Here is a 60,948-nt window from a genome sequence, read left to right on the forward strand (position 1 = left end):
GTCATGGTGGAGGTAGATGATAGGAGGCGACAGTGGCACGGCCACATGGCTTACCATCAAAAGGGGAGGTAGGTGGACGCTGCTGGCCTTGCGTGGAGGAGCCGGAGAAGTGAGGCAAGTGGAGGAAGATGATGAGCGGGCGATGGGAGCGGAGGCGTCTGCGATGGGGGCAGATCTTGAGGGTGAGGGGCAGAGTGGAGCGGAACATGAGTAGGGTAACTAGGGGCAGAGCGGAACCTATGGGCGGGCAGAGGCGCGATCAGACGGACGATGCATGCGGACGGGCGGATGGGGAGTGATGGACAATGCGTGCGGAGCGGATGAAAGGTGGGCGAGCGGACATGATGGCAGAACAAAAATTGACGATACATACATTAGAGATTTTTTAAGTAGATGAGATAGTACAACCTGTATAGCATAGCCACGTAAATCAAGAGGAGCTGTAAATTTTGGGGAATTCATAGGAAATTCATCTGAAAAACTCCCACGTTCCAAACCGAACAAATGGTCCGTGGCAATTGACACCGACGCACATGCAAAGTGGTGAACATGACCGGAATGCATTTGCACATACACTATGGTACTTTCCAGTAAACTAGGTGTTCTTGAAGTCGATACCCTGTGTGAGCTAAATTTGGTGATGTCTTTCTATGACGTCATTTCGATTCGCTTTCTATCTTTGCCCTTTTTCTTGGATAATTTCGTTGATATTTGTACATGATCGCTCGAAAGGAACGTGTACTATATATTTGCGCAGAGCTTGAATAATGCATTAAGTTATAAGCAAAGTTAACACCACGTTTTAACATGAGAATTGCAGGCAAGGTGGATAAATTTCCCCGAGATATTCGCTTACAAAAAACTTTCCCCAAAATTCAATTTAGTTCGTAGTGGACAGAGTATGACTACCTAAAGCTCAATATTCAGTTCAGGATGTTTATGTTGCTATGCTACAAAGTTTGAGAAATTCCTTTGTGAGCCTAGCATGAATAATTGTTTCATTTTTTGTTGTTAGCTTTTGTGCATGATCTTTTCTCGTGGTATGCTAGCCCTTCAAATTAACATTAAATCCATAATTGTGAGAAATATTAGGAGGATAAAGCACAAATGAGGGTGAGTCCGAAGTCGTCCGATCATGAATCATGATCCGTGGAGCGCTAGCATAATTGAGAACATCCTTGCAAACTTTGGCGATCAATATTGTTAATAAATGTAGATGTAATTTTAGGTGCTTAAGAGATATGAAATTTTCAGGCAATTGAAAACTAGCAAAGCTGTATTGTACATTGATGTCAATCCTTGATTCCTTTATTTATTCACGCAATTCTTGTTAAGGGTTCTTCTCCTGAACTTATTCTGTACTTCATGTTAGTCCCTAATTCTAAAGCTATACACATACGTACAAGTGTACAATCCTATCCTATGGCTGCGAATTGGCAATAAGGCTACCACTCTAAGCGGCACGCCAGATCAGTCTCCGGCCACCAGCCGCCGGAGCGCGTCTTTCAAGGCCGCGAGGTCCCTTCCAGTGACGAACGGGTGCGCTAGAAGCTGCGCCACGGACGCTCGCTCCGTGTAGTCCTTCTGCAGGCACGCGGCCACGAGCGTCCGGAGCTCCGGCAACGCCACGCCGTCGGGCAGGGCGGGCACCTCGCCAAAGCAGATGGCGCACATGAGCGTCGACCAGGTCGGTTTCTGCCCGGCGGGGAGCAGTGGGTACCGCCCCATGACGAGCTTCCAGGATGGTCAGCCCCAGGCTCCACACGTCGGCGGCGCACGGGTCGGCGTGGCCGTGGCGCTCCGTGCCGAAGGCGGCGATCTTGACCTCCCCGGCCGCGCTGACGAGGAGGTTCGCCGGCTTGACGTCCCGGTGCACGACGCGGCCGGAGTGGAGGCGCGCCAGGCCGGACAGCGCCTGCGCCGCCACCTCCGCGAGCGCGGCCTCCGGGAACGCCCCGCGCCGGCCCATGACAGAGTGGAGCGAGCCGCCGTCCACCAGTTCGAGCAGGAGCGCGACGCCGCCGGAGGCCGCGGGGACGACGGAGTGGCACCGGACGACGTGCGGCGAGTCAGCGCACCGCAGGGCGTCCACCTCCGACGCGGCCCCGGGGTCGCCGTTGTGCAGCACCTTGAGCGCGCGTACAGGGCCGACGTCCGGCGGTGGGCGACCTTGTACACCATCCCGCCGTTCCCGCGGCCGAGCACGGCGAGCCTCTCGAAGTCTGACAGCCGGAACTCCCGCCCCGCGCCGCCGACGTCGAGGCGCACGAGGGGACGTCGAGCGAGATGTGCAGCTGCGGGAGCCTCCTCCTCCTAATCGTTAGTGCCATCGTGCCAACGTTAATCACTGTGGTTAGTACACTGACTTAGAATATCTTGTGATGGAAAGGCAGGATTGGTGCAATATATATGGGCTGCTTGAGTGGCGTGATGCAGCCCGCCGGGACATCGGCGCGCCGGCGGGATCCGAGCGTCGGTAGCCGGTTCTGCATGTTGCTAGCGTCGGTAGCCTTCACATGAGTACGGCGCGGTGCAGCATGGGTTTCGATGTCGTCCGTCTCACGGAACCGTCGCTGCCGCTGCTAGCCTGCCAGTGACCACATTGCTGCCGGGTGGTTCGTATAGAGTCTCCGGCGATAGAGGCTTCCTCCGTGTTCGAGCCATCCCGGTGATGGAGCGATTCCTATGCGAGCGGTGGTTGGATAGCTTGTAGATGCTGCAGATTGCTTGTTTTATATCTATGTCTGCAAGCGTTTTTCTTATGTTTAAGATTTTTTTCTATGTAGCTTCACTTGATTTCTTTAATAGAAATCAAAGTGGCAACCTTGCATTGTCTTAAAATATATATATATATGGGCTGCTTATGTATGACCAGCTCTAATGAATTTGCCAGAGAGTGATGTGTAACAACCTGTAATTTTCCAATTTAATTTCTTTTCCATTTTTTTACTCCCAGGTTTTTACTTGGAAAATGGTGGGGAATTGAATTTTCTGACCAGCGCAAGTAACATCTGCAGCAACACTTGTTCTTTGTGGATCAGAATGGCTGAGCCATATGGCAACAAGGTTTGGTTCACGAGGAATCTATGAGACGAACTGTGCTGGTAAATGGTAAGAATGTTCGAATTGGGATATCTCCAAGTACTTGGGCTGTTTCTTTAGCCAGTGAGATCGAGACGGCGTATTGTGACCTACGGCTAACAAGCTCGATGTGTCCGCCGTCATCATAGAATAATCATGTTGCTTTAAAATAGGTATCAGTTGAGAAGATCATTGGATAATGAATAGTGATTACGTAGTAATTAATTAGCAATTCAGCATGCTTAGCATTTTACTACTATGAAAGATTAGTATTTTGTATTAACACAAAATAGTATCATTTTGGGTCACGTGTAGTTAACACGTTTAAACTTTTATGATCAATATCTCTGTGAATATTTCATTTGAACTTTTGGAAATAATATTGCTAGATTTGTTTAAATAGTAGTTTCATAATATTACAAATTTACTATATTTTGCCTATAATTTTATACTAAAAATTAGTGATCAGAGTAGTGTGTTGATGACACTATCGATGTCGAAAACAATACTCTTTTGTGATCAAAGGAAATAATACATAGAGGTAGGGCCCACAAATCTAGTCATAATATATAGGGAGTCAACAAAGCCACTCAATTCAGGAGTGAGTACAAATTGATTTGTTAATGACGTTGTGTGTGCCGTGGGCCATCAGCTGCGACCGAAACTCTCATCTAATTATAATGCAGAGAAGGCACGAAGAGCTGAGATTCTTTGAGTTACATGCGCAATTAATCTTCGTGAGACTATTGAATTTTTTTTTGGAAGAAACAAGCGCCTTGGAACGGCAACCGGATTATTTGCAAGTTTGAATCCAGTCCCTATGATCACACGACGAGTGGCTCATGAATCCAGTCCGATCTCCCTATGGCACGTAATTGACTATACGTAATTACACCTTCCAGAATACTAATCACGTCTGTAAAGTGATACTGGCACAGTAAAGTATGATTATTGTGTTGCATGTCACTATGTCAGGCATTCGATCGGCTGGCTCGAAAGCGAGGTGTAGTAGTCAGGGAGGGGCAGGTTTGGGTTCCAATATACGTAATCCTTTAGGATCTGCAGAGAAATTAACCCATTTCCTCACACCGTAGTGTCCGCAAATGCTGCCCGTGAGATTTGCTGCTCGCGCCTCCCCCGACAGGCACACCTTCCATTTTTGAAAAAAAAATTCCAAAAATTTTTCCTTAAAATTTTTCTGAGTAATTTTTTCTTATTAACTTTTCCTCAATTTTTTTCTTGTGTAAATTTTTTCGGAAAACTTTTCTCCATAACTTTTTCTGATAACTTATCTCGATAACTTTTATGAAAAACTTTCCAAAAAAGAAAAATTACGAAGGGAAAAACTTTCAAAAAAGAGCTCGAGCTCTATGAATTCTTGAATGTGGTTATTTTTAGTTTCATGAATTCACGAACCTAAAGCTAAGTACACTAGCAGTATTTAGGTGTGCTATTTTATTTCTATTTTAAATTAAAAATATATACTTAATCTACTTTATTTTAGCCTACAACCTCTAGATTTGAGATGGAGTTGGAATCTAGAGCCTTGCCAAATAGTGCCTAATTAATAATCCACCTAATCTCCACAGCAAGTAAGGAGATGGGATTGATTGTATTATAGGTCTTGGTGAAATAATGTCAGCTGAATTAGTCGAATTTGCATTATAAATCTGAATTAATTAATTAATTCAAACAATCAACGGATAATTAAGTGGCAAACACATAATGCTAGTAGAAAAGGCCATGCATGTGTGAACTCCATGTGTTACAGCACAAAATTAAAGTTCATTGACAGGAGTTATGTCCATCATTTACATTTCTAGGCGACCCTAATTAAGCTAAGTAGCTAGCACATGTGCAACATGAGAACTAAGCTCTACTTTGCGTATGGTACAAATGTACAATCCCTGCGCTGCCATGTACGGGTGTAACAAAATTGATCGCATAGATATGTGCATGTGTCGCTGCTGCCTAGCGAGACCATGGCGACGATCGGGCCTAGCGCACGGCAACGGGGACGAGCTAGGCCTCGCCGGCGACCAGTCTCCGGAGTGCGCATCTCGACGTCGTGACGTCCCTCCCGGCTACGAACGGGTGAGCAAGAAGCTCCGCCACGGACGCCCTCTTGCGGTAGTCCTTCTGCAGGCACACCGCCAAGAAATCCTGGAGCTTTGCCGATGCCGCGTCGTCGGGCAGCGCGGGCAGCTCGCCGAAGCAGATGGCGCACATCAGCGCCGCCCAGTTCGGCTGTTGCCCGGCAGGGAGCAGCGGGTAGCGGCCCATGAGGAGCTCCAGGACGGTGACCCCGAGGCTCCACACGTCGGCGGCACAGGGGTCGTAGTGCCCGCCGTGCTCCTCCGGGTCGAAGCGCTCCGGGCTCATGTACGCGGCGGTGCCCATGTACGACGTGCAGTGGTCGCCGGCGCGGGAGAGGACCTTGGCGATCCCGAAGTCCGCGACCTTGACCCCCCCGGTCGTTGTAGCGAGAAGGTTCGCCGGCTTGATATCGAGGTGCACGATGCGGCGGGCGTGGAGGTACGCCAGCCCGGACAGCGCCTGCGCCGCCACCTCCGCGAGCGCGGCCTCCGGGAATGCCCCGCAGCGGCTCCTGACCGAGTCGAGCGATCCGCCGTCCGCCAGCTCAAGGAGCAGCGCGACATCGCCGGAGGTGGCCGGCAGGACAGAGTGGCACCGGACGACGAACGGCGAGGCGGTGCGGCTAAGGATGTCCGCCTCCGCGGCGGCGTCGCCTTGGTGCAGGACCTTGAGCGCGTAGAGCGCGCACGTCTCGCGGTGGCGAACCTTGTACACGGTGCCGCCGTTCCCGCGGCCCAGGACGGCGAGCTTGTCGAAGTCGGCGAGGCGGAACTGGCTCGACCGGGCTAGCGGAGTCGAGGCGGACTGCGGCACGGCGGCCGGAGGAGGGTTGGGGTGCCGGAAGGCTTCTGGCTCCTGGACGGCGGCGCGGGAGGGGACCTTCAGCGAGAGGTGGAGTGGCGGAAGCCTCTTCTCTCTTGCTAGAGCCATGTGTGATACGCTTAACAAAGTGTTATTGGTTAGCTTCTAAGCTAATAAGTGACAAGTGTTCTGTAGTTCTGTGCTACTGCTTATTTTGTAGCTGGTTGCTCATTTATACTTGTGCAGTTGTGAGTCATTTGTTTCTTTATTTGTTGCTCTCACCCAGTCATACTCAGATTGTGATGTGTGATTTCCCTTTCCTTTTTTTCCCTGCCCTTTTCCCTTGAATCAAATCTAGAAGGTGATTATTCCATCAAACTTTGCATGCACTTGTTCTCGAAGAGTATAGTTTTTTTTAAAGATGGTATGTGCTTTACCGATTTTATTAGATTAAAGTTAAAACAGGAGTTTTATGAAAGAAAAAAGGCGAAGGAGATACAAAATTAGCCACACCGCAATGATAAAAAACAACGAATACTAAAAAAGGAGCTACAACAAAGGCCGAGGAAAGCAGCTATTCCCTATGTACCACCAACTGAAATTAGTTGTAATCTTCTTTAATTTTGATGGCTACATCTATTGCTGATGAGATTCTATTTTGAAAAATTCCAAATCTTCCATCAGAAGGTAAGCACGAGCCCATTAAACTGATTCCTGAGAGTACAGATGAGGAGAGCCTGATTCCTGAATCTTTATGGTCGATTAACTAGTTCATACGGGCCGGCCACGGTGGATAGGGTCGCTGGTCTTATCAGGAATATTTCCTGTGGTATACAATAAAACCGTCACTTGCTTAAATAATCAATAGAGGTATACGCAGTCGCCGCCCATCAGAGATTAACAAGCATTTCTGACAGAATGACGTGTGAGAACGTGACCCCAAAAATACTTGCAATTAGGGCAAAAAATAATGAGTAGTACCGGCGGCAATTGGCATGTTAGGCATTACTTAGAACAAAAGCGAGAGAGATGAGGGCTCAGTCCGTGTGAATGGCCGTGCAAGCAAGCAGTATCGACTTTAGTTGAAAGAATGTTGAGCAACGTGTGTGATCAGCTGGCGTGCCCCGTGTTAGACTACCGCAGGGGTGTGACCCTTAGTTTGACAGCCGCCCGCAGTGCACTGTGTGATCCTTTAATCCTGCTTATAGCTGAGGGTTATAGGAAACAAGTAAAAATATAACTTGATTTATATGTAATAAACGATTGATAATTATATTAATTTAATTTGATATTTTTTGGAATTATAAATTAACGTATATGTATTGTAATTATGATAATGACTAACTAAAGTTACAAATAAAATCAAGTTGACGCGTTTATCTCTAAGTTTAAGAAAATTATACACGTCAGATAGTCTAGCGCTCTGGAATTTGTATATGTTAGATGGTCCGACGTTCAGACGGAGTACACGCCGGAGTATTTTAAGTCAAAAGCCAAACTTGAAGTACATGCCGAATGGTTCGACATTAGGCGAGGTGCATGACCTAGGGCAAGGTGCATGAATTCGTAGCACACCAACACACACAAAGCCGAAAGGAGGCAGCACATTGCATAACACTGTAGACCTAATATTGCATAACATTGGAGGCATAGCATCACAGGTAGGTTTGCAACAGACCGAACACCGAACGTCCAAGCTACTGAAGGCCCCACGCTGTGGGCAGTAAAGACTCCAAATACAGAAGAGACCGACATGAAGATAGCTAGAACTAGTAGCCATGGAGGGAAACAACAGGAAGCGTAGATTTGAAGCACTTGGTGAACTAAACCCAGAGCCACATTGACAGCATCTGGGAAAATCTCAGCAGCTGTGCACGCTGCCTCTTGGCCGCTGAGGGCAATCAGGGCTCGGTCCACCTCCTTGGCGCCCTCTTTGTCAAGGTGGAAGAGGGCCGTCAAAGCAGCAAAAGCATCCTGTGGAAGAGGGCCTTTGAACATGTCGAGGTAGTCCCGGATCGCTTGCTCGATCGGTGTGAGATTGTCCTTGAGGTAGCCTAGCTTCCTACAAAGATTGTGGCATGCTCGCTCTTGAATCGGCAAGCATTTGAGCCTATTTCAAACCTGTCGCTTACTGCGACGAATCTTAGTGGGGTCGATCGGAGTGCGTTGCATAGTCTTCTTGGACCTGATGATGGGAGGGGCAGGGGCATGAAGGAAGCTGGGCGTAGGTGTCACAAACAGCCACGCCAGGCTATGTGTGGCTGTTTCCGGCAGGGAGGGAGGGGTAGTATGTGGCAACTGTGGTCTCGGACTGCCATCCAAGGCGATTGGCTCCCTTGGCAATGCGATCAGGGCTTGCACGCCCGCAACAACAGGTTGCACTGGCGTAGCAGACAATGTGATAGAAGCGTCCAGAGGCTGTGTGCCCTTCATAGCAGACGGCATGGCCAGATCAGGTGACCATAGGTAGGCCTAGCATCCGGAGAGTACACCACAGGATCAGGTTCTGCTTCGCATAGGGGCTGGCTTGGCGAGGCACTTAGCTGCAAAGCTCCCGTGACAGCAGGCAAGGCTAACGAAGAACCAGGGGCGATGGTTGGCATTGTGGTGTCGCCCAGCGTTCCCTGCAGCGACGAGATCTTGGGAGGAGCTCGTAGGGGGATCGGGTAGGTGCAGTCCAAGCTCGCTGCTAGCTTCATGCATCGGAGTGCCTCCTCGACCTGCTGCACAGAAGTAGGAGCCGCAGGGTTCTTCATTCGCCATGTGTTAGGAGGTGGTGTTGTACCCCGGTTGGCAGACCAAGCCTCATTCCGCTTGCTGGAACACAGCGAAGCCTCGGCAATGGAGAGCCTGTCCGCCAGGATGCAGGTTTTGGCGATGTATTCGTCTGCGTCCTTCATCCAACGATGTTGGGCTTCCTAGAGAGCATGAAGATGGACATGCACCGGAAAAAACAAATTAGACACAGAAGAGAGAGGTTGCTCAGTCAATAGCTACTGGAGGTCAGTTGTTGCAGTTTCAGCATGTTTGAGTTCCGAAGAAGGTCCATTGAAGGCAACTTAAAGCTAAAATTGGCCGAAAGCGCAAATGCGGGTTTGATCATAGCCCCTGCTGGTGATGAACGTCATGGTGACCACCGTTGTGCTCCCACCTCCACGAAAAGTGAGTGCGCTCCCTGATCGGCCTGCCGTGGGCACCAACGCCCTTGTTTCCGTGTGGGCGCCCAGACCAGTCTCCGCCGTCGTGACGTTCGTCGTCTAAATCATCGCGGTGGCGTTGGTGACGGTGATGGCGCTCATGGTCGTCCTCAAGGCCACGGCCTACACGTGCGCGGTCATCGCGTTCTACGTGGTTACGCCTACCCTCCCGAGTCTCCCGGGCAGTACGGGCCACATGGGCATCGTTGAAAGGACAATAATGTCGCCTAGAGGGGGGTGAATAGGCATTTTACAAAAATTCTTCCCTTTTTACCGTTAGCCTAAACTTGCAGCGGAATATAAACTAACGGGTTTTTCACAAGTGAAAAAACTAAATATGCTAGGCTCAACTAGTGCACAATCATCCTAAATAAGTGTGGAAATTACAATCCTAAGGTGACAAAAATTACTCTAATCTAGCAAGAGATGTGCAATAAAACTTAAATTGAAAAAGGCTGAAAACACTGTTCATATACCTGAAATTATTGTTCACAAGTCCGGAAACGCTGGTGCACTCTGGATTCTCCGGTTTCTGTACAGAACAGAGCCCGAAACTGAATAAAAGGGATGGGTAGAGAGTTCTTGCTCAAACCAAGTGATGTCGTGTGTTACTAGAGATGATTCCAAGTAAATCTACGAAGAACCTACACTCAAATACACACAAACAAGTAGATCGAGCAATATGCACAAAGATTTAAACAAGAACTCAAAAGTAAAGAAACAAGAAAGGAGACAAAAGATTTGTTTCCTGAAGTTCGGATTCACCACCGTGAATCCTACGTCTCCATTGAGGAAGCTCCAACGAGCCGGGTCTCTTTCAACCGCTTTCCTCGATCCACTCTTGATTTCTTCCCTTGCGGAAGCGAAATCGAGCCCTTCACAAACTTCCGTGGCAACCCACAACCTTGGGTGCTCGTCGGCGACGCCTAGCCGCCTAGGAGGCTTCACCTCCAAGAGTAACAAACACGACGACAAACTTCTTGCCGAGAACTCAAGTGCTCAAGATTGGATTTTAGCTCACTTGCACTCAATCTTCCAATCTCTCAACCCAACTCACTTTTCTTCTCAAATCACACACTAGAATGGAGTGGGAGAGGTTCTTTTGGCTCTAGAAATGTGTTCTTTCGTGCCCTTTGCAGCAGTCCCAAAGGATGGGGTGAGTGGGGTATAAATAACCCACTTCAAACAACTAGCCGTTACTGTTCTGACACACCTACCCCGGAGTATCCGGTGAACACCGGAGTATCCGGTCTCAATTCCAAAAACGGCGTCAGAACGGTCACAGAACGTGTCAGAACTAGCCGTTATGCTCTTTTCTGGACTTTACCGGAGTATCCGGCCTACACCGGAGTCTCCGGTCGGCACTTAACACAGAAAACAGCCCCAGAGACTTCCCGGAGTCTCCGGCCACTCCAGGTACCGGAGTATCCGGACTTCACCGGAGTCTCCGGCCATTCCAGGTACCAGAGAATCTGGTCTTCACCGGAGTCTCCGAGTACAGCACAGCTGACCTCCGAAAAACGGCGATAACTTTTGATCCCGGAGTCCGATTTCGATGATTTTGGACTCTATGGAAAGCTTATTCAGAGGGCTACACATCCCAACTGAATTCATGACCTAAAACATATAGGATCAAACTGGGAACACTCTAAAACCCATTTTGGACACTTCCACACTTTCCGCTCCGGACTCTTAACAACAAACTCTCACTTGGGTTTGGTTGGTAACTCTTGAGCACTGAGACGCGACAATTAGCTCATGTTGCATCCCTCTTAATAGTGCGGCATACCTAGACTCAATTTCAAAGATAAAAACACATTTGAACCAATTTGAGCCTTTTGAATACTTTCAAGTACCGCTTCTTACTTTCAAACCTTTGAGAGTTGCCAACTTTCATAAAATCTTCACTCCATCTATTCTTGATTTCTCATGTGATTTATGCGAATCACTCATAGCTTCTCATGGCCCTGCACAGTACATTGGTGCAAAGCTTCACTCGCTCTTCACCATCGCCTTGGTCCTTCGGCGCCAAGCCATTTGCTTGCCCTTCACCACCGGATGGTCTATCGCAGCCGAGTCTTGCTTGCCCTTCACCGTTTTGCCATAAAAAACTATTTTGTATTCGACATCTTCAAGGAATTCATTTTATCAAATATGGAGTCCACTCTTGTTCTTCACTCTTGGCATATATGATGTCAATTCAACTTATGCCTTCTTATGGATCATAACCCCAACTCACTCTCAGGCACAAAGCACATGGGTTAGTCCATAAAACCTAAATGATAACATTTATACCTTAAGTTACTTGATCTCCACAAGTAACTTATTAGCCTTCATGCATATTGTCAATCTTCATATAGAACCTAACCCCACTCATTCTTAAACACATAGCACACTGGTTAGTCCATAAAACTCTATTGACAAGCATACCTTTAGTTACTTGATCTCTACAAGTAACTTAGCCTTCAAGCTTATTGCTAATCTTATTGAGCTTCTTCTTCTTCTTATGAGCATCACTAAAATCTCAATGACTTTTGATGCAATTCTTTGAACTCATGACATTTATCAAAGAATCCATGCTTCATCATTTATGCATCTCCTATGGAATAACCTAATAGCAATTCTCAATATGATTGTTAGTCCATAAGCATTGTCATCACTTACCCGAGCATCACCTAGAGCTCATTCATCTTAATGCATTTTCATTCTCCCCATTCACTTAGAGCTCATGCATATCTCTCATTCATGCATCACCTATGGAACAACCTACTAACAAACTTAACACCATTGTTAGTCCATAGGTATTGTCATTAATTACCAAAACCACATATAGGGGCTAGATGCACTTTCAGTCGTCGAGTCCGTCACTAGGAGGTGCAGGGTGTCCGTACACCCTATTCGACCCAAGCTCTCCATCACGCTTGCCTCTAAACCAGGTGAAGGTGTGCGAAGTGGGCGGGTGTTGTAGGATCTCGTTGCCCCGGGAGTCGAAGCCGATGGAGGAATTGGTGAAGTCTTCAAGCTTGTCCAGGTGAACAAGCACCTGGAATTTGGTGCCGTATTGCCACCTCTCCAACGGGACATCAGCAGCCTGGGCGGAGGAGGAAGGGTTGCCCATCGCCCTGTGCGTAAAAGCCAGCCACAAAACCTTGGGGATAGCACTGGGATTGGCTGTCCACGCCCACAGGTTGATGATGCTTGTGTCAATGGGTTGCATCATGTCGGTCTCGATGAACTGCAGCGAACAGGTGCAGCCGATGAGCTTCTCAATGTTGTCCGGGGACCAAGCATGCATCGGGACCCCCTCCAAGCATAGGCAGACCCTAAAGAACATCGCCGCACCAAAAGCCTTTGCTAGGCTGCGCCAAGGACGCAGCCGCAGCTTGACTCCATTTCGCTTGATTCGTCGTTGCTGAAGGGCCACCTTGCAATGCTTCTTCTTCTGGAACTTGATGAGGAAGGCATCTGGGTTGTGGGTGGACACAGAGACCTCCCTACAATGGAGGCAGAACTCGTCGAGTATCGCCTCCTCGACATGACGCGTGCCACCACCAGGCGAGAGGCTAAAAGCCCAAGGAACGACAACGGTTCCTTCCCACTCCTTGATCTCTTGCTCGATGTCGAAGGAGGTGGGGATGATGAAGGTGTCCTTCTCAGGGCGCGTGTTGGAGTCGCCGAGCATCATGGCGGCGTTGCCATACGTAGCGGAGGAGGTGCGCCGGGCCGGGGTTCCTATCGAACAGTGCCAGAGACGTCTCCTGGAGCTGTGAAGAGCCGTGGACACCTGTTCCCGATGAGGGGGAACGCAGCGGACGCAGCTTTGCTCCCGATGACCTGAGTGACGACACTAGAAGCACCGAATTAGGTCGCGGCAGGAGGCAGAGCGGTGGTCGGAGGACAAACACTTGAAGAAATGGCCTCTTGTGCACTCACGGAAGAGGGAGAGCACATTGGAGAGGAGCCTTTGTAGGGGGTTTGAAGGCGGGCGAGCGGCGTTCCCAGACCGTCCGTCGCGTCGAAGTGAAGAGGGGTGCCGGTCCCAGCTTGAGTGCGCCCTCTTCCTCCACCAAAACCGTCCTCTGACCTGGATCCATCCCGAAATTCGCAATGACCTCTCCGTGTGACGGGCCTGGGGGCAAGGCGCCCGGAGCGGAGCTTGGTCATGGCAAATTGACCGCGCACCGCTGGCTAGCAGCGCCGGCCTACAGGAGCGATGAATGCAGTTGTGTGTCTGCTAGTGAGACGGAACAGTAATGACCGAGCAAAGCTTTTGACGTAGAGGTTGGTGAGGGGGATTGAAGGCAGGAGGGGGAGGTCGCTTGACCACGTCAGTGTAGGAGGGGGCAGAGGAGACGTTGATTTGGGTGTGGGAGGGACTACGGAGACATCCCCGAGCTCCGGCGGGCAGGATCTGGGTGGCGGCGGCAGTGTGTTGATGGGGAAGCAGAGGGGATCTGGAGAAGTTTGGGAGGATTGAAGTGCTAGAGGGCTTGAGAAGCGGCAGATCTAGGGGCTGGTGGAGGAAGTGGTTGTGGGTGGGCTGCGTAGGAGGTTGAAGCGGGACTCCCGGCGGCGGTGGGTGCGGGGGCGGGGGCAGTGGGGTCACTCTCGCTCTCACTCTCTTCGGAGACATCCGATAAAATTTCTTAACAGTAATGTGATGATTAAGCAAGTTCATATACATTTTAAGGTCTTTTTACTCTCTCTCTCTCTCTCTCTCTCTCTCTCTCTCTCTCTCTCTCTCTCTCTCTCTCTCTCTCTCTCTCTCTTCTTCCTACACCACTGCACAAACAACTTAGAAGCAACCATCTTCACTGGCCAGTGATTAATTTCAGACATTCATATGTTGTTGATTTAAAAGCCTATATTGATACAACTATAAGATAAATGCCTAAATGTTGATAAAGCTCAAAGTTATAGATCGCGAGCTTCCATATCCTCATTAGCAATCCCAGACGGTGAAGGTGTCAATATGATTAAGTTAAGAAGGTGGGGCAATTGTTGATAGACTTGAACCGTTTGTTGTTGAGCAATACAGTTGCTACAGCTATAGTTATTTTTTGTAAGTGTACATTGCAATATAAAATAGTAAAATACGATGAATAAACATTGTGAGTGTAATATCAGCATATATATAATTATTTTTAGTTTGTTGCAGCATGAATGTTTCACAGTACCATCAGCTGATTACAATGGCTGCATAGCCCAGTAATGCTTATGCAGCCAACTATACTAATTGAGTTACGACTAAAAAGAGCAGCTTGATTCAGTAGTGCTGCCATTACGTTAAGGTCAAATGATGAGAAGGAAAGACTAAAAAAACTGTAAATATTAAGAAGATTCTGGTTAAATCAGTGGAGAATAAGGACAACCACCTAAAGCTTTGCTATGAATAGTATTGTTGTGCAGCGTCGTACGCTACAAAAAAAAAGTTAATCCCAAATGGTTCGGAACTCGTCGTTCCACATTGTTCTCGAGTTGTTTGGGATTGGGTGTAAGTGATAATTATGAGTTATCCCAAACACAGCGGTGGATTCAACGGAGAATAGGAGGATAGGGAGCCTCTATCCTCGGAAATACTTAAGAGCCTCCTAAACTTTTTCTATAATTTTTTGTCATGAAATAGGAGAAAAAAAGGAGAAAGAAGTAGAGAAAAAAAGAGAAAAAGAAGAAGAGGAAAGAAGAAGTTGAGCCTCTAAAATTTAACTCTAGATCCATCACTATCCAAACAGTTGTGGAACCATGTGAAATAACTGTTACCACGTATAATTCTAATTGTAAACCGTCTGTGATACGTGTTGGTGGTGCGGCTCCAAGTGCTGGTGGTGGATGTTCCATGGCCATTCCATCATGTGGGGTAACGGAGGAGCTTGCAATGGCCTGAGGAGGCAGAGCCACTTCCAGTTTGGACCAGCCAGATCCGATTTCTGCTAGCTCGATGGGTCAATGTCCTGCTCATCGCAGACCACACAACTGGGCCAATCTGGGTACACACTGGTCGCTGTGGATGTGGAGGATCTTCGTGGTCGGTTGCTGCAGGTGAAGGTGAAAGGGGAGCAAATCAATGGGAAAATTGATTATTTGTCTCAAAATTGATTAATATTTGATAATATATCTAAAATTGATCAATCTTTGATCATATGTTCCACATAGACTAGTTTAAAATAAAATTTATCATTCACTTCTCTTACCAATATGAAACTTTATTACAAACTAGTCTATATGGAACATATAATTAAAAGATAATTAATTTTATACATATTATCTAATGTTGTTCAACTTTTAAAATATGTAACCAAATTTCCCCAAACGAATTGGTCGTCAGGTGAAACGAACAAATGGAGAGAGAGCTTCAAATGGAGCCGTTGATCAGATCGGGGTACAAGGCACTTAGCACGAGCACAAAATCGAACGGATGGAGGCATCAAATGCAAATAAAACATACACAAAAACAGAAGGCATGCCACACTGTACCTCATCTTCATCTTCGCGATGTTGTTGCTGTACGTCGGGCCGGTGGATGTCGCATGCCGCGTGGTGGGGAACACGAGCTCGCCGCCAAGCACCTCCACCGCCATGGGACCTGGGTACGTGGTGGGGTGGATGCTCGAGAAATTTGCGCCCATGGTCGTCGCCGCCGGAGAGGAGCTGTAAGATTGTGCTCAGTTTTCGGACCATACATCTCGACGCGGCCACATCCCTTTCTAACGGAGATGATCAAATGCAATAGCAGAGGATTGCTTATGATGCTCCAAAATTAGATAGTATTTAGAGACATGAAATTGTTAAGCGCTCTAATTAGCACGAAGGCGAGGGAGTCGAGGCTCATTCCAGCTAATAATATGAAATGTCAACACACATTAGTTAAGCAAGCAATCGCCTCACGACTAATGGATTTCTATTAAGCAATAGATATTAAATAATTTAGAGAAAGACAGTGGAGATTATTCGTGACCTCTTACTCAATTTTTGGCTGTTGCATGTACTTTATACACATGATGAAGAAACATTTGAAATGAATATTATACATACTAAGCATACCTAGTCACGCTATGTAAATAAAGATGTGATTGTTAGTCAATTTTGATGCAACTCCTACCCTTGTCTAGTATCTTTTAGGTATTCTAAGACATAGTATCAAACATCTCAGACTGAGAAGCGTAAGTAAGTACCAAAAAAATCCCATGAAATACCCCAGAAGTTGTTTCCACGACGTTTATTAAGTATAAAGGACAGTGGGGGTAAGGTAAGCATTGTCCAATGCTTAGGCCTACCGTGGGAGAGGGCACCCTAGTGTTACGTAACCGTTGGATTGCTAGCATTTGCAACAGTAGAATTCTTTCCTCCTATATTTATTGTTTACTTATAGCTTATTTTTAGATAATAGAGGGATAGAAAGAACGCTTATAAGTACATTCTAGCTTCCATAATTTTTGCCAAAAAACTTCATCATCTGCATGGCCACCACTATTGCCTGATTGGATGTTGCTGGTACTATTCCGACCAGTAACAGATCCAATCCAAAAATATAGGTAGAGCGGAGTCGTCCGTTTCATCATGAATCAGTGCCGTCGGGGTGTGAAAAACACGGTGCAGAGGGATCCGTGTGAAGGTCTCGTCGCCAAAAAGGTAGGACGGCCGCCCCACCTCACTCTATTGATCAGTTCGCTTATGATTCCAACGTTCATGATCACACAACACTTTACATGCTGATATGACGGAATTACGCCTCTCGAATCAAAGTGCCACGTTACCACATCTTCCATCTCTTCATGTACAGGAATGGCCAAAATAACCTTCCCATCTTCTTCTCAGAACGCAAACAGTTGGAAGTTGATAAAACAGGAAGTGCAAACTGTGAAACAAAACTGTGTGAATTGATGTTCTTAGTGTTGGATCAGTCCAGACAATAACCGCAAGGCCCAAAATCCAGTGAAGCTACGGAAGTCATAAGATAGTACAACATTAAGGCCTATTCATTTCATTTGGAATCCTGAAGCCGATCTTTCCAAATCCGGTCTAATTCCAGCATTAGTAACATTTCATACGGAGATAATAAGATTAATCATAGTCTTGGAATAAAATGAGACATACTACATTCATTATTTTTACATATTTACTTATTTACACAAAATATTTTCCCTTTCATATTATCATAGGCCCGCGAAACAAAATCATACACCCATAGACCATGCGCACAGATCTTTTTCGGTTCTTCCAATTTAGTCTCTACCTACGGGGCTACGGCCGGCCTTCCCCACCACTCCTATCCAACGTCCATACACCGAGTCCATCCGAGGTCTCCATCTAACACCCCAGCAAAATACAGCGCCCACGCGCCCCTTCCATCACCACAAAACTATACTCTCACTGCACATGGGTCCCGAAAAGCAGACCCCACTGCCATTGGACCAGAACCATCGAAACCTCGTGTACACGTAGCAGCGGCCACCTCTCTCCGGAGAGACAACCCCATCTCTCTCACGGTGACAGATTTGGGATTTTACCCCCGGCTAGGGGTGGCTTCAGTTAGAATGCCTCTCCACCTTACTGTATTAAAATAAAATGCTACTATCTTATTTTCATTTATTTATCATCAGCTTTTTACTGTAGTAATTTTAATCTTTTGTTTTTCCAAAAAATTTATGGATACGTAAATTTTTCATATCATTAGATTTATCGTGAAATATACTTTATTAGTATTGTACAGTTTTAAGTTTTGTAATTTTTTCATAGAAAAGACCGCAAGATCAAACTTACTACAGTAAAAAAAATATTGACAAGTAAATAAAAATAGCGATAGTATTGAAAATATTGTCACTTGCTACAATGCCATTCATTCCTTTTTAGAACCCGTTTTTTCTTTTCACATTAATTTTCTAGTGACCGAACAGTTTTGCCCCTGGGGGCAAAAATACGATTTTGTACAACATACGTGACCGTATTTGCTGAAATGGATAACTATTTTCCATATTTACGATTTTAGCACATGTATTCGGCGTACGGTGTGCCGAAAACAAATTTTCGGAACATGGTGTGCCGAAAATGACCTGTATTCGGCACACCGTGTGCCGAATACAACAAAAAGCGTATTTCGGCACACTGTGTGCCGAAATACGCTTTTGCGTCACATCGAGTCACGTCGCGCTTTACTTTTTCTTTTTCTTTTTGCTTTTCCTTTTTTACTTTGTCCTTTTCGCTTTTTGCTTTCTCCCACACGCTGCATGTTTTCCTGTCTGCTCTCCCGCATGGCACACGCTGCACGTTTTCCTGTCTGCTCGTTGAGCCTTTAAATTGCAGCGCAGAGGCGAGCAGCGGAGAGCACAACGGCTTGCGCTAATTTGCGTTTGGAGCTGCGAGCAGAGGAGAGCAGGGAGGAGAGCAGAGAAGAGCAGCAGATTAGCGCGAGCAGTCGAGCACAAGGAGCTGCGGTGCAGCAGGACAACCTTCCTTAGTAGTAAGTACTTATATTTATGAAGTTGATAAAATATAGTAGGCATAATATTTGCATATTTTATGATGTCGTAACAGAATCAGCTAGTTATTTGAATCATAGATTATGTATGTGCTTATATTTAGATTAGAAAATATAGTTATAGCATGTAGATATTAAGTTGCTAAAATAGAGTAGGTGTAAGATTTGCATATTGTATGATCTCGTACTAGATGGTACTATAGTGTAATAGTAATCGTAATATTTAGATTAGAAAATGTAATTAGAGCAAGTGGATCGTTCGAATAAATTGGATAAACGATATTAAGTTGGTAAAATAGAGTAGGTATACTATTTGTATATTCTATTATCTCGCAACAGAAGTAACTATAGTATAACATTAACTGTAATACTTAGAATAAAAAATTTAATTAGAGCAAGTATAGTATTTATTCTGTTCGAATACATTGGATAAATGATATTAAGTTGGAAAAACAAAGTAGGTACAATATTTGCATATTTTATGATCGTGCAACAAAAGCAACTATAGTGTAATATTAATCGTAATATTTAGATTAGAAAATGTAATTAGAGCAAGTAGACCGTTCGAATAAATTGGATAAATGATATTAAGTTGGTAAAATAGAGTAAGTATACTATTTGTATATTCTATTATCTCGCAACAGAAGCAACTATAGTGTAACATTAACTGTAATACTTAGAATAAAAATGTAATTAGAGCAAGTATAGTATTTATTCCGTGCTAATACATTGGCTAAAATAGAGTACGTATGTAACATACATCTAATTAGTTATTTGGTCATTTACGTTTGTTTAGCAGAGACGCTATGACTATCCATATTTATTATGGAGAACGTCTCGCTGTTTTGCATAAGAGACTCGTGTCCATTCAGAACTGCCAGCATGTAGAGAGTACGGTTGAGCTACCAATTGATCTAGAAGGCTTACAAACACATGTTATGGGCCTTTTGCGTCTAAACTAGCAGTCCTACAATGTTATCCTAGAGGGTGTTAGGCCACAGCTTGTACCAAACAGCTCGCTCATTGTCCATACGTTGTTCGATTTGAGAAGGAACAACGTTTGGACCTTGTACTCACGTAAGGCATTAGAGGAGAACTTTGAAATGGGAGTGTACGTAAACATAGTATCACGACCGGTGCATGGTGAAGAGGTGGCTACCGTGGAAGGATCAAACCATAATGTGATGCATGATGAGGCGGGAGGGAATGTCGGGGAGGGAATGTCGGGGAGGGCACTTCGGGTACGGATGGACCCGAAGTGGACCATGGTGAGGTAGATGCACAATGCATGGATGATGAAGCCGGTGGCAGTGGCGACGAAGAAGGTGCGGACAATGATGACCCGGTGCTGGCGATCCAGTACTTTCATAGTGCTGGGCTGCTAAATTGTACCATTAGTGAGTATAACACCCTATCTAATTGCCGGACTCCTACCGTTCGCACTTATGATGGCAGGAGCTCCCATGGAGGGTGGTGGCAGGACTCCACTGCTGCCGATCGAGGTCTCACTGCTCACAGGCCTGGTCGACCGCTGGCGTCCTGAGATGCACACGTTCCACTTTCCTTGCAGAGAGATGACCGTTACTTTACTGGACATTGCCATGCTGACCGGGCTCCCGATAAGGGGCACCCCATTAGTACTTTCACGACCAGCAAAGGAGCAGTGGAAGAGTTATATTCACGGCAGGTAATTATTTGTTACATAAAGCATTTCATACGTTGCAGTGTTGTTCGTGGTTCATTTCATACGTTGCATCTTGTAGGTTTAACGTGTATTATGACATGAAGGATGTAGGGCTCTCCATGTCATGGATTCATGGCCTACCACAGTTCAGCCCTTGCCCACCGGATGCGAACGAGGCAACAATTATGCAGCATTACGAGGTGTACTTGTACATCTTGCTTGGAGGCATAATGTTTTGCAACACGGCAGGCGATTATGTACTTCCGCATATTGTATGGTTAGCGCGTGAGCTCACATCACGTCCGTACGAGCCGACACATTACAGTTGAGGATCTGCTGTGTTGGCTGCTACATACAAAGGATTGTGTGTCGCAACCCAACGGTCAACGAAGATGTGATCTATTTCTGGCTGCCTACACCTTCTACAGCTCTGGAGCTGGGATTATCTCCCGGTGTATCAACCGTAGGTGAGCAAGACCTACTATCCAGTTTCCATCTCTGACGGCGTCGCCGACGACATGAGGCCAATGATGGGTTCTAGGTGGCTTCATGCCAGGCTGCGATGGAGTCACCACCAAGACCATGGAAACTACTCCCGGGTGATCAGTGACCTTGATGTCCTCAGCGCCGATCTTGTGGAGTGGGATCCATGGCGTAGTGAACGAGTGGCCGAAATTGCGACTAGCGGCCTCATCGCACCATCTTGTTTCTGTGACTCCGACCTATGGATGACTAGATGTTTTTTGCTTTATATCAACAATGTAGAAGTGTATTCTCCTGACCGTGTGCAGAGGCAGTATGGTCATCATCAGTTGGTGCCAGTACCTCCCCCACGAGACGCTGGTCAGGCGCACGAGTAAGTGTGTTACTGTATGTACTATTTTTATGTTACGAAATTTTAACTATTTATGTCACATACAGGAGGAGTGCCTAAGGAAACACAAGCACCCACGACTGGTCGAAGATTAATGCAGAACACATAACCCGGTGGATGGAGTTTGGCCCAGTGGATGTCGTCGTTCCTGCGGGACAATACGATGATAGCTCGTACTGGGAGTACCTTGCGTGGTATCAATCATGAACGTGTCCCACCTTACTCAGCGGTAGCGTACCGCCAGCCCCCAGACCCTTCCCCGAAGATCGTGCCCGGCTTCTACATGTGGTGGTAAGTGATGTTGTACTTATAACGATTTTCATTAGTTTCTCATTCGTATTACTGACATAACCCTCAACAACAACAGACCGAAGCGGGGATCGAAATGCATAGGCATACGGAGCATGAACGTGGGGAAGCGAGTGGGTCAGCCACGGGAAGGGATAGGCACCCTCTCCGGGACTACATGAGGACGAGAGGGTCTCGCCTTTGGTCCGCGATACGTGGACTAGGTGGTTGCGCCCCCCGTTATAAGGGATACGATGTACCCGCCATGGACCTGTCCCGTGCCTCCCACAGCAGGCGCTCATCCAGTGCTCATGAGGCACATTCACGGGAGGCCCCTTCGTCTACGGCACATCATGGGACACGTTCTTCTGCTGGAGCCGAGGAGGTGATATCTGAAGCTCCCGCTCCTGAGGAGTGCATACTGGGTTCCCAGCCCCCACCGTTCACACAACCTACTCAGGCTACGCAGACAACTCCACCAGGATTATCAACTCACCATGAGGATGTCATTGACTGCACACAGCAAACGCCCACCTGGAGTGACACTCAAGATTTTGACTGGGCTGGTGCATTGCAAGCGAGCAGCTTCACCGAGCTACTGAGCGGCCAATACCCCCAATATCCCAATGCACCAGGGGGTTCACACTGGTACCAGGAAGCTGGGACTTCATCATTTTGGACTCCCACCGAGCACGTACTACCGGTAGGCACACTCCCGCATGACGATCCTACAGCGTGGTATATGCAGGGCCAAGTTAGCGGTTCTGGATACACATTCGGCGGAGTTGGAACACAGCATGAAGACGAAGATGAGGACCAAGGGCACACGTGGCAGGGGCCAACTCAGGCGGCTGGGATGAGGGCCACACACCCGCCAGACGCTTACACTCCTGAGGATTTCTTGCGGCGTCGGCGTCGTTAAAGAGCTCGTGCAATATATTGTGTACTCATCTATTTTGTGTACTCATCTGTACTAAGTGATATTCACTATATTATGTACTCATTTGTACTATGCCATACACTTCAGTGTTCAAGTAATTACATTTAGTTTACATAATCTTTTTCAACTAATTAGGACACATAACTTATTTATCAGTAACTTATTAAGTATTTGTATATATCATTTTCGACATTTCATACATGTTTATTGTTTATTAAATAACCAGCGATTCGTGCTTTGGTGCAGACCAAAAAAGTTGCAGGGAAATCTCAATATGGCGAGAAATTCTACTACTGCCTTCCCATGGACATATATAACGATCGATATAGCATTAACTGCCTGCTTGCAGGTTGTGCGTGGAGGGAAGGATGATCCCTTCAAAGAGAGCAACCTAATCCAAGATGTGTCTAAATTGAATACAAGACCGCCATATTCTGCGTTCACCGTTCCACTTCTACATGTAACAACCGACGAGGGCCCTATTACATGAGCGTCGCCGAATGTACCTCAGGGTTTGCGAACTAGCCGACCATCCTTCTTTACTGGGTTTCTATATGAGGCAACGAAGGATGGTGATGTTGCCTGACCAGTATGCATCCCACATACAGGTTCGTCATTTTCTATTTGATCACCATAGTTGTCTTATTTTTTATTGATTCGAATACCCCTATTCTGCTTTAGGCATTTCCAGAAGACGCGGAGTTAATCAACAAAGAAATACCACACCTCTTGGCAATGCAAATGCTCTTCGGCGGGGGTGTGCTGCCTGGTTCGTGTCGAAGATGACGAAGATCAGCGAACCCAAGGGGTACAAGAGCTGATGACAATTTGATGCTACTAATGCCTCGGCGTTCCACTAGCCACACAGGAGAAGGTTCAACTCTTACTACAAGAGCACGTCCTACTACCGTGATACCTGAAGATGACGACGACGACGATTTCATGCCACCAATGCCTCGGTGTTCCACCAGCCACACAGGAGAAGGTTCAACGAACAATACAAGAGCACGTGCTCGAACCGTGATACCTCCGGACGACGACGATGACGACGATTTCATGCCACCTATGCCTCGACGTTCCACCAGCCACAGCCACACGGTACAAGGTTCAACGAGCAATACAAGAGCATGTGCTCTAATCGTGATACCTTCGGACGATGACGACGACGATTTCATGCCACCAATACCTCGACGATTTCGTTAATCTACATCATCACTTTCTATCGCCATTTTAAGATGATCACTGATACCTTGTTAATCTTGCGCATGTTCGAATATATCCTGTTAAGACTATTGGTCGTCTTAAAGACTGTTTTTTTACTCATGTATTTTAAAATGTTTTAGATTAACAAATTTTTAATTTTGTTACATAAATTACATAGTCAAATCACATAAATGTGAGGAGTACGAAGAAAACATGTTGGTATTCGGCACACCGTGTGCCGAAATACGCTTTTTGTTGTATTCGGCATACGGTGTGCCGAATACAGTCATTTTCAGCACACGGTGTGCCGAATACAGTGTATTCGGCACACGGTGTGCCGAAAATGACTTTTTCGGTACATCGTGTTCCGAAAATTCGTTTTCGACACACCGTACACCGAATACATGTGCTAAAATCGTAAATACGGAAAATAGTTGTCTATTTCAGCAAATATGATCACGTATGTTGTACAAAATCGTATTTTTGCCGCCCCTGGGTTTGTTTATGCACTCTGGCGCTGCTGGTTGGAGGCAGCGCTTCTGCCCAGGCCATGCCCACGCCTAGGTTGGACACGGTGCTGCCTAGAACGCCCAGGTTGGGCATGCTGCTTCCCAGGCCAACAAAAACGTGCTTGTGTATGGACTGAAAATGAAATAAAACATGGACTAAAATTTGCAATGTATGGACTAAAATTTGCAATTGAACATGGACTGAAATTGCCAATGCAGGGACAAAAATTTGCAATAGAACATGGATTGAAATTATCCAAACAAATTTGATAGCACACTAAAATATAACTTAGTCCATACATCACATGGCACATAATATGATGTCCATACAAATTGTAATACGACAGCAATTTGAAATCTATTCATACAACTTCAACAAAGTTTAACATGGGTAATATTAGAAATGACAGTGCCCACACCACACATATATTCAGCCAATAAATTACAAAGTCATCCTCTTCTTTGGAGTCATTCTCTTAGGCGGAGTCTTCCTCGAAGGAGATAAAGCGGTCATGGACGATTGACTAAAAGTGTCTTCTCCCATCAACATAGCAGGATGCCTTGGTATGACTATTCCTGGACTTTTTTGCATAATTACTTCCCTAGAGTTGGAAGTTAGTTGGCCTAGGTGGTGTTGTAAGCTCACTTGTTGTTGCTTTGGTTTTATTCTTCCTAGGTTTTCTCTTCCTACAAGTTGGAAAAAAAATGTAAATTGAGTATTAAGGGAATGAAAGAAGCATGTAAGGAAAAATTGTTAAAAGAGCTTGCCTATTCTTTGTTCCATTCAATGAGCATTTGTAGCTAGCTAGCTTGCCTATGACCCAAGTTACAGGGTATCCCAATCTACCATCGGAACCCATGGTTCATCTGAGTTAGTGCCATAATCAAGCAAAAGTGGTACATCTGTAGCTAGGAGATCTCCTGCAGCTGCACCATCCGGTTTTACATGTAGCCTATTCATCGTTTTCGCGGGAAAAAGAAGAAGAAAAACTCAGTTAGGGAAGGCTCATCTACTTGGCCGTCAGTGCTAAATTAAGAGAAAATCTGCATAAAAGACCTAAGAAAATACCTCCTATAGACATCATTCGGGTCGCCCTCCATGTCCCGCCTACTCACAGTTCGTTCCGACCAAGCATCAGGATCATAAGGTTTAAAGCAAATAGATGTGTTGCGATCCAAATACAAAGAAGAGTAGAGGAGGTTCAATACTAACCTAGTGGTGAGCGGGTTCCAACCTGACGGCTGGCGAGGGCTGAGCTGGCGGCGTCGCTTCGAGGGCACAGGCGCAAGACGACATCACTCGAATGGGAGAGTGGTGTCACTGAAAGAACCGAAACATACTCGGTCTCGTCTTTTCGACTCAATACAGTTCAATGTATTCCAACCAAGTCTTAGCGGTCGGGAGATCACAACTCACAACCAGAAAATGAGAAAAGAAAAAAAAAATAGAAAGAAATAGGAAGGAATGACATTATAGTAAGTGATAATGTTGTTAATGGCATTTTAGTAAAGTCAAGTGTAGCCGGTGGCAAAATCCCAAGTCTCTCCCGCACCGCACGCCCCAAGGGCTCTGTGTCTCTCCTACCACCTCCGCGCGATCCCATCGCCTCGCCGCCGCCGCCGCCATGGCGTTCCTCGCGCGGGCGCTCCGCCACTCCAAGCCGGGGCTTTCGACGCGCTGCCCGTCCGTGGCCGCCTCCTGCCGCTGGATCTCCCCGACCGCCGCCGCGGGATCGCCGGAGGCCGGCGCGGCGGTGGCGCCCGCGGACCCGGAGCTGCCGCCGCCACGGGAGCCCGTGGGCGGCGCGCGCGTGGAGCTTCCCAGCAACCCGGAGGACGCGCTCGAGGTGTTCGTGGACGGCCACGCGGTGCGGATCCCCAAGGGCTTCACCGTGCTCCAGGCCTGCGAGGTCGCCGGCGTCGATATCCCGCGCTTCTGCTACCACAGCCGGCTCTCCATCGCCGGGAACTGCCGCATGTGCCTCGTCGAGGTCGAGAAGTCGCCCAAGCCCGTCGCCTCCTGCGCCATGCCCGCGCTCCCAGGTCAGTTACAGGCACTCATGCCCGCCGACGCGTTTCCTCGCGGTTTACTCATTCCTTCGTGGTGTTCTGAGGTTCGAATCGGATCATGTTGGTCTGCTGCTCTGGTTCATTAGCTAGTGGCGTGTGCCTCAGACTCTCAGATCCATTCAGTTCCTTGGCATCTCACCATATTAGGGTTCTGAGTAGATTTGCTTGTTTGATTTCCATATAACTCGTAATGGTTGGAGAAACTAGATACCTCAACTTCGTGTGCTTTTGAATTAGTTGATTTTGGAGTACTGAATGATCACTCTTGCTGAATTAGGGATGAAGATTAAGACAAACACCCCAGTGGCGAAGAAAGCTAGGGAGGGTGTCATGGAGTTCCTGCTGATGAACCATCCGCTGGACTGTCCAATCTGCGATCAGGGTGGGGAATGCGACCTCCAGGATCAGTCTATGGCGTTTGGTGCTGACCGTGGTCGGTTCACCGAGATGAAGCGGTCAGTTGTGGACAAGAATTTGGGCCCCTTGGTGAAAACAGTTATGACCCGTTGCATCCAATGTACAAGGTGATGTTTTTGTGCTTCTTGCTTATCCTGTTTGCCTATTTTCTGAATTCTGCAAGTGCTTCATTCTTTTAAGTATTATACACAGGGTTAGGAGCTGATTGTACTAACTTCAAAATTTTAATAACTTTTGGAGCCCAACATTCTATCTAATTTTTTTATGCTTAAATAGTTAAATCTGAACATCATACTGGTTCTTAGTTGAGTTGTCATCGTGTGCTCACCTTTTTGTCATCCATTGTTTTCTTTTTGTTGTAATTCATCATCCTTTATAGAAAAATAGTTTTCGATACTTATGCAACCTCTTTTAACTTGGCCTGGTATTTAATGTTCAAATTTCTCTAATGTTGCAGGTGTGTCAGGTTTGCCACTGAGGTTGCTGGTGTTCAAGACCTCGGTATTTTAGGGCGTGGCAGTGGTGAAGAAATTGGAACATATGTTGAGAAACTTATGACAAGTGAACTATCTGGAAATGTTATTGATATCTGCCCTGTTGGGGCTCTTACATCCAAGCCATTTGCATTTAAAGCTCGGAACTGGGAGCTGAAGAGCACCGAGACTATTGATGTTACTGATGCAGTAGGGTCAAACATAAGAGTTGACAGCAGAGGTCCTGAAGTTATGCGTATTGTTCCACGTCTCAATGAGGTTTGCGTAATCTCCACTTCTCGTACAATTTTGACTCCTTGTGTAGTTTTTGTTGTTTATAGTCACATGATCTGATTCTTTGTGTTGTCTTGTAGACTTAATTTAGTCTGCTATTTGATATCTTCATGAAAACAGAGATTATGTTTAGTGAGCATTGCTCCTGTTCCTTGCAGGACATCAATGAGGAATGGATATCTGACAAAACACGGTTTTGTTATGATGGTCTGAAGAGGCAAAGACTAAACGACCCTATGATTCGTGGTCCTGATGGCAGGTTTAAGGCCGTGACATGGCGTGATGCTCTTGCAGTTGTCGGTGAAGTTTTGCATCAAGTTAAGCCAGAAGAAATTACTGGAGTTGCTGGCAAACTTTCTGATGCAGAATCCATGATGGCACTGAAAGATTTTGTTAACAGAATGGGTTCAGATAAGGTTTTCTGCGAGGGAAATGGTCCAAATCCTCCAGCAGATCTGCGATCTAACTACCTAATGAATACGAGCATTGCTGGGCTTGAGAAGGCTGATGTCTTCCTTTTGGTTGGCACTCAGGTAGAATACTCCTCATTATGCTTGTGGCTAATACTCAGTGCCATTTTCTTGATCACTTCCCTTCTCTAGAAACACTGTATTATACTGTGTAATCACTTAATTATGTGCTGTTGGCATGCTTTTCCAATAGCTATGTGGTGCATACAAAGTAAAATGACGCTGATGTTTCTTGAAAGTCAAGTTAATTTTGTTAATTTCAATTTTCAAGCATATGGAAACACCATTAGTTTACTCATTTGTCAAGACAGGTTGTGAATTAATCTGGTTAGACCAAAAGAATATGCTTTACATGTAATACTTAATATTTTAAGTGTCATGTTTGATACACTTTTTGTCTCCTGCTGCCTTTTAGTCACATTCTGCTGATCTGCAGTTCTATTGTGAATATAATATTGTAATGACACTTGTTTCTTCTGTGCCATGGAACAGCCAAGAGTGGAAGCTGCTATGGTTAATGCTAGGATTCGGAAGACTGTTAGAGCGACACAAGCAAAGCTGGGCTACATTGGACCCCCTGCTGACTTCAACTATGATCATGAGCATCTTGGCACAGGACCACAGACCCTTGTTGAGATTGCGGAGGGTCGGCACCCTTTTTGTTCGGTACTGCAATCTGCAAAGAACCCTGTCATCATTGCTGGAGCTGGGTTGTTTGAACGGGACGACCAAGATGCCTTATTCTCAACGATTGAGACTTTAGCCAAGAAGTTCAATGTGACTAGACCAGACTGGAATGGCCTTAATGTCCTATTGCTCCATGCTGCACAGGCTGCAGCTCTTGATCTTGGCCTTGTTGCTAATCCTACCGAGAGCATCAAGTCAGCAAAGTTCTTGTACCTGATGGGAGCTGATGATATAAACTTGGACAAGCTTCCAGAAGATGCATTTGTTGTTTATCAGGGACACCATGGTGACAAGGCTGTATATAGGGCCAACGTTATCCTGCCATCTTCAGCATTTAGCGAGAAAGAAGGCACCTACGAGAACACTGAAGGATGCACCCAGTGGACCATCCCAGCTGTTCCTACAGTTGGTGATGCTAGGGATGACTGGAAGATCATCCGTGCTCTTTCTGAGGTTGCTGGGGTTCAACTGCCATACGATAGCCTCTCATCTGTGAGGGACCGGATTAGTACGGTTGCGCCAAATCTCATACATGTAGATGAGAGGGAGCCATGCACAATTTCTGCTGAGGTGAAGCCGCCAGTAAAGCAACAAGTGAGCTTGACCCCATTCAAAACTGTTGTGGAGAACTTCTATATGACTGATGCAATCACACGAGCTTCAAAGATTATGGCCCAATGCAGTGCAACCTTGCTGAAGAAGTGAGACCTGTGCCCCCTTCAAGCTAATTGTCGGCAAACATCTTAGTCCCATTTTTCGTTGCTACGAGTCACCACCTGTTGCTTGCTTGGTTGGGAGGTTGGAATATAATTTGGACTGCCTCTAGATTTGCAGAGCAGCAAAACTTAATCAGTGCATTTCTGTATTGTGTTGAGAAGCAGAGCATACTCAATAAGCTTGTTGTCCTTTTGAATCACACAATAGCCACAAGCAATAATTTCGTTGCCTTTTCAGTTTCCCTTCCTCTGCTTGGTTGTGAACGCAACTTATCTGAAACGGGCAAAAAGAATCCTTGCTTAGATAGACGAGGATTGTTACTAAATTTTTACTGGTGCGCTGAAGCCTGAAAGATTGCTATGCTGGCTTGCACCTGTCCTTTACCATGTTTAGCTGACCTTATTTCGTGATAGTCAGCAGATTTGTGTTTTCTCACCGTAATGCTGACGCGCAGTGGTTAAAGCTGATCTCTTCATCAAGAACTTGCCAATGAACCTCTTTACACTGTCACTGCATCTTGTGCTTGCTAGAAATTCTGGAGACATCACCAGGGCAGTGTACCACTGTATTTAGCCACTACTCGGTCATCGCAGCAAGCCTTCACAAACGACCAATAGTGACAGAGCTCAAACCGCGCCTTATCCAACCGACACCTCGCTCATCCAGCAACACTCACCAGCATGTCACTACGCACCGCCACTGCCACCGTCTCGCCGCCTGCCCGTCCATGCCTCCCGCCGTGCCATCACCACGGTGCGCTCCCGCACGCGGCTGCAGCACCAACGAGCGCTCTTCGGCGCCTGCCACGCCTCGTCAGCGTTGGCGCCGGGCGCGCGGATAGAGCCGTCTGCCGCGTGAGGCGGCGGGTGCGGTACGACGACGAGGAAGAGGACGAGGAGTGGGGGCACAACGCGGACGTCGCGAGGCTGGAGCGGTACAGCGAGGGCGCGCGCGACCAGGCACTCCTGGTGAAGGCCCGGGTGGACGACCAAGTCGAAGTCGTGCTCGTCTTCAAGGTACCCAACACTAGCCAGCAAAGCAGCAACCCAACCTCCGCGTGCAATGCACACCTCACACCTCTATGAGAAAAAACTCGCAGTTGCACGCGCACCATGCATTGTCGCGCCAGTGCACCGCGGATTTAAGGCGTGGGCGGACGTTGGGAGCAATGCCGGCGGTGCCTTCTGTTGCTCATGCGTGATCTCTCTGTCGCAGGGCTTCTCGTCGAGCTTGAGCGGGGGCACGGCCGCGGATCCGGCGAGGAGCGTTCTGCCGGAGAGGGCGATCATACAGTCGGTAGACGTTGTGAAGGGCCCGTTTGACCCCAACAACATCGAGTACCTAGAGAAAGGGCTGGCATGGGACGACTTCAGGAGCCGCCTCCAATAACAAGATAATTTCCATGCAAATATTGTACGCTGCCGTGATCTTCGTTGACTCAAGAAATTGTGATCGCTGCCTGCATGTTATGTCGTTGTTAAGGTTTTTCTTCTTCGCTTCAAGGATTTATAAGACGTGCAATGGCCGTCTAAATTCTCAAATGATCAGAGATATGGATCAATGCACTAAATCAACAAAAGAATACATCTGTACTCGTATCAATGTGACCCTGGAGACCAGATCATCCATAACCATACGAAAGGCCAAGATGGCCAAAGAAGAACGCCTGGCAAAGCGAAGGGAACTCGCGTCTGAAACGTGTACAACAACCTCCAATACGAACTCAGATGTAAAAAAGAAAGGAGCATTCTACTGCAATCACACGCGTTGTACATTATATGTGTTCCAGCTGTGGTTGTCGCTGGCCGATCATTTCCATGCGACCGAGTCGATCTCATTCCTTGCAGATTTGTACAGCTCTAGCTTCTTGACCAAGGCATCCCTCTTCTCCATCAGAGCAGGATCCTCATCCAACATCGTGCTGAGCTGTTTCTTCTGCATTATGAAGGCAAAAACAATTGAGGGAAAGATGAGTAACCCCGGAAGTAAAAAACAGCTAAGAATCGGTACAAATTGGTGCCAGATCAGCATGAACAATAGCTGAGAATACATAAAACTATCCAGACGGGTTTAACCAAAATTCAGAGGGAACGGTTCCCCTCAGGTTTTCTGAAACCCTAGCAACTGGTAGCAAGAACAGCTACCTAACAGTATCACCAAACCGAAGTTCACAAACTACACAAGAAACCATGGGTGTCTAGCTATCAATATCAACAAAACCGAAGTTTAACAAAAAAAAAAAAACTCAATATGCATGCTTCACCAGTGAGCCCTTTGGAAGCTTACATACAACATAGTGGGCCAGTGTGCACAATTAAAAGCGGAATTTTTTTAATCAAAATGGAAGGTAAAATATTAACGATAAAATGATAATTAATACACAGTACACCAGCCATAATTGCGTGCAAAACAGTAAACTTAGTGAATTAGTAACCATACCTCCTTGCTTCCCACATGAGCATAAAAACGGTTAAGCAAATTTCTTTTTGCCTCTTTCACTTGACAATGTACAACGGCTTTCGGAATTGTGTTCCTTAACGTCTCACAAACCATGTTAATATAAGATGATACATTCGATCCTGACAAAGAAAACAATGATATCATAAATATTGGCACATCATAATGGATGCTGTTCACCGGTGGTGAATATCATAACATGATATATGCATCTAATGCAGGCGTTAGCAGAAACTATTTGGTAAGTTTCAGTGCCCTCAGGTACTACAGCACAAGCTACATGATCACGTGTTTAACAGTTTATACAGAGGGAAAAGAGTACAAAACACAGACTGCTCACTAGTTAATAATCCATGATTTCATATTCCGCAATGCACTAGAGATATAAAGGTGAAATTACCACCAGCTGTTGGGGAACCCAACTGGTATGGCACTGAGGTTGTTTGGGTAAAGGCCACAGTATTCCATTCCCCTAAACTATAATTCTGTCAATGTTTTTAAGGACTTTCCTATAATTTAATCTTGTGAATCTTGTGTTGGGTAAGTCTCAAAGTAGTTGTGACAACCAACTGTAGCTATCCCATAAGAGAGAAGGAAGATGAATTTACCGATTCTTCTGAGATGGTTGTCCTGGTATCTATCGCTCACTGGAGTGTTCTTATCAGCACCTTTATCTGGTTCAGTAGGAAGTTTACGGAAGAACTCTACTGTTAGGTAGCTGGCTTCCATCTCAACTAGACGAAGAACAGTCTTTCGGCCATCCTCACGGAACCTTTCCAGGCTCTCATTTGCAGCAGCAGCTATATCTGTTTGAAGTGTTGGGAACCGCTTCAACTCCTGGGGTATCCAAGGTAATCATGACAAATCAGCAAGAAGAAACAGTGCAGGTCAGAAGTATCAGAACATCTCAGTAAGTAAGGCCTCCAACCCACACAACAACAACAGCCTTTGTCCCAAGCAAGTTGGGGTAGGCTAGAGATGAAACCCACAAGATCCAACTAAAAAGATGATGTGAAAACAAATGAGACTAACCTCTGTTGCTGCAATCGATCTGCGAACAAGCTCCTTCAAGACCAAATGGACCTGCAAATGTGAGAACATCATTAGCCCCATACAATGAACAAAAACATATCCTGCACAATATGATTTTCAATGCAATTCAAATGCTCAAGAAAACAAGGGTATTGGATATCTTTCTTCACCAAACAACAACAGTGTGAAGAATTCAATTTTAGCTTCAAGTATAAACATCCTTCCCTCCCCCTTTCCCCCCCATACTTCAATGTCACTGTCACACTACAGCACTCCTATATTTAGCACTTCACAAGATAAAAGCTTCCCGGCTACAAATAACAAATACGGACGTGACTTTAATCATTCAACTGAGATATCTGCGTAGACTAGTGCCAACACAACAGTGTTCACATCATATGGTCTTGGGAGCAAGGGCAGTCGGCTTTCAGTTTGAGCTGTATCTTACAACCAGACTTACATAAGTTATGGACTTGGTAATGGGTTGATATAGTATAATATAGATCGGATACGAAAATAATAGTTACATTGACATTGATTATTGAACAGGAGCTGCTTGCTTAAACAGCAAGCTAAAAGAGAGTAAAAGGAACCACAGGACAAGAGAAAAGCCATACCGCATCAACAGAAGCTTCAGCTGGACCCTTGAAGTAGCTTAGAGAACTATCTATAAGCCTCCTGTATCCTTGCTCAGGGGCAATCAAGTGGGGCTGGTAACCATCAGCCTCTGAAATAACTTTCCGAACATTTTGCAGTGAAAGATGTCTGTCAAATGGAAGCTTTTTCAGTGCTGCTGGTAATTGGTGGTCAAAGACACCATAAATCCGGTCTCCACCTGGCCGACTGAAAAAAAGGGGAATAATGATTAGGTGAAAATTATCAAAAGAAATCCTTAAAAAATGCTTGTCTTATCTTACCAACACATCTGAGTACAGCAATTTATCAACACATGGCATAATTATCGAAGGTGCAAGTGCATTAGGGAAAAGGCCAGTTGAATATCTTACCCGCCATCTAAGTGCTCTTTAAAAACACGGTCAAATGCACGACACATATCCAATATTGTGTACAGTTGTGCCTACAGATTATATAACTTGTGAGAGACAAATAAAATATAAACAAGGTTCAGAAATATGTAATGCACTACGGTATCATCCCAGAAAATGAACAATGCAGGTTATCGTACAAACCACTTTTTGGACAATATACATAGAGACACTTAGGCTTACCTTTCACAGCAACATAACACATATCATAAAAATGAAGTACAGTTATTCTTACCCCAGCATCACCTCCAATTGGTCTACCAAGTCTATCCAACTCAGCTTCTATCTCATCTATTGTTTTGTTAATCATGGCTATAATACTTGGAATTTTTGCTCTGATCACAGCCTCTAAATGCTGGATGAATAAATGAAAATACATCAGAAGTCAGTTTATGCAATTAAAAATATTTTGGGCAAAGTATACCACAGCACAAAATTGCCCTCACCTGCGACAGAAGTTTAGCAAGATACTCTGCACCCATTTTATGTGCCAAGTGACCATAATCAGGACTACTCTCAAAGTATTCCTTTTCTTTGCGTCTTGCTGCGAGCATGTCAACATTCTTGTTGATATCAGCTTGTGAGCGGTTGACAATTCCCACCCAGGGGTGCTGTAAGCGATACTGCCTCCCTTCAAGTACCTAGGATTACGTGGAGAGAGGAAACTAAGTGATGTGTTGATAGGGGATTAGTTCAGAACAATTGAACAACTGAAAAGTAACATACATCAACAGCATTGGTACCCTTGTCCATCAAATCAAGCTTTGTTAAGACTCCAAAAGTCCTGTCACCTGCAAATATTAAAAAAAATGTAATGTCAATAAGGAGGACTGGAACTGGACAGATTAATGCCATTTCAAGTGCTTCAGTGAATAAAAATAAAATGCAAACTGCACCTGAAGGATCAACATCCCTAGCAAGCTTGATAGCATCCGACGTTGCTATATCTTGGTTAGCTGGGGAGATGGCCAGAATGATGCTATTTGGCTGAAATTTCGAGATAAAAAGAACAGAAATAAAAAAAATGGTATGTTTCAAACAAGATGATCAAGCATCTTTAGCCACAAATAAAACAGACCTCACCATTTTTTATCTAATTATAAGACAAGAGTGAGAAATACAACAAGTCTACTATAAATTCATAATACCTAGACCAGAAAAAAAAAACCACCCACAAGTCAGTAAGTCACTATAAAGCTAAAACGGTAATAATACTGAGAATGTACAACATATACCACAGAAGATTCAATGAAGTACATGTTAACTAAAACAAACATGGCACTACAATATGTAGTAAGCAACAGAGATAATCTTTTTTCTTTTACCTTGTCAACATAAGACCGAACCATGTTTTCAATATCTTGGACAATAGATTCCTGTTGCCCCTCTATAGTAAAAAGTAGCAATTACGAAAAGTCACATACAGGAAAGGTATGGTAACCAAAAACAGAAGCAGCTGAGGCAACAAATGTGGCATTACCTACAGCGACCTTTGTCAGTCCAGGAAGATCAATAAGTGTCAAGTTAACAACTGCAATCAGAAGTTTGCCAAATTAATCTAGTTCAGATAGTTCAAGTGATAAGGAACATAAATGTACTCATAATTTAACATAAAGATTGTGTACTGATAATGAACCAAGTAGCAAATTTTCGTTATGTGTGCTTCAGGAATCAGAAAGACCTCAAGTCACAACAATTGTGCGCAGCTTTTTCTTTGATTTTATAGTTACACCTTCAATAGAAAACAGGACACACTATTTTTCGTAATATTGATCCATATCGAACCAGCATCACTTAATCTAAAAATCTGAATAACCCCAAGATTGAAGTGCTTCTATCATTTGGTTCTCAAAAAGAAAATCTTGCACAGATGCCTCATACTGTCTCACGCCATTGTCCACGGGTGTACCCAAAAGCAGAATCAACAGGCACTAACCAAACTTTTTCAAAGAAGACTATTGCCTATATTATATTCACATAACAATCTGCCACATTTATAAGTTTTAAATGGGGGACAAAATAAATAAAATCTTAAATAAGGGACAGTTGTTGGTTTGAAAACAAATGTAGGAAATTCTAGGTTCACCACCCCTACGGCCTACCACGATCCAAAGCACAATAGTTGTTTCAAGTCATCATGCATTTGTTGATTTCATCTATGGTCACATTACATAAGGTGCCATGTAATCTACTTATCTACATTTGTGAAAGCTTGAAACAAGTCGACGATGTGCTTTAAACTTGAACAGTTAACAACACAACAAGGTACACCTCAGAAAATCAGAACAAGCATCAGCACTTACCATTTGGTGAATATATACTCAAATGGATGGGAACATTTGATATAGCTTTAGTTTTCCCAGTTATGCGATCAGTTTCATCAGCAATCTCTTTCCTAACAGCAGCTGCAATTAAGGGAGATTTTAACAATAGTTTAACTAAACATGTCCAGCAAATATACAAAATAGAAAGAGGAGTTCAATAACAAATGTTCTTTGAATTATCATTAACAAAATATAGATGGACAGAAATTGCCATCAAAATACCATGCTAGATAATAGAAAACAGCCCAGAAGTTGATAGATTAAATCAATTCAACAGCAAGCAGACATATCAAGGCACCATTAATGAACTAGTTCACAATTAATTCCTTTCACAAATGATATATCTCACTTTTTTAATACACGGAATAATCACTTTGTGACACCCAGATAAAGAACTATAGCGCACAATAAAAATGGATAAAACCAATGCATTTCGTTTATTTATGCAAAACAAATCAACTAAGTTTAAAGCAAGGTGAAACTAAAAATAATTTATAATCTATATGCACTGGCACCACACCTATTTCCTTAATGTGTTGTACGTAATATACATTTCATTGGTTGTCATTTTCCAGTGACCAGTGTAGTTTCAAATGCAACTCTTAAGACGCAAACTCAGTTACTCACAAATATAATACCATATTACCATATCAGTGACTAGTGAAAGCATGTTCCTAAATGGCATCATTCCTTAACTAACACTGCACGTGGTTGTTTAACTTAGCCTTATATATTATTTGTTCAATTCTGTAGATGCAACAAGGGATGCACAATGTTTCATTTATACCTCTCTTAGTTGAGTCTAGTCATAATGAACCTTCATAACAAGCAGACAGGCATCTTAGTACAGCGCTAACCCTAATAATTGGAAGTGAAGAAAACAAGCAAATTGCTGAGATAAATAAACGCATAACGATCGTCTTACCAAAGTCGGTGAACCGCTTCCGCGGTGCGTGGAGGAACTCAGCGTACTCTTGCCCGCCATCCGTCTTGTGCAGCTGCAGCACTAGAGGCCTCCTCGTCACAATACCTAATCAAACCCAAAATTGAATCCTCAAACACCCGAGCCGGTCCAAATCAAATAGCACGCGCGCGATCTAGCAACTGCATTACCAGATCCACGAGGCAGGAAGTCCCTCCCCACTATGCTCTCGAGCACCGACGACTTCCCGGAACTCTGGAGGCATCAAAACGCAAACCAAACGTGAGTGCGCTGGCCAGATCTGGTCGCGGGGGCGGGTGGATCTGGGAGCGAGGGAGGAGGTGGCGGTGCGTACCTGGCCGCCGACGACTGCAACGGAGGGGAGCGCCTCCCAGAGGGAACCCCCGGCACCGCCGCCGTGGTCGCCGAGGACGGTACACGCGCGCTGGATCCGGTTCACCAACCCGATCAGGCTCCCCATGGTCGCCATCTCGGGAGATGCCGCACGCGCCTGTTCGCTGGAGGCTCTAAAAAGGCTGCGGTGGTCGCCGGCGGCGAGCAGCGGAGGCGGTGGGATCTAACGAGTGAGAAGAGATGAGAAAATTGCAGCAACAGATTTTGAAAGCGAGGGTGGTGGTGGGGAGGATGGGCTGCGTGGACCAGGCGTTCGAACGCCGGTGCGGGTGAGCTCAGTCTCTGCGAGTGGGGTCATGATAACTGTGGGGTCACGAATGCAGTGTAGTTGCGCAGACGTGGGCCCTACCGTCCAGTGGGTAGGTGGATCAGAATCCTCTAATTTCACCTATTTGAAACCACTGTGATTTCACTCTAAATCGAAAAATAATATAATTAATTAAAACATATTGTACAACTAACTAGAAAACGTTGAATTAATTAAGAAACGAAAAATATTGCATAACTTACTGAAAAACGTTAAATTTCAGTAAAATTAAGATTTAATCTAAAATGTCGATAGTAGATTGGATGGGTGAAGTCGGACCATCCTGATCCGTGGTTCGTAGACGTTTGAACCAATCATGTGTGGGAGGGATGGGCTTGAGTGGACCAGGACCATGGAACGGAAGCCGTTGGATCTCAGCAGAAAAGGGCTTGGTGTGGGGTCAGTATTGTCCGATAAGTGAACTGGGCGTGGGTCCCGCCTGGCGCGGGACGCGTGAGCAGCAGCTACGTTCAAGCCAGGAGCGCCCGCGGCACGTTGGATTCGCAGTCAACGGTGGGGATGGGAACAAGGCAAGTAGAAGCCTATCTTTTTTTTCCTTTTTTTTAGGGCAACAAGAGAAGCAGAAGCATTCTGAGATCAGAAGAACTGGTATACACCTATAGATATAGATATAGTATCGGTTGGCCACTGGTGTACATCACTGAGATTAAGGAAAGAGCCAGAAAAAATAAGTACAATCAAAGAAGCCACATCGAAGAAGGCCAAATAGCATTTTCACTTGTACGTTGTATCAAGCATATTCATATTTACACGAGAGTATAGATAAACATGAGGGAGAACAGGGGAACCATTGACACCCTGTCTTAATTCTTGGTGTATCGAAACAATGTTACTCGTATTTTCTTTTCACGTAAGTAAGCTTCCGCCTTTTTTAAACGACTATTGCAGGGCAAAAGCCCTATAGTGAGGAGTTCTATTCAGAGGGCGCGGCCCAAAAGAAACTGTATAGAGACACAAATGAGAAGAAGGAAAAAACAACCCTATACAAGTGAGTTAATCCATAACAAAACAAAATAGAGAAGAGAGCCTTTCATTCTGTGCATCTGCAAATGCTCAGAGTCACTGAAGTTGATCTTCCATTTCTGAAACCTAGGCTCTTCGCTGCGGAAGACTTTAGCATTTTGCATTTTTCATATCTCCCATGCTGCGATTGCAAAGATTTCCATAAAAAAAGTTGTTGGAAACCATGAGTCGCCTACTCCACCATAGAGAAAAATATCACAAGACTGGTTCTAGGTAAACCCAATCTCCAACCAACAATCAATACTAAAGGGGCACTCAAAGAACAGATGAAAAGCTGTCTCTTCCACCCAGATGCCGCGAAGCACGCAATTGTAGACATTGCCTTCAATCCGCATATGTTTGCGCCAAGGTTTACGTTACCGACCGGAGCTCGGTTACCGAGCTCCGGCGGTAACCGAAAATGCGCGATAACCGTGGTTACCCGTAAAAAATTCAAAAAAATTCGAAGAAAATTCATTTGGCAAAATTTGAATTTTGGAAAAAAAATCGCAATTTTAGCTGTTCGGTAACCGCTCGGTTTTGGTCGGTTACCGAGCGGTTTGGGTCGGTTACCGAGCGATTTTCTCGCATTTTTGAATTGGTCGGTTACCGAGCGGTTTGGATCTGTAACCGCTCGGTTTTCTCGATTTATCGAGCGGTTTTATCGAATTTCAGCGCAGTTCAACAAAAAATCTAAAAAATGGCTGAACCTTGTAAAATCAATAACTATTTCATCTGAGCTTCAAATCAAGTGAAACAAATTTTGTTGACTTCCTTGTAACATGATCTACATGATAAAAGTATTTATACACATAAAAAAGTTCAAAATTTTCTGTGAGAAACTTTATTTGTTAAACCAAGTTAAATGCATAGTTTACTCTTTGCTAATCCAAAAATCATGAAACTAATTTTGTTAGTCTTCTTACATGATCCTATGTCTTTTAAAAATACATGAACTCATGAATTAGTTATTGTAACATGCATGATTGTGTAAATGTGTTGCGACTAGATTAATTCATAACTGACCCATCACACCTCAAAAATTACTGAAACCACTTTCATTAGCTTATTTATACTATTATTTACGTAGAAAAAATAATAGTAGACATGAAAAAGTTAATTACAGTGCTGTTTCTTAACATATTCACTTTATGCTTCTGAACTTTGTAAAAATCATAGAGAATTTAATAAAACTCTAAATAAAGTGAAATCAATTTTAAAGATTATCTTAAAATACGTTTTATACAAGAAAAATATGTATTTGCATGTTACACTTTTCCTTAACGTGAGTTAATAACTGAGCCGCACGCTTCAATTTTTTTCATTTTTTTCAAACTTTCTCCCTATAGAATATGATGCAAACGACATTATTTTTGAAAACAAATTTCACAGAAGGTCTTAGAATTGTGTCTAGTTTTTTTTAAGATTTGTTTTGATTTTTTTTTTCAAATTTTTTGAATTCAAATTTCGGTTACCGTTCGGTTTCTGAAACCGGACCGGACCGAGAAGGTCGGTAACCGCGATTTTTGAGCAGTTACCGACGGTTTTTTGAACCCTGGTTTGTGCTTGAGGATATTCCTTGTGTTTAGCCTGCCTTGAAGAGGATCCATGTGAGCACTTTAATTTTCTTTGAACACCTTAAAGTCCAAATATTTTGAATTGGCACCAGAGACGATATTGCTTTATATGGAAGCTTATAAAAACTGGTGGACCTATAACAGTCGTTACATCAATAGTACGTCCATAAATCATTTATATTGGATTGACTTGGAATCCCCGACAACCATTGTTGGAGGCACTAGAGTTCACCAAAGGCTTGCGGGGAAAGAGGGATGTAGAAGTTCCTGTCTAGAGAGTCAAGCTGTAGGAACTTTGCCAGAAGAATTATTGTCCTTCGCGAAAGTGAAAAGATGATGAAGTTGATCTTTAATGGGGGATCCCTTCCAGACATCGTACCATAGAAGCACCGAAGAGCCATCCCCCAGAATTGCAAACGCGATACCTCTGAAGTGGTAATTGAAACTCAAGATATCTCTCCATCAGAACGAGCCTTCAACTAGTGATGCATGAGGGATTCTGCCATTCTTATAATGAGTATTCCAAATCAAGCAAACCCAAGGGATATCCAATTTGTTGTAGAACTTGTCCAGGTGCTTTACCAGAAAGGCTTCATTTTGCATAGACATATTAATAGCTCCAAGCCCACCTTTGTCCTTAGGGGTCGTAAACCTCCCGTCAAGCAACTAATGTCTTTCCTTTGGTAGACCCATCTGGATCTCTCCAAAGGTAATTCCTCCTAGATGCATCAATAATTTCAATGACCTTCTTTGGCAACTTTAAAAAACACATGGCGTAGGTTGGCAGAGAGCAAAGGGCTGAGTTGACTAAAGTGAGCCTGCCAACAAGCCCAAGGAGTGATGAGGTACTGTTATTCTCCTCTCTATCTTGTTGGTCATTAGAGTCATATCCTCCACTCTCGGCCTTGTAGTACCCATTGGAAGGCCTAGGTAGGTGAAGGGAAGGGTACCAATAGAACAACCAAAGACCCCAGCTAATTGTTTTGTCTTCTCAATACTTAAGTTGATTGGAACCAATCAGGATTTGCCAAAGTTGACTTTGAGGCCGGTAGTCTCAGAAAAGCCATTTAACAAGCTTCTAAGGCATAAAAGTTCAATCTAAGAGGCCTTCATGATTATAATCGTATCATCTGCATACTAGATAATAAGGAAGTCTGAAGTATACGACACATTAAGAGGGAGGGTGAGCAGACCTCTCACTCTTACTTCATTGATAATATAGTAGAGGAGATTAGCTGCCAGCACGAAGAGGAGAGAGAGAGAGAGAGAGAGAGAGAGAGAGAGAGAGAGAGAGAGAGAGAGAGAGTCACCTTGCCTGACCCCTCTTTTACAGTGAAAGAACTTCCTTGGTGAAGCATCTAGGCTCTTAATTCGTATTTTGGCAATTAATGACAACATGTCTTTTGTGGACTAACAAGTTTGAATAAGTTATGAAAAGGTTAGTCAAAAAAATATTACAGAGCTAGAAGATGCATGAGTGGAAAACATGAAAATGGCTAGCTCAAGGCAAAAGTATAATTGTAGGATATTTTATTTTGCCCGTCAAAGGAGATTAGAGAAGAGAAATTGACCAAATTGATAGAATAAGCGTCGTACTATTAAGAGAGGTTGATGTGCGTTTACTTGATATATCTATAGTGCTACAATTGTCTAAACTTGTATTTCATATAGAGTGAGAAATTTAGTTTGAGAGAAATCAAGAAAATACAATATTGTTCGAGTTTCATGTGTGGCGGTCAGACCGCCTGGTATGACCGATCTAACTGCTGTATAAACTTGTTGATGCTTAGTAGATCTCAATCCCGGTCTGACCAAGGAGTGTGTCGGTCTGATCGCCAAACGAACAGAGGGGTTTGGACCCTCTGGTCTGGCTGGCGATTTGACTGCCAGTATGGCTGGTCTGACCACCCTAGGAACAGAGAGTTTTTGGAACTATGTTCCTTGCTCGTGGTCTGACCGTGAGGGGTCACGGTATGACTACTAGACATATGTTGGTGTCATCATCACGCCTTTTATAGCCGTTGTAATTGTGGTAGTCAGACCGCCGATTGAGCTGTGGTCTGATCGCCTAGTGCGCAGAGGTGTCAAATCAACAGCAACGGTCACATTCTTGAGTGTGGACTATAAATAAGAGCTTAGCTGGTTCAAGGAACCTATCTAGCTTTTCATTACAACCCTTTTGAGCTCTTGCCTTCCTCCTCTCTCTTTCTTGGCTTAGTGATTGTATTTTTGAGAGTGTGAGAGCATCTAGTACATAACTTTGAAGAATTTGAGCATTGAGGCACTAGTGATCCTTCAAATAAGTGTCATCAACTTGTTACTCTTAGAGGTTGTCGCCTCCTAGACGGCTTGAAGGTTGTTGCGCTGTTGAGCCCTTCAAAGAAGATTGTGAAGGAACCACGACGGTGATGGTGAGAGGCTTTGAGCATGTCTTGCTGGAGAGGCAAAGTGCTACTCTAATGGAATCGATGTATTGAGTTCTTGTTCTATTCTGGTTTAAGATCAAGTTGCTCGGTGTGAACTCTTTCTCTTGTGAGAATTGGACACTTGATAGAGAAGCAGTTAGAAACTTGAACTCACATCAACATGGATTAGGGGTGATTGGCAAATCACTGATACCATATGAAAAATTTCTTGTGTCATCCTTAAGTAATTTACTTTGAGCAAATTTACTTTATGTAATTTATCTTTTTAGAATAAAAATTATTGCATGTCACCCTAGGATTGCAAATCTTGACATAACTTTTAGTTATTTTCATATTACTCTAGTGATCTTTAGTTTGTTTCCGCAAGTTTTCTTGATCGTTTAGCATTTAGTTTTAAAACCGCATATTCACCCCTCATCTAGTCAGTATCCTAGATCCTACAAGTGGTATCAAAGCCTAGGACTCCTTTTTACCACGAATTTAACCATTCTGGAGTAGGATTATGGCTAGTAACACTCATGTCAATGTGGGGAAGCGTCCGTTCTTTGAGGGGTCAAGCTACGCCTATTGGAAGGCTAGAATGATCATTTATCTTAAGGCTATGAGCAGTAAATTATGGGATATAGTAAATAAGGATTATGTAATTATTGATCCCACTAATCTTACCGATGTACATAGGGAGAATACTCTTGCAAATACTCAAGCTATGAATGTTCTTTATGGTGCTTTAGATCTTAATAAGTTTAATCGCATTTGCTAACTTGAGACTGCTCATGAAATTTGGGAAAGGCTCAAAGAGATTCATGAGGGCACAACCATGGTCAATGATGCAAAACTTTTTGTTTATAAAAGGCAATTTGAGAAATTTACTATGTTGCAAAACGAAAGCATTGAAGAAATATCCAATCGTTTAAACAACATAATAAATGAGCTCAAGGGGCTTAGCATGGATGTTTCCGATGTTGATTTTTCTCATGAATTTCTTAGAGCTTTGACTAACAAATATGACATGATTGTGACTTTGCTTGTGAGATCAAATTTGAAAGATACAACTCCAATGCAAATCTAGAGTGAAATTCTCACTCATGACATTTTCAAGAAGTCATAAGAAGTTCTTCATGATGATGCTACAGATGCTAAAAAAAAGAATGTTGCGATAAAGGCTCAATCCTGAAGAGACAAAGATGATCATGAAAAGAGTGATGATGAAGATGAAGAAGATGAGGAAATGACTCTCTTTGTGAGAATATTCAAGAAATTCATGAAGAAGAAAAGATATGAAGGTGAATATAACAAGAGGAGATAATCTTCCAAAGGGATTCCATTAGAAGAAAGAAGATGCTCTGAATGTGATGAAAAGGGACATATTGCCACAAATTGCAAGAACAAAGAAGAAAAATATTCCAAGAAGAAGAAGGAGAGTGATGACAGAAGGTATTCAAGAAATATTACAAGTAGAAAAAAGATGGTCAAGCATGTTATATCGAGTGGGATTCGGATGCAAGCTCAAATTCCGACTCCGATGATGAGAAGTCATCTCAAAAGAGTCTTGCCGGTGTAGCGATCAAGGAAGCACCTTCACTCTTCTCCACACCTCATTGTCTTATAGCAAAGGGTGACTCTAAGGTATTAAATGATGAAGATGAATATTCATATGATGATCCAGTTGAGCTAATAAATGGTTTTGATGACTTCATGAGCAAAGTTTAAGGAATTGAAGAAAAGACACACTTCTTTTCAAGATTTCTATGAGGAGCTAAAAGCAGCTCATGAGGGTTTAAAAGAAACTCATAAGATACTTAAGGAAGCTCGTGACTCTCTTATTGCTCATGAAACCAACAAAACGAAAATAGATATGAGCATATCTCACAATATTCTTGATGATGCATCTACTTTACCTCATATAAGTTCATCTATCTTTCATGATGATTTGCTTATTTTACCTAAAGTTATATCTTGCAATGATGACTTGATTATTGATGAAAATATTATGTTAAAATAAAATATTGAAAAACTAACCAATGATCTTACAAGATGTTATATTGGAGAATCTAAAATTAGACAAATTTTGGATAATCAAAGGTTCTCCATCAAAAAAGAAGGTCTTGGGTATATTCCCAAGAAGAGCAAGAAAATATTCATTCATCACAAAACTATTTTTGTGAAATGTAGCTGTTATTGCATGAAGTGCAAGAAATCCAGACATGTTGAGAAGAATTGCAAAGATGTCAAAGATAATTCATATCCATCTTTTGATTCATGCTATGTTCTTAAGAGATATTCTAATGGTAATGTTAAAGCTAGATTTATTGGCACTCCTATAATCGGTGCTAAAAAGAATATCATTTGGGTGCCTAAAACCTTGATAACTAACATTAAGGACCCAAGCATGTTTGGGTACCTAAAATAGCTTAACTTTATTTTCTAAGTAAACTACAAGTTTAGTGGGAGACATTGGGTGCTAGATAGTGGATGCACTCAACACATGACTGGAAATCAAAGGATGTTCATGTCTATGAGCAATGATGGATCGGAGTATGACAAAATCACATTTATAGATAATAGCAAAGGAAAGGTAAAGGGATTAGGTAAAATTTCTATCTCAAATGATTTGTTTATCTCTAATATTTTACTAGTTGAATCTCTAAATTTCAATTTGTTATCCGTTGCTCAATTATGTGATCTTGATCTTTCATACATTTTCTCTCCAAATGATGTGATAATATCTAGCATTAAAAATAATTGTGTAATTTTCAAAGGCTTTAGATATGGTAATCTTTATCTAATCGATTTCTCTTCTAATGATGCGAACCTAAGCACATGCTTGTTTACAAAGTCATCAAAAGATTGGCTTTGGCATAGAAGGTTTGGTCATGTTGGTATGAATTAACTAAATCGTTTGTTAAAGCATGATCTAGTTGTAGGTTTGAATGATGTGAAAATTGAGAAGAACAAGTTATGTAGTGCTTGTCAAGATAGAAAGCAAGTGGAAAATTCACATCCATACAAAAGCTCTATGTCAACTTCAAGACCTTTGGAATTATTACACATGGATTTATTTGGTCCTACTACATATGCAAGTATTGAAGATAATAGCTATTGTTTTGTTATTGTTGATGATTTTTCTAGATTTACTTGGGTATTATTTTTACATGATAAGACTATTATATTTAATATCTTCAAAAGTTTTACAAAAAGGGCCAAAAATAAATTTGAGTTCAAGGTCAAGAAAGTGAGAAGTGATAATAGCTCCGAATTCAAGAACACCAAGGTTGAGAATTTTTGTGAAGAAAAGAGTACCAAACATGAATTCTCGGTCAAATATACTCCGGAGAAAAATGGAGTAGTTGAAAGGAAGAATCGGACTTTAATTGATATGGCAAGATCAATACTTTCGGAATATAATGTTTCACACAATTTTTGGACCGAAGCTATCAATACCGCTTGCCATTCATCAACTATATTGTATAGTCACCTATTATTAAAAAAGACTCCATATGCACTTCTTATTGGAAGAAAACCAGACATCTCATATTTTCGGGTATTCGGATGCAAACGCTATATTCTAAAGAAAAATACTCGTTTATCAAAATTCTAAATAAAATATGATGAATGTTTCTTACTTGGTTATTCTTCTAATAGTAAAGCTTATCGTGTTTACAACTAAAATTCCGGTTTGGTTAAAGAGACACATGATGCTAAATTTGATGAAACTAATAGCTCTCAAGAAGAGCAAAAAATTTTGGATGATGTAAGTAATGAAGGTTTGAGAAGTGCTATCAAGAATATGTCAATAGGTGACATCAAGCCAAAAGAGGAAGATAAACAAGAGCATGAATGTCCAAATCCTTGACCTACTTCTATCACTCAGATTTCTATAGAGATTGAAATCTACGATCAACATCCAATCCTCATGAGCCTAAATGTCCAAATTGCTCATCCATTCAATAAATTCATCTTTAGGTTGACCATTGCAAGGACCATAGATTGCAAAAAGTTTCCAAGCGACGTCATTATGGATGGACGAAAATTTGATGGTTATGTCGTGTCTCGAGATTTCCTCTGTATGCCCAGCAAGGAGAGAACCATTCCACACCACAAGGATATCGCCTAAGGAACCAAAAGACGGGGAGAAAGCAAACTGATTAAACCTTTTTGGAGCAAAATTCCTGATATAAATACTATCAATAAAGTCCCTCTTAGTTTCCTGAAGGCAAAAAACGGAGCACGAGCTCTTTTCAATCTTGGCCCTAATAGCCCTCCATTTGTCTTCGTTATTGATACCTCGAACATTCCAGTTCAAAACATTCCAGCTTCTCATTGCCAGATTCGTAGCATAAAAGGATCTGTAAAAGCATTTCCCTCAGCAATAAAACGAGCGAGAGATCGCAAGACAACCCACCAACCGCAAACTGACTGAACGAACATGATAATAAGCATATATATATACAAGAATTAGGGACCCAATCCCAGAGTGAAGAAGAGAGCTCTGACCCGCAGCGTCCGACAATACAGAGAATAGTTGTCAGAAAATCAATTGCGGAGCCAACAGAACAACCCAGCGCGGCAAAACCAGGAACCTCAACACCAGTCATCGAGGGAGGCAATTTGACAATAACAGACCCTAGAAACGAGAAGGAAGATGAAGAAGAGAAGGAAAGATGACCAATCTTCCCAAAATGGATCTCCAGAGAGCACGATAAAAGGTGATAATAATGAGTATCTACATAGCACACAAAGTTCAAAAACTTCATCCAAACTGCTAGATAGTAACAAAGAGACTACGAAGTACCAGGACTTACAAGAGCCAATGGGCTCTCAAAACAAAAGAGCTCAAAAATCATAATTTAGATAGGGAGGGGGAAAGCGAAAGGTTGCCGGTGCATTGAGGATTCTTGATCACAAGGTCACGCGCTATCAGCAACTCCTCCGACATGTCTATAGGAACCATTCCGCAAATCTCCACTGCAACCGCTTGAAGAATAGGAATGGGAAGCTCATGATAAGTTTCTTGACAGCTCTCAAGATCTTGTAGAGAAGGGAATTTGACTGGACCAGGGCAGGAAGAAAGAACAGAAGAAGTACCCTCAGATAGAGAAGGAGCACTGGGAGCTTTTGGTGATCTAGGTCTTCTCTTCTTCTGTTGCGTGGCAGGCGACATCACATCACTCATACGACCCTAAAGCTTGTGCTCAAGTCTCTTGCTTCTACGAAGTGAGTCTACAAGGAGCGAAACTTGGTCAAAGATCATATTCCTCTTGATTCTTCTATTCTTACCAATGTTGTGAGGGGAGAGACCTCTGGGACCACTCGACCTGGCCTTCCTGCTGTAAGTTTTCAAGATCTTCATGTTAGCTTTGGTAGCGTACTTGTCATTCTTATGCTCCAACCCTAACCCCTTGTCCTCAGCTGATTGAGAATCAGCACTAGCTTTCAGCTCCAAATCACCACACTACTCCGAACATTTTCCTTGGTTGGCCAACTCGTTGAACTACTTGCCTGTGGCAAATTGATGATGAGCTGCGAGGGGCTGTTTAGGAACACACTAGCCTGCTGGCAATGGTTCCACCAGGCCGAGTTCTAAGCTTTGGGAAGGACGTCTTAGAGCAAATGAGTAAGGGCAGAGGTGGCAAACAGATGAGTCCAATTCAGCTAAGCCTCAAGGTTCTCATCTTGCACTAGCTTAAGATCATCCTGACCTTGAACAACATGAGCCACATAAGAATTGGGCGACTCGCTAAAAGAAGAGTCAGACGACAAAGAGTTAGGGCCCCCCGAGTTACTATCCGAAGGAACATCCAATACCACCTGGGGGTGGAGGGGTGCTAAAGGACCTGATTGGCGTGCTGCTGTTGTAGCCAGGCCGACCAAACCTGCTGATACGGTCCAAATTCTTAGGCAGCCACCTCCCATGCTGGATCTGCATGTTGCTGCTGCTAGTGTAGATCGAACTAATCTTCTAGATTCTCCGGTTCCTCGGGGAAGACTGGCGGCTAAAACAGGTGAGGATTGCCATTGTGGGGGGGGGGAGGGAGTTCTTGATCCTCATCGGCAGGAAGAGGGTCCGCAAACTCATTGTTGAGCATATAGAGAGGACAGGTCCAGGACCTCCCAACCCCGCCCATCTGAAAGCCTTGACGAATGACCAAACTACGCAGGATAGAACCTACATCATTATGCATGCTTTTAACAAGTACATAAGCTTTTCTTCTTGCATTCAAGTGCCAGTGGACAAGCTTCCCAAAAACTACACATACTTGATCAAGATAAGCTAAGTTCATGTAATCTAGGGGGTAGCCAAGGATCATGAACCACCCTATCCTGGAGTATGGTGAGTTTATGAAGTTAAGGGCCTACTTGTGCTCAATGAACCAGATAACATTGCCATTAAACAACCTATCTCACTAGAAGAAATCTCTGATCTTGAACGAACCAATCTCGAAAGGGTGAGGGCAAGAGTAAGTGACCTGAAGATGAAAGACCTCTTGAATATATTGTTGAATCTGCTGCACCACGAAGTTGTAGCCCTCCAGCTGCAAGACCTCGGCATCATCCATCGCTAGCACAAACTCTTCGTGGTTCTTCACTAGGGCCCCAGCCAAAGAGACTCTAGCTCTCGCAATTCTGTTGGGGCCACCATCCTCCGCCACCATCTCCGGCAGGATGAACCGGAGTGGGTCAACGGCAAAGTTCGCCATGAACAAACGATGAGAAGAGGAGCTAGGAAGGAAGCATGAAGATGTTGGGTTTCCGAGGAAAACGAGGGCTACAGAAGGCATGAGTGGGGTTTTTTGGAGGTGAGTTTAGGAAGAACCAGGGAGATCAAGGGGTGCGGGTAGTGAGGGTAGTGGGGTGGTTTGTAAGAGGGGTGAGAGCTTCCAGGCTGCGATGGAACGTGGCCTGGCCCGTACTAGAGAGTTTAAGAGCCCACTTCCACGAACGCCTAAGCTTGAGCTTGATACAGGTGCGCGTTGTATGACCATAAGCAAAACAACCCTTGCATCTGATCTTGTTGGAGCAATCCATTGATCTGTGGCCCTTGGCAAGACACCTGGAGTAGGTATGCTAAGAAACTTGACATGTGCTGAGCCCTGCGCTCGTAGGAAGAGACAGCTGAGAAATTAGATTGCCTTTCAGCCCTGAGCCTGATCTCGCAAAGCGCTGTGAGGTTTCCAAGACACTGCCTCAAGGCTCCATCCTTCTTGCCTTGGCATGATCGCGCATGCTACATCGGCTATTGGAGTTTGATCGGAAACAAGAAAGCATTGGCTAATGGCAATGGCCAAAATGTATACTCTCTAGCTAAGTGACCGTGTGTTGCAACAAAAATGCAAACATTGGACGTGGTAACATCAAGCACAACTCAAGGTATGAAGATGTGGATGCGCCATAGGAGTGCCGCCTAGGGTTGAAAACGGTCGAAAACGATCAGAATACGCTAAAACCGTTTTCATTTTCGTATTTTTTCTCGGAAACGGAATCGGTAGCGGTAATGTCGAAAACGAATACGGTATCGGTTATATCGGAAAATCGAAACGATATTATCGGATCGATAATATGTCGATTTCGATCGGGGATCGACAATTCTGAACGGAAACACCAAAACGTAGCTCACAAGTTATACATCACATACGACTAGTTTAATGAAGTCATACATGACATGGCTATAATCGACATGAGTATATGGTATATCGATACATCTTTTATGATAAAACAATTGCTAATTGACAAGTAAAAGGATAAAAATTTCCATATAAGCGCAAATATTTAGCACAAGAATTTCAGTTTCAATACAAGCAGTCAAGCACAACACAACCTCGTCACAAGGATTAAAGTGTCCATACAAGCACAACACTAAGTCTCCATACAAGTTTTGTCCATACAAATATTATTTGACCAAGCACAACACAAACTCTTCACTTTTGAATTTCCTCTTTCTTCACTTTTTTGGCGGCCTACAGCTCAACCTCAAGCTCATCATCATCACTTGCCAAGTCTTCGTCCTGTTGTTTTGTAGAAAAATTATTCAATTAATCTCCAGCAAGTCATTTTGCACAAATGAGAACAGAAAATAGAAGTAGTTGTACAATTTATATTTTATACCTCAAACATCAGATTATTAGCAACACCCTCAAGAATATCAAGATCAATGACCAATGACGAAACATTCTTAGAACCTGAAATATCAAGGCATGTACATTAGTAAAAATGTGAAGACTTTACATGAGTAGAAGTTTAAATTGTCACCTTTTTTTGCTGCAGCTATCCAATCTTTAGTGCAAATCAGTGCTTGTACCATCTCAGGATCAAGACGAGAACGATATGGATCAACAACACGGCCACCAGCACTAAAAGCCGATTCCGAAGCTACCGTTGACACTGGCATGGCAAGCACATCACGAGCAAGCAGCCATAGAATAGGATACTCATCCCTCTGACCCTTCCACCATGCTAAAATATCAAATGTATGATAATTGGCTTTGGTAACCTTTAATGGTGATTCTACCAAGTACTTATCCAAGTCGTTTGCATCATCATCCAGGTCATGTGTGTCATATAGGTAGCTATCAAGTTCCTCATCTACCGTGTCCATAAACAAATCTGCCTCTGTTGAAGGTGCAGGTGCTTTACTCTTTAAAGATGAAGGATTACTAGCAGCATAGCATTCATACATGTTCCTCATAACACAATTAAATTTGTTAAGTTCATCTTGATAGAAATTTTTGTACACCCTCCTTAAATAAAATTCTACAATTTTTCTCTTGAACCTAGGGTCAAGAACACTTGCAATAGCAAGAGCAACATTGGACTTCTTCCAATACTTCTCAAATTTAAAACTCATAGAAGTTGCCATGCTACTAATAGTAGGATCATCACTATGACACCAATCAGTTAGCAAGAACTTAATCTCACAGAAGCCTTTAAAAAATAAGTTTGCAGTTGGATATAATGTACCAGAAAATAACTCAGTGAGATCAAAGAACTTTTTCAAGCATGGTATAAGAGATTTTGCCTTTTCCCATTCTGCAGAAGAAGGAGCAATTTTCTCATACCTACCACGTTCGCAAGACATGAGCCTCTCAAAAGCAGCCCTGTAATATAAAGCATCCCTCAACATAGTATACGTTGAATTCCACCTAGTAGAAACATCAAGTGAGAGGCCCGACTTTGTGTCCAATCCACACTCAGTAGCACACTTTAGGAACTCCTCCCATTGCAATGGAGAACCCTTCACAGCCACCACAAATGCTCTAATATTCTGAATTGAAGATGCAATCGCACTCATACCATCGTTAGCAACCAAATTAAGAATATGATTAGCACATCTCACATGAAAAAAGAGACCATCACAGATTAATGGACAATGCTTCTTGAGTCCTAAGATGACATCCTTAACAGCAACTTCATTTGCAGCAGCATTGTCTAGAGTCAAAGAAAATATTTTCTTCTCGATGTTCCATTTCAACATACATGAACTTAAGGTATGAGACATATTCTCACCAGTATGTCGTCCGGGCACATGGAAGAAATTGATAATCCTCTTCTGAATACGCCAATCATCATCTATCCAATGGACAGTCACACACACATACCCCTTGTTCTGATTTGATGTCCATATATCCATAGTTGCACTCAAGCGGCCTTGAAGGGTTTTAAAATAAGCATACATCTTATCCTTTTCTTGCAAATAGAGGTCCATTATATCCTTTCTAACAGTGATACGAGACTTGATAGGAAAGTTTGGACGCAGGGATTTTATAAACTCAACAAAATATTCATGTTCAACTATGTTAAAAGGATACTCATGCATGATTATTGCAATGTATATCTTCCTCAAACTAACTTCTTGATCATACTTGTATGGTTCAATAACTGTCATACCTTTCTCATGATCAGTTTCTGATTTGAGTTATTGCTGGCCTTTAACAATACTATGATAATACTTTAGATGACTCCAAAACCCTGTGGTTCCTCGATTACTCTCAGCTCTACCTTTGCTGGTTTTGTTATTACACCCTTTGAACTTACATTGTGCCCACAACTGATCAACCTGCTTGCCATTCTCCTCCACTGTCATTGTGTACTTGGTGAAATACTGCCATACATCTGATGTGCTCTTCTTTTGCTGTTTTAAAGGAGGTTGCCCATCATCCTCATGGTCCACATCAATGATATCATCGGCACTTGCACCCACTACACTTGTACTCGCACTTGCACTTGTAGCTGACACCACTTTATTCTGAGTTCCTATCATCCATTGATAGACAATTGAAAATCAGCAAAGCACATGAAGTATGAGTTGATGAATCTGCAATTGAGGTTGTAATTGATTATTACCTACAAGCGAGTTCTGAGAGGAAGTGGCGGTAGCATCACGAGATGGGGGCGGATCCATGACCGTGCGCTGTCGGGAAGTCACTTCTCCGGTAGGTGGTTTCATCTAATAAAAGAAATCATTCAGAATGAAGAGACTATCAAGTTAAGTAAACACACATAACATAAGCCATATGGATGATACAAAAATAAATAGATACATCTACTGATCTACATAACATAAGCCATATGGAAGGAAAGACCTGGAAGCATAAAAAACAACAACATGATCACTAAATTATGCATAGCGCATTTCAGACTATACAAATATTCAAGTTATAATATGGGGAAGAAACAACAACTATAGGATCAGATCAACACTCATAGTATGTTTCCATGAACACAGCTACTATTAGCCTATGATCTAAAAAAAGCAGAATAAAGGATCTATTTAAGCCTATGATCTAATCACCATTTCCGATCAAATTCAATACTTCCTCAGTTCCTCCTGCATCGTATATCTCAGCAACTAACTAACTATACTCTTTACAGCAAATTCATCAATGAAGAAGCCACTGTGCGTCTGTGATGGACACTGCCACACCGCCAAACCGAGCAACCTGACCAGTGACAAGCTTCACATCCTGGCCACAAATCAGAGCAGGCAACCAAGCGCAGTACTCAGTACCTCACCACGGGTGGAGGAGATGCACTGGCCGGGGCAAACACCGAGCGGAGAAGAGGCACTGGGGGCGCAGCAACCGGATGCGCCGGGCAGGCAGAGCAGCCAGATGGAGAAGATGCGTCGGTCCGACTCGGGCGGGCGGAGCAACCGGATGGAGAGGTAGAAGATGCGTCGGGCGGGCGAATCGGCCGGATGGAGAAGAAGCGCCGGGCGGGCGGAGCAGCCAGATGCGCCGGGCGGGAGGAGCAGCCGGACGGAGAAGATGAAGATGCACCGGGCGGAGGAGCAGCCGGATGCGCCGGGTGGAGGAGCAGCCGGATGCGCCGAGCGGAGCAGCCGGATGCGCCGGCCGGAGAGGATACCCTGGGCGGAGGAGCCGGGCGGTGCGGTGCAAGTCGGCGAAGCGGCGGCTCGCGCTGGGTTTCTGCGTGACGGCGCCGGTGCGGACTGCGGCGCCGGTGCGGACTGAAGAGTTGCGACGCCGGTGCGGACTGAGCCCTGAGGAGTACCTGTGCAGGTCGTGCGGCTGTACCTGTGGGCTGTGCGTGCGCGTGGCGTGACCGCGTGAGGGTTTGGCCGTGAGCCCATTAGTAGACGCCGGATCCAATAAACGAAGGCCCAAGTGAAGTGGGCTGATAAATTTCGGTAAATACCGAAAGCCATTTCGATTTTTTCCGAAAAAAATCGGAAAACCGACTAAACGGTCGGAAGTGCCTCAAACCGATTCCGTTGCCGTTTCCGGGACATTTTAACGATACCGATACCGATTCCGAAAATTACCGATTTCGAAAAATACGGTCGGTAGTTTTCGAAAACGGCCCCCGGTAAATCGGAAATTTCCGTTACCGTTTTCAACCCTAGTGCCGCCACACGAATATGTTAGGAGCGATACCGTAGTTTGATTTCATATGAGATCTAAAAAAGGAGGATATTATCTGCTAATTTCTCTTCTAATTTCTTCATTTATTTTCATTAGTAAAACCGATCCTGTCGGAGAGTGAACTCCTGTCGCAGGGATCCCGAGAGACCCCTCTTTAGAGATTCGGCCGGGGGGATGATCCTAGAAAAGCTTGTACGGGAAAAAAGCGGGAACGGAAGTAAATGCGCTGGCTTGCGGGTACACCGGGTTTTTGAACAGGTTCGGGCCGCGCGGGGGCGTAACACCCTACTCCTGTATGAGTGTTATATCTATCCTTGAAGGGGATCCTTCAAGGATATATCTGGTTCTCCAAGGAGAGCTGTTTACAAAGAGCTGGAGGCTCTTATGTTCTAGCTAGCTGGTCTCTTGATCGTCTTGCGATCGGGGGCTGTTGTTTTCTTGTTCTTCGACTAACTCTCTTCTCCTTTTTTTTGTTCGGTGTCCTCCATCCTTTCCTTTTATAGATGCGCCGACCTCGACATATCCTGAATGGGAAAGAGGGGACGCGAATGCCCAGGTGCCACGGAGAAAGGCGTAATCATTTCATTTTGGCGAAGTGACAGGGGCGGTGGAGGAAGGCGGCGTGCATTCGACCACCAGCCGCTGCGGAAGCTTCGGGGTGCTCTGAAAAGGGCCCACCGGACAGCCTCAGAGGTGCCCGGTGCGCCCACCCTGTCTTGTTCTCCTGCCAGGGCAGGGTGGCAGGCCGAGCGCTTCGATTCTGGCGACGTTATCCCGAGGCGCGCAGGCGAAAACGGGACGGGACCCGTGCATTTAATGGACCCACGCCCCCCTGCCATTGCATGGCAGGGTCTGACACTGGGGCGTGGGCAGCCGAGAATGTCAGGATGTCAGAATGTCAGGCCACGCGCGCCTATTAAATGCGGCATCGGCCCCTTGACTGGATGACACCCTGACGACGGGGCCCTTCGAGTCTTTGAACGAGCTTGCGCGAACCTTCGGGGGACCGAGTCCTCGGGGGCTGCCACGTGCAGCCCCGAGCACTCTCTCCCGAGCACTTCAGCGGGACCTTCGGGGCACCGAGTCCTCGGGGGCTGCCACGTGCAGCCCCGAGCACTCTCTCCCGAGCACTTCAGCGGGACCTTCGGGGCACCGAGTCCTCGGGGGCTGCCACGTGCAGCCCCGAGCACTCTCTCCCGAGCACTTCAGCGGGACCGTCGGGGCACCGAGTCCTCGGGGGCTGCCACGTGCAGCCCCGAGCACTCTCTCCCGAGCACTTCAGCGGGACCTTCGGGGCACCGAGTCCTCGGGGGCTGCCACGTGCAGCCCCGAGCACTCTCTCCCGAGCACTTCAGCGGGACCTTCGGGGCACCGAGTCTTCGGGGGCTGCCACGTGCAGCCCCGAGCACTCTCTCCCGAGCACTTCAGCGGGACCTTCGGGGCACCGAGTCCTCGGGGGCTGCCACGTGCAGCCCCGAGCACTCTCTCCCGAGCACTTCAGCGGGACCTTCGGGGCACCGAGTCCTCGGGGGCTGCCACGTGCAGCCCCGAGCACTCTCTCCCGAGCACTTCAGCGGGACCTTCGGGGGCACCGAGTCCTCGGGGGCTGCCACGTGCAGCCCCGAGCACTCTCTCCCGAGCACTCTGTTTCTACCTATCTTGCAGGGTGGTGATATGTGGTGGACGGCCGGTCTGGCCTCGGGACTTAGGGACCCCTGGTTCTAAATACACCGACAGTAGCCCCCGGGCCCGCTGGCAGTCGATGGGACGGAGACTGCGAATGGGCCCTTCGTCGCGACCGAGGCCAAGGCTGGCCGGATGCCATGTGGCAAGCTTTCGAGAGGTGGCCCCTGCGGATTTTAGACATCAAGTATGCCCCAACGGGAAAATGAGTGGTCGCGTGTCCATACAACTTCCGAGGGGCACGATAATCATACGGGCGGCCCGCGCGGTCGCCGCGCAGATCGAGGAAAATACGCCTGGCAACCGCTGACATCGCGCGATCGGCGGGAGATTCGCCTGACAGTTGCGTCGACCGAGGCGACGCTTCGCCGAGCGAACCGTCCGGGGCGGCAGTTTTTGAATTTTGAGATATAAAAGGGGGAATGGATCGGTCCGTTCCCCTTTTTCACGCTCTCTCGCACCCGTGCTCCTGCTTCCTTTGCGCTTCGAAGCCCCTAGGAAATTCCCAGGCGACCGGAGCGTTCTTCCCTTTCTCTCTCTTCACCACCAAAAAACGCCTTCCACTCCGCTGAGATGACGAGGGTTGGAGGAGGACGCCGGGATAGGACTCCGGACAGCATCTTGCCGGAATCTCGCCTGAGGAATGAGGAGGCGGCGGATAAAATCAAGAAGCTGCTGGTGCCGGAAGGTCAGGAGGGTGCTGTGGTGGTGAGGCCGGCGACTCTGACGCCGACGACGACCGTTCCTGGACGAACCGTCCTCTTCACCTCCTTCGTGGCGGCGGGGCTAGTGCCGCCGTTCTCCGCCTTCTTCCTGCAAGTGCTGGAGACGTACGGCATCCAAATGGCGCACCTAAGCCCCAATTCCGTCGTGGCGTTGGCGGTCTTCGCACATCTCTGCGAAATGTTCATGGGGGTGATGCCGTCGGCGACGCTGCTTCGCCACTTCTTCGTCCTTCGGCCGGTGGGGAAGAAGAGGGGGCACTCCACGGCGGACGTCGCGGGGTGCTGCAACCTTCGGCTCCGGGAAGGCCTGGGGGACCATTATATTCCCCAGGTGGTGCGCAGCAAGTGGGAGGAATGGCGACGGGACTGGTTCTTCGTCGACATCGACCCCCACGAGCGGCTCGAGTTGCCAGAGAAGGCGGCGGAACCTCGGCGATCGACGTGGGAGGCGCCGCCGCCAGAAGATGCGAGGCTAAAGCCGGTGCTGGAGCGCATCTTGGAGCTGCGCGAGTCCGGGCTGACCTCTGTTATGGTGGTCGTGGACTTCCTGCGTCGACGACTGGCGCCCTTGCGGGAGCGGGCCCGACCAAGCTGGTTCTATACCGGGCCGGAGGACATCACTAGGACCCAGATCGGCGCGAGTTGGGATCTGGGGCAGGCGGAGCTGCGAGGGATGACCCGAGTGATCACCGGGTCGGAGGACATGAGCCGGGCGGAGCTCCCGTGGCCGGAGATGGCGCTCTGCGCCCATCCCGACCGGGTGGCTATCATGAGGCGGCTGCCGGAGTTTGACGCCCAAGGGCCCGTGGACCGGCCAAGAAGCCGGAGTCCCGAGGCCTCTGAACTCCCCGGGCTGGAAGAACTCCTGGGTGAGGAGGTTGTTGGCAGCTCGGCGCAGGCTGGCGACGGGGCCGCCACAAGCAGTAGCCGCCGCGCCAGAGAAGAGGGCGCCCCTGAAGCTGCTGAAGAGTTGACGTCGGGAGACCGGGGAAAACGACCCCGGGCCTTGATCCTGCTGCCGGAGTCTCCGCCGTCGCCGACGGCAGCGGCGGCGTTTCCGGTGCTGGAGCCGCGCCTGGTGCGGATGGGGCCCGCGCCGACGCCTGCGACCTGCGCGGTGGAGACCGAGACTCGTGCGGCGGCACCCGAGGCCCGCGCAGTGGCCCAGCCGAGCCCTCAGCGGAAGAGGCGGCGGGAGGGGTCCGGACCGACGGCACCGGACCCGGACATTAGGCTCCCAGCGGCCAAATGGCGGTATCGGTGAGTCATTTTTCTTGCTTTTCCATGGGTCCTTTCGGCCCGAACTAAGTTTTGACAACTTTTACTTGTCTCCCGTAGGCCGGCCGCAGGCGTTGCGGCGACGGAGAGGGAGCAGGCGCCAAGGCCAGAGCCGAACCTGCCCGCTGCGCCAGCGGAGGCCAGTGTAGGAACGGCGGAGGCGCCAATCGACGTGGAGGCGCCAATCGACGTGGCGGCCATAGGGAGAGAGGCGGTGGCGGCGACTACCGGAAGGGCGCCGGCGGAGCCTACCCCGGGCGCGGAGAGCCCGGGGCGGAGAACGGTGGAGGCGGATGCCTCGCCGGGGCCGGTGGGCAAGGCGGCTGATGCGGGAACGCAGCTGCCGTCCGAGGCCTTGGCTCCGGAGGAGCCTACCCCGGGCAGGCAGAGCCCGGGGCGGATGGCGGCACAGGGCCCTGTGGAGAGCTCGGCCCCCCTGGAGGCATCCGGCGGAGAAGCCTGGGACCCACCGGCGCTCGCAGTGCCTGGCCGGCCTGCCGATCCCCTCTTGGCCGCCATTGAAGGCGTCCGAGCCGCAGTCGGGCAGTTGGGCGCGGCGGTGGAGGCCAAGGAGGGGGAGCTCGAGGCCGAGCACGCCCGCCTGGTACTGGAGAAGGCGCAGCTGGCGGGCGCCCGAGAGGAGGCCCATGCGGCAGCCGCGCGGGAGCAGAAGCTCCTGGAGGACATCCGTGCGGAAGCCGCGCGGGAACGAGAAGGCCTGAGGACCGCGCGGGCAGAGGCCGCGCGGGAACGAGAAGACGCCGCCCGCCTGGCTGAGGCGTCGAGGCAGCAGGCTGCCGAGGCCCTTGCCAGGATGGGGCAGGCGCAGGTGAGGGAGGCGGCAGTCACGGCCCGGGAACGGCTTGCAGAGGAGCGGCAGGCCGAGCTGGCCCGCCGAGAGGGCGCGGTCGAGACGACGCGCGCCGACCTCCAGCGCTGGGAAGACGACCTCCAGAAGATCAGAGGAGAAGTCAAGCGCTGGGAAGAGGACGTCTCCATCCGGGAAGTGGATAACGAGCTATTAGCGTCTGATCTCGGAGCCCGGGAGGATTCGGTGGTCCAGCAGGAGGAGGTGCTGGCCCGACGGGAGAATGAGCTGAGTCGCCGGGAAGGCGAACTGAATCGCCGAGAGGGCGAGCTGAGTCGCCGGGAAGGCGAAGCCGCTGCCGCGGCGGCCACCGCGGCTACCAGGGCGGAAGAAAATGCGAAACACGAGGCGGAACTGACCGCCCGTGAACAAGCCCTGTCCGAGGTGGTGGCTAAGGCGAAGCAGGATGCCGTCCCCGCCGCAGCTGGCGGTTCTTCCGGTCCGGCCGAGGACCAGGGACTCGAGGCACAGCTGCGGGCCGCCAGGGAGAAGCTCGAGGCAGCCTTTGTTTCGCGGGTCAACCTCGTGCAGATGCTGGAGGATATACTCCGGCGGATGCGACGGGCCATGGAGAAAGGTGGTCTTGGGCGGCTTGTCGGCGACACGAAGGGCGACGGCCCCGCACGACAAGTGTTGGAGCTGCAGCAGGTCTGCGAGCGCCTCGAGACCCTGCCCTGGGCAGTTCAGGAACTTGCCGCCCGGGAGGGACGTGGCTTGGCCCAAGCCGTGGCCGAGCATGTCCTGGCCTGCTACCGAAGCAGGGACCCGGACTTCCCATTGGAGCCGGCGCGGGAGGGAGTGGTCGAGGCTGAGGAGGAGGTCGCCCGAGCAGCGGTTAGGAGTACCGCCTCTGCGGTGGCGGCCGGCTTCAGGCGAGAGGTGCCGCCACCGCCAGCCCCCGGGGACGACTCAGAGGACTCAGCCGACGCCTCTGCCGCTGACTAGGCCTTCGGCGCCCTTTTTTCTTTTGTTGTAGATGCAGGAGTGAATATTAGGAGTGAAACCTTTAGAAAAATGCTCTGTCTATGTCTTGTGAATATAATGGCAGCTTTTCCTTGGGCTCGCAACTCCAATTTCTCTGTATGCTTGATGTTTCCTCTGGCGCTCCGCCTGGAAGTCCCGAGGAGTACTCAGTCGGGCCGCTCCCGACCTTCCCATCCCCGAGAAATGAAGTTGTTCTGGTTGCTGGCGTTGGCGCAGCCAGCCTTCAAGCTCTCGCGAGTCCGTACTGCCTAGTTTAAGAAACAAAGACACAGACTCCCTTGCTCGGGAGATGGAACGGCCCTGCCCGGAACACGCCGTGCCCAGCGGACACCTTTTCACTTTGCGACCACTCAGCCGGTAGAAGGGAGACGCGTGTGAGCGAGAATGTGACCAAGAGTCCTCGCGGTCCGGTGGTGCCCGGGCTCAAAAAGGGCCGGACCGAGCACTGACAGCCTGCCCCCAAGGCCTGAGCTCCGGACTACTCGAGCAGCTCGAGTGATAGGATTACCCAGGGCACCTGAGGACCCGGTAGTGCTCGGGGTCCTTAAGAGCGGACCGAACACCACGACCACCACGAAGGGCTTCGGTCAGACGTTACCGCACGCACGGTACTCCTTTCTACGAGCCGCTCTGTCGTTCTGGAAAAAAGCCGACACGCGGCAGGGTTTTTGCGTGCCAAGAGACCACCTCACCGAGCAGATTAAAGCGCAAGAGCCCCCGAGAATG

At 46.2% G+C, this 60,948-nt stretch overlaps 4 protein-coding genes and 1 pseudogene across 4 annotated transcripts; 2 read left to right on the plus strand and 3 right to left on the minus strand.

The window, feature by feature from the left end:
- Window positions 1-1,470: 1,470 nt before the first annotated feature.
- LOC133914577 (mitogen-activated protein kinase kinase 9-like) lies at window positions 1,471-2,408 on the minus strand (annotated as a pseudogene).
- A 2,695-nt stretch (window positions 2,409-5,103) lies between these two features.
- Window positions 5,104-6,108, minus strand: LOC133914578 (mitogen-activated protein kinase kinase 9-like). The gene has a single exon (XM_062357659.1). It carries the CDS (start codon window positions 6,106-6,108, stop codon window positions 5,104-5,106), a length of 1,005 nt encoding a protein of 334 aa, XP_062213643.1.
- Window positions 6,109-25,664: 19,556 nt separating this feature from the next.
- On the plus strand, window positions 25,665-29,513 carry LOC133915590 (NADH dehydrogenase [ubiquinone] iron-sulfur protein 1, mitochondrial-like). Its single transcript, XM_062358803.1, has 5 exons — window positions 25,665-26,192; window positions 26,497-26,743; window positions 27,094-27,388; window positions 27,562-27,936; window positions 28,366-29,513. The coding sequence occupies exons 1-5, from the start codon at window positions 25,775-25,777 to the stop codon at window positions 29,263-29,265; spliced, it is 2,235 nt and encodes a 744-aa protein (XP_062214787.1). The 5' UTR covers window positions 25,665-25,774; the 3' UTR covers window positions 29,266-29,513.
- Window positions 29,514-29,660: 147 nt separating this feature from the next.
- LOC133915592 (uncharacterized) lies at window positions 29,661-30,774 on the plus strand. Its single transcript, XM_062358805.1, has 2 exons — window positions 29,661-30,293; window positions 30,493-30,774. The coding sequence occupies exons 1-2, from the start codon at window positions 29,958-29,960 to the stop codon at window positions 30,664-30,666; spliced, it is 510 nt and encodes a 169-aa protein (XP_062214789.1). The 5' UTR covers window positions 29,661-29,957; the 3' UTR covers window positions 30,667-30,774.
- A 44-nt stretch (window positions 30,775-30,818) lies between these two features.
- Window positions 30,819-37,685, minus strand: LOC133915591 (phragmoplastin DRP1C-like). Its single transcript, XM_062358804.1, has 16 exons — window positions 37,414-37,685; window positions 37,250-37,313; window positions 37,062-37,166; window positions 36,116-36,217; window positions 35,293-35,343; window positions 35,138-35,199; window positions 34,709-34,799; window positions 34,539-34,603; window positions 34,259-34,453; window positions 34,048-34,167; window positions 33,774-33,844; window positions 33,384-33,609; window positions 32,767-32,817; window positions 32,343-32,571; window positions 31,717-31,856; window positions 30,819-31,212 (listed from the first exon to the last, which is right to left on the minus strand). The coding sequence occupies exons 1-16, from the start codon at window positions 37,546-37,548 to the stop codon at window positions 31,087-31,089; spliced, it is 1,833 nt and encodes a 610-aa protein (XP_062214788.1). The 5' UTR covers window positions 37,549-37,685; the 3' UTR covers window positions 30,819-31,086.
- Between the last annotated feature and the right edge of the window lie 23,263 nt (window positions 37,686-60,948).

This window comes from Phragmites australis, chromosome 4 (genome assembly GCF_958298935.1).
Source record: "Phragmites australis chromosome 4, lpPhrAust1.1, whole genome shotgun sequence".
In the NCBI taxonomy this organism is placed as follows: Eukaryota; Viridiplantae; Streptophyta; class Magnoliopsida; order Poales; family Poaceae; genus Phragmites; species Phragmites australis.

Coding starts and splice junctions, on each gene's coding strand:
- LOC133914578 (XM_062357659.1), bottom strand. CDS start 6,108: ATGGCTCTAGCAAGAGAGAAGAGGCTTCCGCCACTCCACCTCTCGCTG.
- LOC133915590 (XM_062358803.1), top strand. CDS start 25,775: ATGGCGTTCCTCGCGCGGGCGCTCCGCCACTCCAAGCCGGGGCTTTCG. Junction 26,744..27,093: donor CGTTGCATCCAATGTACAAG/GTGATGTTTTTG, acceptor CTAATGTTGCAG/GTGTGTCAGGTTTGCCACTG. Junction 27,937..28,365: donor TCCTTTTGGTTGGCACTCAG/GTAGAATACTCC, acceptor GCCATGGAACAG/CCAAGAGTGGAAGCTGCTAT.
- LOC133915592 (XM_062358805.1), top strand. CDS start 29,958: ATGTCACTACGCACCGCCACTGCCACCGTCTCGCCGCCTGCCCGTCCA. Junction 30,294..30,492: donor AAGTCGTGCTCGTCTTCAAG/GTACCCAACACT, acceptor TCTCTGTCGCAG/GGCTTCTCGTCGAGCTTGAG.
- LOC133915591 (XM_062358804.1), bottom strand. CDS start 37,548: ATGGCGACCATGGGGAGCCTGATCGGGTTGGTGAACCGGATCCAGCGC. Junction 35,344..36,115: donor GAGTATATATTCACCAAATG/GTAAGTGCTGAT, acceptor TTCTGATTGCAG/TTGTTAACTTGACACTTATT. Junction 33,610..33,773: donor AAAGAGCACTTAGATGGCGG/GTAAGATATTCA, acceptor CCTTTTTTTCAG/TCGGCCAGGTGGAGACCGGA.